A 72,089-nucleotide genomic window follows, 5' to 3' on the forward strand; every position below is an offset into this window, starting at 1 on the left:
TTACGACCGCATAACCACTCTGCGGGCCGCATACCCGTCGCAGAGTTGAGCAGAAAAATGGTTGAAATTTGAAGGTCATTTTGTGGCCCATTCTGCGATCGCATATCCATTTCGCGGTCCGCATAAGTATTCTGCAGACCGCAGATCTGTCGCAGACCGGTCCAGACCAACCCAATTCTTAGCATCATTTTCGTTACCCATTTTGCGGGCCGCATATCTATTATGCGGTCCATTCTGTGACCGCAGACCTGAGTTCGGAGGGTTCATTTTCCTATTTTTATAACCCAACCCCATTCTGATAAATAGCCTTTGGGGATTATTTTGGAACGATTTCTGCTAATTTTAGAGAAGATGTAAGAGCATTTTAGAGAGAGAATGGGGAAACCTACCATTCTAATCATCCAATCTTGCACCAACCTTCAAGAATCAAGGAAGTCAATCACTAGATTATCATCTATCCGGGTAAGTCCTACACCTAAGCTTTCATGCAAGAGGTTATGAGTTCTAGTATATTGTGGGGTTGGTAATAGGCCATGCATGTGACAATAGGTTGTAGTATGTAGGGTTAATGAACCATTTTGGGTAGTTCTTATTGAAATTGGTTGAGGGAGGAAGGGATTACCATTGTACAACTTTGTAGTCTATTTTGCATAATAGGTGTTTGACAAAATTCGTAAGAGAGTTATACCATGAGAATCCTTCTAATTATTATGCGATTTTTGCTATCTTCCTATAGATTGTTATTGATAGAAATGTTGGGACGTTGTAGTAACTTAAGGAAAGCTCAAACAAGATATGTTGGCTAAACTACTCTCTTAGAAAACAATTCCATGATGTTCCAGTAAGATTCAAGTATGGTTGGCTCAAGTCCCTTATTCCCATGTTCTGAGTTGTTTCCAACAAATTCGATTGTCCCGAGTAAGCAAGTGTCAAGAATTATGTATTCAAAATGTGTTCCGAATGTTCCTATCACATTATGTTATCCTTCGGGAATGTGTTCTAGAATGATATGTGTATTAAAATGTTATGGCTTTGAGTCATGTTTCAAATGAATGTCCTTTATGCTTAACTTGGAAAGAATACTCCATGCGTCTAAAACTCCAATTGCTTATATGTGTACCTGAAGTTTTGATTTGAAATGCCTTGTTGTTGGTAATCTGCAAATATGCTTGAAAGTGAAAGAAGTGGGTTGGAGATGTAAAGCATGGCCACCGTGCCAATAATGAAAGTTATACTTGTGGCCAATGGTGCCAAAGAAATGAAATGATGGGAGAAAGGTTATAAAATAATCCTTGATTCATTTGTTCCAAACTGACTTTGAAAATAGATTTTCCTAAAAGCTTATGTACCCAAGTTATGCCCATATGTGGCTATTTTAACTAATTCTATGCTTTGTAAGTATTTCCAATGTGTTTTAAGCTCTTATATCTTCTTGAGTTGAAATTGTGTATTGCCCTTTTTGGGGAAAAGTATTTTAAAAATAAATAATGTGTTACTCGTTTATGATTTTTAACTTATGCTTTGACTGCCTATGATTTCAACTTGTCCTTCGATTGCCAATCATTTTACTCCATTTCTTGGAAAGAAATCCATTGTGTTTAAAGTCTTCATTATTAATAAACCTAATATTGTGATTTCAGGACTATTCTATTTGTTGATATTCATGATGATGATCAATGAAAGTAAAAGAATAAAAATGTGAAATATGAAATACGGCCAACGTGCCATGGATGAAGAATCATAAGTTTGGCCAAGAAAGCCAAGGAAAAAATGATGTTGTGAATGGTTGAAAGTACTAACAAAGTTATATATATAGTGTGAAAGGTAAAGGGGTGAATATAAAAAATATTTGTACTTTGTGTTCCTTGTGTGCAAAAACAAAAGGTTTTTGGGAGTGTCATTAGCAAACCGAGGAACGGTGGGTCATAAGCCCACACCTGAAACTACACGTGTCGGTGTAGGGGTGGATTGTGATTATTCTCCTCATTTGGGATGAGATTGAAATATTGATGTGATTGTGATTATTCCCCTTAATTGGGATGAGATTGATATTAGATGTGAATTGGAAAGTCAACCCACATGGCATATGTGAGAAGGCAGCCTAGCCGATCGGGTGGAGATCGGACGCCATGTTACACACATGGTGGTACTACTCTTGATAACTCCCTTTTTCGCATCACATGTCAAATCACACTGTTCGTGGGGAGATGGCCTAGCCGATCAGGCGTGATAGGACTCCATACTAAAAACACGGTGATATATCGGTGCTAATGATCTCCAAACCAAAAATATATATTATTTTTGTATTATGAAAATTGTTATGTTTTAACTGGCATTTGGATATTGTTGATTGTGACTTGCTATTTTTATGATTTTCCCTTTTCTTATATTGGCATTCTATTTTTAAAGAGGACATTTAGTATTGCATACTAGTACTATTCCATATGTACTAACGTCCATTTTGTTGGGGGCGCTACATCTTCAATGGATGCAGGTGGTTCGTCAGTGCGCGGTGTTGATCCTCATTGACAGTTACTCTCTATTTAGTAGATTTTGGTGAACCCTACTCTGTTTCGAGCTTCATGTCATTTGACGTTGTAATTTATATTTTGAGGTATAGTCAGGGCCTTATCGCCGGCACTTCCATACTACTCTTCGGTTGTACTTAGAGGCTCCGTAGACAGGTTGTGGGTGGTGTTTGATGTTGGGAATTAAACTAGTAAGTGTTGGTATTTGGAAAAACTTGTTTTTCATCATATCTATAAATTTATAATATTTTTGGAAATCATAAATGGATATCCTTTAGTAATGGAAAAAGATTGTGGAACACTTGACTCTTCTCATGTCTATCACTTGTACTGGTTCTTATATTGTTAATGGGCAAGGTTGGGTAGAATGCATGTAGCAGGCTTTCTTAATCAGGGTGTCTCAGTTGAGCGCCATTCACGCTCCCCGAGGTTGAGGTGCGACATAATTTAAAGAAGATGGGCCAGACAATGGTAGCTTACGCCAGTATGGTAATATCATGGATCAATTTCTTTGGTATAATTGGGTATTTCAAATACTTTTGCTATTGGACTTTTAGGTTGGCAGCTTGTGAGACATGGTTGATTTAGAGAGAATGCAACTCTGAGAGCTTGGTTATGTGTGAATTGGTTTTGAAGAGTTCATGATGGTTTTGACCATGATTTGGAGTATGATGACTTCTACGGGCATGGAATATTTGTTTCAAGTTGTGATTATCTCGTGAATTGAGCTAGGTAATATGCTTCTAGTCGATGGAGCACTTATGAGGAGGACTATCCTACTTGTGAATCACAGTTGATAACAGGATTCTCATATTTTCATATGGCACCATGATGGATGTATTGAGTCATGTGAGATTGGGATTTAATAGTAAGGTTGAGGTTAATTTTTGGTAGGAAGGCTACAAGTTTGAGATAGCATAAGAGATTTAAGATGTTTTCAAAAATGCTGATACTATCTTGTATTGTCGATGAAGGTTGTGTGTTGTAGAAGACACATTTTATTTTAAATTATGGATGCTTTTACTAAAGTACTACATAAATTGTGTGGTTGGTAATCGATGAAGTTCAGATTCTTGTCACTTAGCATGAAAGATTGATAGGAATATGCATTATAGGTACTTGTGTGCATGTGACATCGTAGTCGTTTGAGTGGAAGGGTTAGAGATCAGGTATAAGATTTTTGCGTTCTCGAGGTTTAGGGATGAGATCTTCCTATAGGCAAATGTATATTTTTTCATGGTGGAAGTGTGTTAATGGTTAGTTAGTTGATTTTATGTAATGGATAGGGTCACAATGGACTTTTAAAAGACTATTTATTTGTTTCGGAATGGTTTTGAATGAGTTGGGGCCTATTGATAGACCTAGGTCGGATTTTCTTGCACAATGCAACATTTACTATGGATGTGTCATCATGTAGAATTAGCCTTATTCATGCCCTTGTTTGCTTCATGTGCTATTCTCTTTTATGCTATAATGGATATTTAGGCCACTTGAGTATTTACATGATATGACTCTTCAAATATTGATTTGTCTATTGCACCTTAGTCGTGCTTTTTTTCTTTGTAGAGTATGCTTATTCATCTTTACACAGCTATATTTATGCATTGTATCATGCTTGATGTTGATATACACGTGTTTGGTGAGTATGAGAACTTTTGCTCCACGGGCATTCTTATGTAGTTTGACATGTTTGGATCGGGTTGCACGCTGCAACAATATTATGTTGGATCGGGTTGCATGTTGCAATGGTATCACGACCGAAAATCCTACCAGAGCTGTGATGTAGCCTAACATTGCGTGCTACGCAAGCCAATAATCAATATGCAGAAATAAACTTCAACAATAGTATTAAATAGTCTCAATAGCAGAATAGCATAAATTACTAAAGTCAAAATAGCGATACAGCCGAAAACCATCCCCAAATCTAGTGTCACTGAGTATATAGGATCTATAGAATAAGTAAATACAAGGTCTTAGCCAAAAATATTGTCCGAAAGGCTAAAAAATAATAACATGAAATAGGGAAATTGACTTCAAGGCCTACAAATGGAACAACAGTGCTACCTAAAAAACTCAATCTAATCAAGTTCCGGCTCACTAGCAGCTACCACGACCAGCAACACCCGGATCTGCATATGAAGTGGAGTGTAGTATGAGCAAAAGCCACCCCATGTACTTAATAAGTATCAAGCCTAACCTCGGGCTGAAAGCAGTGACGAGCTTGGCAAGGTCCAATACTTATTTTCAACATCCAAGCTCAATAATAGAGCATAATAATAGCAAGAAAAGTAGGTGAATAATATCATATTCAACTCTATCACATTAAGAAGAAAATAAGCATGATTTCCGAGTATATCAGCCAAGGTGTCACGACCCAAAACCCTAACAAAGGTCGTGATGGCGCCTCACCCGCTCGCTAGGCAAGCCAACACTCAACAACAATAAAAGAATCCAATTATTAAACCATTTAGCAGCTTCGTGATATAAATCTCAAATTCTAAACACGACCCAATCGTCTACGCTGCCAAAAACTCAGTGTCACTACATCACGAGCATCTAACAAGAGCAACCAGAATCAACTGAACAAATACATCGGTCCAAAAAAACCAATATATAGACAAAAGTAGATAAGTAGGTAAAGGGGACTCCATGTGGTATGAATCGGGTCAAGCCAAGCAACTCACTAAGAAGTCTCCAATAACACTCCTACTCAGCTCAAGGATACTGTGAATAGCAGTCTAAGAACCTACACTAAATGTGCACAAGTATAGTATGAGTACAAACCATGGTGCCTAGTAATATCAAGTCTAGCCTCGAAGAAGTAGTGGAGAGAGGTCGACTCTGACACCTACTAACCACTCAATAAGCATATGAAGCATGAATAGAGCATGAAATAAAGCATGATATCATCAATCAAGTTTGTCAATAGAATCACAGTAAACTAGAATTTAGACATGCTTTTTAGGAATCAGTCAAGGCATCAACTTTTCTAGAGAAATCACTTAGATCAAAATTTTTCAAGGTAAATTGTGTCATGACCCAAAATTCTACCGGAGCCGTGATGGCACCTAACACCGATTGTTAGACAAGCCAACATCTAATATTGAGAAGTAAACTTCAATAACAACAAGAAACATTCTCAAAAGTGAAGTAAGATAAATAACTGTAGCCATTTAGCGATACAACTGAAATACCATCCCAGAACCTGGTGTCAACAGGTACCTGAGCTCTATAGAATGAGTATGTGCAATGGTCTGAATAATGATAAAATATTGTATGAAGAACATAAATAGTAATATCAAAAGTAAGGAAAGGGACTCTAAGACCTGCGAACAAAACAACAGAGGTACCTTCAAATCTCCAATAGGTACTGATATGGCTCTCTAGAAATTAACTCTATCAGTAGCACATGGATCTGCACATAAAGTGCAGAGTGTAGTATGCGTAAAACCGAACCCATGTAATCTATAAGTAGAAAGCCTATCCTCGGATTAAAGATAGTGACGAGATTAGAAAAGTCTGCTACTCACTATCAACAGCCAACAATAACAGTAACAGCAAAATGATAATATAAAAAGGAAAAGCAGCTCAATAATTGCAAGTTCAACTTTATCACATTAACAGGTTAATAGGCATGTTTTTAAAACAAATTAGTTAAGGCATCAATTTCAAGATATAAGATATCAATTAGTATGAGGAAGATATGACTTTATGCATGCATGACAAGTATCCATGCCAAAATCAACGACTTCATAGTTAAATCATCAAGTAAGCACAATTTCAGCCATGTACCGGTGCTTGGCATAAAGACCCTCACTAACCATATACCAAATGCCTGCACTCGTAGGGTGCAAAGTAACATGGGTTATCACCTGACCTTGGAGGGTCAGATCCTTTCCCAAGCGCTCATCGGATAATAAGTCAACGATCATCATAACTCAGCTCAAACGGCCTGGTGCACGCGTCACCTCACTATCAATACCACTCAGTCCAATATGGGGCCTGGCTTACGCGTCACCTCACTATAAATATTAATACGTCTCAATGGCCCAAGTTCCGTCATTAATATGCTCAAATCTCAATATTCCAACAACTCACGGTATCAGAAATCAACATACAACATAAATTACACAAACATGCCACAAATCCACTCGGACCCATGTCACACAAGTAAGGATACTAACAACATGTGAGACAACATATAAGAAGTATATAGATATGGTAATATAACGCGCGAATATGATATCATGACTGAAAAATATGACTACAATCAAGGCAACCAGATCAACATAATCAAATAGCCCTATCATGACTCAAGCGGATTAGCGCATAACCTATGCATGATTTCTAGCATGAATAATACCTCAAGTAGTCATACAGGTAGAGAAAATATGGTAACAATGAGGCATGATAGAAACACAGGGAACATAACAACATAAAGTCTACCCGGATCATGAATAACCTCAGTGCACGCATATCTGCTTGTCACCTCATATGTGTGTCACCCCCAACATATAGCCAGCATCATAATCTATGAGGAAATACTCTCATGCCAAGCCTGGGCAAGATACTTAACTCAAAGCGCGAGAATCAATACTCCGAAAAGCCCTTGCACCTCAAATCGGTCTCTGAACGGGCCAAATCTAGCCAATACAACTCAATAACGTCAAACAAGTCTATAGGAATCAATTTCAAATAATAAAGTTCCAATCTTTATCAAATTACACAAAGTCAACCAAAACATCAATCCGGGTTCGCTTCCCGAAACTCAAAAAAAGTCACAAATCTCGACTAACAATTCGAATATGAATCCAAATATACAAGTTTATTCAAGTCCAACTCCAAATCGGTGTTCAAATCTCGAATATTAATTCTCCAAAATTTCTTACAAAACCATAAATTTTTTCCCTTAGATTCCATCAACCAAAAAACAAAATCAATGATAGAATCACGAATAATAATCAAATTCGAGTTAAGAACATCTACCCAATCTAAGTGGGTGAAAATTGCCTCAAATATCGCCCCAATACGAGCTCCCAATATCAAAATATGATAAATTATGTAAACCATCGATTAAACTATTTTGCCCAGTGATCTCGCGTCTATGGTCCAACTTCCACTTCTGCAAATTTGAATATGCAACCCATGTCTCGCTTCTGTGAGCTTCACTTAAAGTGTCGACCTTCTGCACCTGCGCACGCATCTTGCATTTGCGACTCCGGAGGTGCGGCCAGACCACGTAGAAGCACCATCCGCAGGAGCGACCTCCCCTGCGCATCTACAGACTTCTAGTCTTAGGCCTACCATCGCCAGTGAGGACTTCTCCCTCACAGGTGCAACATCGCATCTGTGCACCACACATCGCAATGCAGTGTGCTAGTACCATACCTGCCAAAAAATATCAAAATGGTCTGAAACCTATCCAAAATACAACCGAGCCCTTCGGAACTCTGCCCAATCACACCAACCAGTCCTAAAACATAATATGGACCTACTCGAGGCCTCAAATCACACAAAGAAATATCAAAACAAAAATCGCACCTCAATTCAAACTTAATAAACTAATCAAACTTCTAACTTCCAAACACATTCCGAACCACCTCTAACAAACCCGGAATAACCCCAACTTTTGCACAAAAGTCATAAAAGCACCACACAAGCCTATCCTAGGGCTCAATATCTCAAACGGGCATCGATAACCATAAAGTCAACTATGAGTCAAACCTATCAATTCTCCTAACCTTCAAGTTTCCAACTTTTGACAATTAGGGCCAAAACATCGTAGGAACCTCTAAATCCCAATTCGGACATGCTCCTAAGTCCAAAATTACCATTCAAACCTACTGGAAGAATCAAAACACCATTCTTAGGTCATTTTCTCAAAAGTCAAACTTAAGTCAACTCTTATAACTTAGGCTTTCAACAATGGAACGAAGTGTTCCAATTCACTCCAATACCTTCTCGAAATCAAACCAACCATTCTCGCGATCAAAAAATAAGAAACAAGCATATGGGAAGTATCATATCGGGAAATGGGGCTCAAATACACAAAAAGACCCACCGGGTCCTTACAAACTGTGATTTCAAGCACTAAAAATCAAGTAGAGACATTAACACCAATTAGCATGAGGGAAAATACAACTCTATGCCTGCATGTCAGTACACATGCCTAAATCACCAATAGCACAATTAAATCATCAAATAAACACAATTTCATCACAAACATAGTGTCTGGCACAAATACCCCTTAATCATGCTCTTAGCGTTCTCTTGGTGCCTGGCTCGAATGTCATGCCCCAACCTTGTGGAGCACGACTGGTGATCAATCGAGTTATCCCTGTCAAGCAATCCTACTTAATGCCTTCTACCCAACCTAACCCATGAATAATTTGAGAATCAATAACAAGAGGTAGACAATGAGAGGATGAAAGAGTTCAATATTATTTCATTACTTACAACAGTTGCATTGATAATTACCAAAAGGTTATTAGTTCGTTGTCTAAAAGTGGAAATATGTGTGACAACCATAACATCCTTAGTTTGTTTTCCCCAATCAAGAGACAACCCACAATATGTTAACGAAGCCTCTAAGTGAACTTGAGTACAATATGGAACTGTTAGTGAGAAGGCTCCGGCTATACCTCAAAATATAATGTGTATAATCAAATGACATAAGGCCTCGATATAGAATAGGGCTCACCAAAATCTGCTGAGTAGAGGGTAGGAAGCTATCAAAGATCAATGCCACCAACTAAGGAACCACCTGCATCTATTAAAGATGCAGCACCCCAGGCAAAAAGGAACGTTAGTACATATGGAATAATACTAGTGTGTAAAGCTAAATACCCTCTCATAGAATGAGATGCCAACATAAAAGTAAAGAAACGTGGGAGCACTAAGTAAATCAATAATACTTAAATTCCAAATTAAAGAAAAGAAAAATTTCAAGTAAACGTTGTAATTTTAAGTTGGGAGATCCTTAGTACCGGTCCAGTTCCCTCCAACTGATATACCAGTTCCACCTCCAGTTCCAGCTTCCGATTTTGGTATTTCTGATGTTGATCTTAGGGGAGCCATACGGATGTTGGCTCAGATAGTGGCATCCCAGGCCCAGAGATCAAATGTTGCACCCACTTCTTCCAGTCAGCCAGGGGATTCTACTAGTTTTAGGGTAAATAGGTTTCTCAAGTTGGATCCTCCAGTGTTCACGGGTACTAACCCAGAGGAGGATCCTCGGGACTTCATTGATGAGATGCACAAGACTCTCTGAGTTATGCGTGCTACTGAGACAGAGGCAGTGGAATTGGCCTCCTACCGCCTGAAAGAGGTGGCATATTCTTGGTTTGAATTATGGGAGGAGTCTCGCGAAGAAAGGAGCCCTCCGGCGAGGTGGGGTGAGTTTGCCGATACCTTCATTGATCATTTCTTGCCTGCCGAGACTAAGGCACCCTGTGCTTCTGAGTTTGAGAACTTAAGGCAAGGTAGCCTGAGTGTGTGGGATTACCATATGAGATTCGCGTACCTGTCTAAGTATGTTATTTACATGCTGCCTACTATGGAGGCTAGAGTGCGCCGATTTGTACAGGACCTTAGTCCCTTGGTAATTAATGAGGCCGCTACAGCAGCCTTGAATTCTGATATGAACTATGGAAAGATAGTGGCATTCGCTCAAGCCACAGAGATCCGCAAATTAAGGAATAGAATGGAGCGAGAGGGTAGTATCTAGGCCCGGTCTGTGGGCCACTTTGGTGGTTCTTTTGGTGGTGGCAAATCAACATTTAGGGGAGGGTCGTCAGGGCCATCCCAGTCCTTTGCTCAGTCTTTGGCTAGTGCACCGCCCTCAGGGCCCAGTCAGCAGCAGCAATGGAGCTGTTTCAGGCACAATCAGGGGAACAGGGGCTCATATCAGCAGGGTCGTCATGGTGGTAGATTCCTACAGCAGAGGAGGCCCCCATGCCCTCATCGTGGAAAGATGCACCTAGGAATATGCTACATGGATTTACCCATATGCTACGGATGCGGATTGAGAAGTCATATTTAGAGGGATTATCGTTTGTCACGCTAGGGTGCGGGCATGGGCATGGCACAGCTAGCCAGTTCTGCAGCTACTACATATGTAGTACCACCTCCAGCTCGAGGCACTCCAACACTCATAGGGCATGGTGTAGCTAGGGGTGGAGCATAGAGTTCGGGACGATCCGACCGTTTTTATGCCATGAGGGGTCTCCAGAATTCAGAGGCATCTCCAGATGTTATCACAGGTATATTGACTGTCCAATCTCATGATGTATATGCTCTTATTGATCCTGGTTCCACTTTGTCATATGTCACACCTTATGTTGCTATTAAATTTGGGATAGAACCAGAATAGCTTTATGAGTCGTTCTCTGTATCTACTCCGATTGGTGAGTCTATTTTGGCCGCGCGGGTTTATAGGGATTGTGTTGTCACGTGGTGTGGTCAGGACACCATGGCCAATCTTATTAAATTGAGAATGGTCGATTTTTATGTGATAATGGGGATGGATTGGCTTTATTCATGTTTTGCCAAGCTTGATTGCCGAACCAAAACTGTTAGGTTCGAATTTCCAAATGAGCCAGTTATTGAGTGGAAGGGTGATGATGTAGTACCGAAGGGTAGGTTTATTTCTTACCTTAAGGCCACGAAAATGATCAACAAGGGATGTATTTACCATTTGGTCCGGGTTACGGACATCGATATTGAGGCACCTGCACTTGAATCTGTTCCTGTTATGAATGAATTTCCGAGCGTCTTTCCGGATGAACTCCCTGGGATCTCACTAGACAGGGTGAATGATTTTGGGATTGATGTGATGCCAGACACACATTCTATATATATTTCACCCTATAGAATGCCATCGGCAGAATCGAATGAGCTAATGGAACAATTGAGAGATTTGTTAGAAAAGGGTTTTATCCGGCCAAGTGTGTCACCTTGGGGCACACCGGTCCTTTTTGTAAGAAAGAAATATGGTTCATTGAGAATGTGTATTGACTATCGGCAGCTTAATAAGGTCACAATCAAGAATAAGTACCCACTGCCAAGGATAGATGACTTGTTTGATCAATTGCAAGGTGTCAGGTACTTCACCAAGATTGATTTAAGATCCGGGTATCACCAATTGAAGATCAAGGAGCGGGATATTCCGAAAACAACTTTTAGAACCCGATATGGGCACTTTGAATTTTGGTGATGTCTTTTGGGCTAACAAACGCCCCAGCAGCTTTCATGGATCTTATGAATCGAGTTTTTAAGCCATTCCTCTACTCTTTTGTGATAGTGTTTATTGACGATATTCTTGTATATTCACGAAGTCGAGAAGACCATGCCGATCATCTCAGGGTAGTTCTACAAACCCTGTATCAGCACAAATTATATGCAAAGTTTTCAAAGTATGAATTTTGGCTTAATCGGTCATATTCTTGGGTCATGTAGTTTCTAGTGAGGGAATTAAGGTTGATCCTCAGAAAATTTCAACTGTGAAGAATTGGCCGAGGCCTACAACTCCGACAGAGATTCGCAGTTTCTTAGGCTTAGCTGGATATTACAGAAAGTTTGTGGAGGGGTTTTCTACTCTTGCCTCTCCATTGACTAAATTGACGCAGAAGGCAATTAAGTTCCAATGGTCAGATGCTTGTGAAAAGAGTTTCCAGGAGTTGAAAGCAAGATTGACTACGACACCAATGTTGACCCTACCAGAGGGTATAGATGGATTTGTGGTATATTGTGATGCTTTAAGGATCGGGCTTGGGTGTGTATTAATGCAACATGGGAAGGTGATAGCTTATGCTTCTAGGCAAATAAAAAATCATGAAAAGAACTATCCAACACATGATTTAGAACTTGCGGTGGTGGTATTTGCATTGAAAATTTGGCATCATTATTTATATGGGGTCCATGTGGATATATTCATGGACCATAAGAGCCTTCAATATATTTTCATATAGAAGGAATTGAATGTGAGGCTGAGAAGGTGGCTTGAATTACTCAACGATTAGCACACTTGGAGGCATATCAAAGGCCATTGGACAAGGAAGTTCATTGATTGGCTAGTTTGGGAGTTCGTATTACGGACTCTAGTGAAGGAGGGGTAATTGTGCAAAATAGGGCTGAATCATCGCTTGTTGTGGAAGTCAAAGAGAAGCAATACAACGATCCATTGTTGGTGCAGTTAAAAGAGGGGATTCATAAACATAAGACCATGCCTTTTCTCTTGGCATGGATGATGGTACACTAAGGTACCAAGGGAGACTATGTGTTCCAAACATGGATGGTCTCCATGAAAGAATTATGACTGAAGCTCACACTTCTAGGTATTCCGTGCACCCAGGTTCAACAAAAATGTATCATGATCTTAAGGAAGTCTATTGGTGGAATAATATGAAGAGAAATGTGGCGGACTTTGTGATAAGATGTCTGAATTATCGTCAAGTGAAGGCCGAACACCAAAGGCCCGGTGGATTGGCACAGAACATAGAAATTCCAATGTGGAAGTGGGAAATGATTAATATGGACTTTGTGGTAGGATTACCTCGTACTCCTCGTAAGTTTAACTCGATTTGGGTGATTGTGGATTGACTCACGAAATCAGCACACTTCTTGCCGATTAAGGCTACCATACAGCGGAACAATATGCTCAGTTGTATATCAAAGAAATAGTCAGGTTGCATGGCACCCCAGTTTCCATTATTTCTGATCAGGGAGCACAATTTACTTCTAATTTTTGGAAGAAATTTCAGCAAGGTTTGGGTACTCAGGTGAATTTTATACAGCCTTTCACCCACAGACTGACGGGCGGGCGGAGCGGACTATTCAGACTCTTAAGGATATGTTGCGCGCTTGTGTTCTAGACTTCAAAGGTTGCTGGGATGATCATTTATCACTCATAGAATTTGCATACAACAATAGCTATCATGCTAACATTCAGATGGCACCGTTCGAGGCTTTATATGGACGGATATGTAGATCTCTCATTGGGTGGTTTGAAATTGGGGAAGCAGAGATAATAAGGCCAGACCTCGTGCATCAGGCTATGGAAAAAATTAAAATCATTAAGGAGTGGTTGAGGACTACTCAGAGTCGTCAGAAATCCTATTCGGATGTTTGTCATAGGGATTTGGAGTTCAAAGAAGATTATTAGGTATTCTTGAAAGTTTCCCCCATGAAAGGTGTAATGCGATTTGGTAATAAAGGGAAATTGAGTCCGAGGTATGTCGGACCGTACAAAATTATTCAGAGGATCAGTGAGGTGGCTTACAAGGTTGAGCTACCACCTGAGATGTCATTAGTACACCCGGTGTTTCGTGTGTCTATGTTGAAGAAAGTAGTTGGAGATCCGACACTCATTGTTCTGGTTGAGACTATTGAGGTTAATGAGGTATTGACTTATGAAGAGATTCCAGTTTCTATTATTGATCGGCAAGTCCGAAAGTTGAGAAACAAGGAAATTGCATCCGTGAAAGTGCTATGGCGAAACCAACAGGTTGAAGAGGCTACTTGGGAGGCCGAGGAAGAAATGAAGAAAATGTATCCTTATTTGTTTGAATGATCATGTATTTATAAAGTTGTGATCTAGGAAAATTATAAGACTTACTTTCTATGAATTTTGTATCATTTGAACAATTGGCGTTAAGGGTGTTCCTTTCTGGAAATATATTGCTTATGAGGCCACAGTTGGTGTTGTTTTGTATTATGTTACATCGTTGGATTATGTATATGTTTTTAGGATGTGTTTCTGGGGCTCTCTGACAGGTGGATAGGCCTAGTTACAAGGAAAACTCTGGCAAAATTTTTGAAAATTTAGGGAGTTAGTCAAATTTTGGGTTGTTGGTGTATGGTATGAAAAACACTGAGTTGCATAAGATGCTAATAACAGATTTTGACCCTCATTAGAGGACGAATTATCCTAAGTGGGGGAGAACGTAAGGCCCCGTAAAATTTTGCAAAAGAAAAATAATGTTTCATGGTGCCGGACTAGGCCCCGTAAAATTTTGCATAAGATGCTCGCCACGGCTCGGACTTTTTGGGTTGAACAATGCACTGAAAAGTAAAGGAAAATATTTGGCAGAAAAACGCATTTCTGCGGTCCATTATGCGACCGCAGAATCACTCTGCGGACCGCATAATAGCCGCAGAGTGAGGCAGTTAATTGGGCCAATTTGGATGTTAATTTCACGGCCACTATACGACCGCAGAACCGTTCTGCGGTGCATTATGCGACCGCAGAACAGGTCTGCGGGCCGCATAGTGACCGCAGACCGGGTAAGTTCATTTCCAGTTTGGCACCCCAATTTCGCGGTCACTTTGCGGACCACATAACCGTTATGCGGTCGCATATGCGACCGCAGACCTTGTTCTGGAGCTCTATTTTTCGGTTTTTAAAACCCGACCCTACTTCGTTAAATACACTCTTTGGGCTATTTTTGAGCTATAATCTGACATTTTAGAGTGAGAGAGAGTTCCCTAGAGTGAGAAGGTATTCTTCAATAATTGTTCTTCAATTCTTGCTCATATTTTGGAAGATTAAGGAGGGAAACTCACTAGGTCTTCATCCTAGAGGTAAGATTCTACACCCTAACCCCTAATTTCGAAATTATCTGAAAATGGGTAACTAGCAAGATAAATTTCTGGCATGAGAGTTGTTTATTTTACATGCATGTGTTATCAAAGGGTGTAGGAAGATTGTTGAGATAAAATGGTAAAGATTGGGTTGTGGGATAATGAAGTCCTTCATAAAAAGGACATTGAAACCTTATGCACACCTAGTGTTTGATAAAATGCTCAAATGAGCTAGTATCATGATCATCTTCCTAATTTTGATTCAATTTGTTATATTTCTACAATAGATTGAAGTTGCTAAGAATTACAGAACATTTTAGAGTTTAACGAAACTCAATTGAGGTATGTTGGCTAAACTCTTCTCTTAGAATTAGATCCCACGATATTCATGTGAATTATGTAAGTCCCGAGTAGTTCATTATAAAATTGGCTATTCCGAGTAAGATTGGGTCGAAAGATATATGTTCAACAAGTATTCCAAATGCTTTATCAATGTTATGTTATCAATTGAGGATGTGTTAAAAATATGGGTTGTGCATTATAAATGTTCGACTTCAAGTTAATTTCAAATGAAGGCTATTATGCCAAATTTTGTGAAGAATCTCTATGTGCCTTAAACTCTTAATTGCTCACATGTGTACTACATGCCTTGATTTGAATTGTTGTTGTTTTTTGTTAATGATGTTGATGTTAGAAAGTGAAAAGGTGAGCATCAATTACTAAATATGGAAAACGTGCCAAGAATGATCTTATAATTATGGCCATTAGTGCCAATGAAATGAAAAGATGTGAGAGTAGTATGAAATGCGAAGATTGATATAAAAAGGTTGATGTCTTGAATAAGACAGCCTAACCGGTCGGGTCATGATCGGACACCATGTCGCACACATGGTGATGATTGTGTTGGAAAATGTAATTGAAATTGTGATTGTGGTCGATGTCCCTAATGGATAGCCTAGCAGATCGGGTCGTGATCGGACTCTGTGTTAAAGATGGTGGCATTGATGTTGAGAGTAATTGTGGTTGATGTCTCTAATGAGATAGCCTAGCTGATCGAGTCATGATCGGACTCCGTGCTGAGAGTACGATGGTACTGGCATTGTGAATAATGGTATTGTGGACAATGGTATAGTGATACTAAATATCTCCCAATGTGAGATATGGAAATTTATTTAAACACTGTCTTGATCCTAAATTAAGGTTTGATGTTGATTAAGGCTTCCATTAACATTATGATAATCTTGTTTGTATTATTTATCATTTTATTGAGGGGGTGTTTAGTTATACATACTAGTGCTATTCGACAGTACTAACGTCCCTTTTGTCGGGGCGCTGCATCTTTAAATGGATGCAGGTGGTTCCATAGTAGGAGATATTGATCAGTGATAGTAGTACACCTTCTTCCTAGCTGACTTGGTGAGCCCCACTTCATCCCGGGTTCATGAATCTTTTGTACTTTGTGTATTCTGTTTGAGGTATAGCCGGGGCCTTGTTGCTGGCATTATCATTGTACTCTTCTTTATCTATAGAGGCTCCGTAGACATAGTGTGGGTTGTATATTGGTGCTGAGAAGTCAAACTCGTTATGTTGTATTTGAATTGCTATTTTCACTTTTGATTATGAAAAATATGTGGAACTGAGACTTTAAAAATGAAGTAACTAATGGTAAGAAATTGGTATTGCAGACGTGATCACTTTATAGTTTGATTAACGAAGAGATATATATATTCTCTTTATTCATAAATGAGTTTGGGTAGAAGGAAATCTAATAGGCTTGCTTGGCCGGGTTCACTCGGTTGAGCGCCGGTCACGCTCCTCGGTTTTGGGGCGTGATACCAAATCGCATTATACCCATCATGGGGGAAACTTTCAAGAATACCCAATCATCTTCTTGGAACTCTAAATCTCTGCAACACACATCCGAATAGGAGTTCTAGTGACTCTAAGTGGTTTTTAACCGCTCCTTAATGATCTTGACCTTCTCCATAGCTTGATGCACGAGGTCTGGCCCTATCAATTCTACTTCTCTAACTTCAAACCAACCGATGGGAGATCTACATCTCATACCATATAGAGCTTTGAATGGTGCCATCTGTATGCTGGCATGAGAGCTGTTGTAGGCAAATTTGATGAGTGAAAAATGATCATCCCAGCTACCCTTGAATTCAGGAACACAAGCACACAACATATCCTCAAGTGTCTGTATAGTCAGCTCTGCTTGCCCATCGGTTTCTGGATGGAAAGCTATACTAAGATTCACTTGAATCCCAAAACCTTGCTGAAATTTGTCCCAAAAGTTAGCGGTGAACTGCGCTCCTCGATCTAAGATTATTGAAACTGAGGTGTCATGCAATCTGACTATTTCCTTGATATACAACTAGGCATATTGTTCTATTGTGTCAGTGGTCTTAATAGGCATGAAGTGTGCTGATTCGTGAGTCGATCCACAATCAACCAAATCGAGTTGAACTTATGAGGTGTGCGAGGTATACCTACCATAAATTCCATATTGATCATCTCCTATTTCCACATTGGAATAACTATATTCTATGCCAAGCCACCGGGCCTTTGATGCTCGGCCTTCACTTGTTGGCCAGTCAGGCATCTAGCCACAAAGTCTACTACGTCCTTATTAAAGTCATTCCACCAGTAGACTTCCTTGAGATCATGATACATCTTCATAGAGCGTGGGTGCATGGAATACTTGCACTTGTGAGCCTCGGTCATGATACTTTCCTGGAGACCATCTACATTCAGAACACACAATCACCCTTGGTACCTTAGCGTAACATCACTAGCGCCAAGAGAAAAAGCCATGGTTTTGTGTTTATGAATCTCCTCCTTCAATTGCACCAATAACTGATCATCAGGTTGTTTCTCCTAGATTCCACTATGAGTGATGACTCGGCTCTATTTTGCACAATCACCCCACCTTCACCATATTCCGCAAGCCGAAATCCAAAACTAGCCAACCGATGAACTTCCTTGGCCATCGGCCCTTGACGTGCCTCCAAGTGAGCCAAACTACCCATGGATTTCCATCTAAGAGCATCCGCCACTACATTAGCTTTTCCCGAATGATACAGAATGTTGATGTGCTATTCCTTGAGTAACTCAAGCCATCTCCTTTGCCTAAGATTTAACTCCTTCTTATTGAAATTATATTGAAGACTCTTATGGTCCGTGAATATGTCGACATGGACCTCATACAAATAATGACGCTAGATCTTCAATGGGAACACCACCACTGCACGCTCTAAGTCATGTGTTGGGTAATTCTTCTCATGGATCATGAGTTGCCTAGAAGCATAAGCGATCACCTTGCCATGTTGCATTGATACACACTCAAGTCCAACTCTTGAAGCATCACAATACACATCAAACCCATTCGTACCCTCCTGTAAACTCAACACCAGTATCGTGGTCAACATTGACTTCAACTCTTGAAAACTCTTCTCACAAGCATCTGACCTCTAGAATTTAGTTACCTTCTATGTCAATTTAGTCGATGGAGAGGCAAGAGAAGAAAACCCCTCCAAGAACCTTCTGTAATACCCCACTAAGACCAAGAAACTACGAATCTCTGTCGAAGTTGTAGGTCTAGGCCAATTCTTCACTGCTGCAATCTTCTGAGGATCAACTTGATTCCCTCGCTGGAGACAACATGGCCCAAGAAAGTGACAGACTCGAGCCAAAACTCACATTTCAAAAACTTCGCATACAACTTGTGCTGATAGAGAGTTTGCAAAACTACCCTGAGATGATCGGCATGGTCTGCTCGACTTCGTGTGTACATAAGAATGTCATCAATGAATACTATCACAAAAGAGTCGACAAAAGGCTTGAAGATTCAATTCATAAGATCCATAAAAGCTGCGGGGGCATTTGTTAGCTCGAAAGACATCGCCAGAAATTCAAAGTGCCTATACCGGGTCCTAAAAGCTATTTTTGGAATATCCCGCTCCCTAATCATCAATTGGTGATACCCAGACCTTAAGTCAATCTTGGAGAAGTGCTTAGCACCTTACAACTGATCAAACAAGTCATTTATCCTTGGCAACGGGTGCATATTCTTGATTGTGACCTTGTGGAGCTGGCGATAGTTAATACACATCCTCAAGGACCCATCCTTCTTCCTTACAAAGAGGACCAGAGCGCCCCAAGGAGACCCACTCGGTCGGATGAAACCCTTTTCTATCAAATCTTTCAACTGCTCCTTTAGTTCCATCAGTTCTACCGGAGCCGTTTTGTAGGGTAGAATTGATATAGGTTGCATGCCTGGCAACACATCAATCCCAAAATCAATCTCCCTATTTGGTGGGATCATAGGAATCTCATCCGGAAAGACCTCCAAAAATTCATTCACAACCGGCACAGACTCAAGATTCGGTGTCCGTGACTCGGACCAAATGGTAGATACACCCCTTTTTAATAATCTTCATGGCCTTAAGGTAAGAAATAAACCTACCCTTTGTCACAACATCATCCCCCTTCCACTCAATGGTTGGCTCATTTGGAAACTCAAACCTAATAGTTTTGGTTCGGCAATCAAGCTTGGAAAAACATGAGTGAAGCCAATTCATCCCCATTATCATATCAAAATTCACCATCACTAATTCAATGATGTCGGCTGTGGTGTCTCGACCACGTACTGTGATAATAAATTCCATGTAAACCCGTGCGACCACAATAGATTCACCAACTGGAGTAGATATAGAGAACGACTCACGAAGCTATTCCGGTTCTATCCCAAATTACATAGCAACATAAGGAGTAGTATATGAGAAGGTGGAACCAGGATCTATAAGTGCATACACATCGTGAGATTGGACAATCAGTATACATGTGATGACATTTGGAGAAGCATCTAAACTCTAGCGGCCCCTCATAGCATAGAATCTACCATGTCCTCCCGACTACTGTGCACCACACCTTGCTGGTTCTAGAGTACCTCGAGCCGGAGGAGGTGCGATAGAAATAGTAGCTGCTGAACTGGCCGGTTGCACCATACCCCTACCAACATTATGACAGAACGAACAACAATCTCTCTGAATTTGAACCCTAAGATCGCACCCATAGCATATGGGAAGTTCCATGTAATAGACTCCTGAGTGCATCTTCCCACAACTAGGGCAGAGGGCCTCTACTGCAGCTAAAATCTCCCGCCTGACTGACCCTACTGCTAAGATCCCCTATTGCCCTCACTCAGCCTGAAATGAGTCCACTGCTATTGAGCGGGCCTTGACGGCAATGTACTGGCTGAAGAATGAGAAAAATATTGTGTCGGTCCAGATGACCCTTCCCTAAATATCACCTTTCCACAACTACCACCACTAAAAGAACTACCAAAGCTGCTCGTAGATTCGACCTTCTTGTTACCATTTCGCTCCATTCTGTTCTTCAATTTTTGAGTCTCCGTGGCTTGAGCAAATTCCACTATCTTCCCATAGTTCATATAAAAGTTTAAGGCGGCTGTAGCGGCCTCATTGATAACCAAAGGACTAAGGCTCTACACAAACCTATGAACCCTAGCCTCCATAGTGGGTAACATAAAGATAGCATGCTTGGAAAGATCTGCATACCTCATATAGTAGTCCCACACACTCATACTACCTTGCTTCAGGTTCTCAAACTCTGCGGCACAAGCTGCCCTAGTATCAGCAGGCAAGAAATGATCCATCAAAGCATCCGCAAACTTGTTCCACTTCGCCAAAGGGTTCCCCTCATCATGGGACTCCTCCCACAATTCAAACCACGAATACGCCACTTCTTTCAGGAGATAGGAGGCCAATTCCACTACTTCTGTCTCAGTGGCACACATCACATGAAGAGTCTTGTGAATCTCATCAATAAATGCCTGGGGGTCCTCCTCGGGCTCAGTACCCGTGAATACCAAAGGATCTAACTGAAGGAATCAGTTCACCCTGGAACTAACAGAATCTCCTTGTTGGCTAGAGGAAGTAGGTGTAGCATTCAATCTCTAGGCTTGGGAAGACACTATCTGAGTCAACTTCTGTATGGCTCCCTTAAGGTCCCCATCAGAAATACTAGGACTTGAGGTTGAGGCTGGAGGTGTAACCGGAATATCAGTTGGAGGAGAAATTTGTACATTTTTAGCAGGTGTATTAGAAACAGTAAGTGTTGTGGCTAGGGAAATGTCTTCACCCCTCGGGTGTTCATTAACTACCACTCCTGGGGTGGCATTGGCCCTTTAACCACTCCTCGCCTTATTCTTAGGTGCCATATACTGAAAATTAGAACAATGCATGAGTTAAAAAGGGGAACGGTCTTACAACCAGCTCTATCGCACAATCTAGAATATAAAGAAGGGTGACATTCCTAGACCCAAGTAGCCTCCTAATTATAGAAGTGGTCGACTTCACACCAATAATAAGAACTCTACTAGACACGACTCTGAGACATCCTAGGAAACTTTAAAATCATAGGCTCTGATACCAAGCTTGTCATGCCCCAACCTTGGGGAGCGCAACTGGCGCTCAACCGAGATATCTCAGTCAAGCAAGCCTACTTGATGCCTTCTACCCAACCTTACCCATGAATAATTTGGAATTAATAACAAGAGGTAGACAATAAGATGATGAAAGAGTTCAAAATTATATTTCATTACTTACAACAGCTGCATTGATAATTACCAAAAGGTTACAAGTTCATAGTTTAAAAGTGGAAATATGTCCGACAACCACAACATATTTAGTTTGTTTTTCCCAATCAAGACACAACCCACAATATGTCTACGGAGACTCTAGGTGAACAAGAGTACAATATGTAAGTGTCGGTGAAAAGGTCGCCGCTATACCTTAAAATACAATATACAAAATCAAATGACAAGGCCCCGATGTAGAATAGGGCTCACCAAAATCCATTGAGTATAGTGTAGGTTGCTATCAAGGATCAATGTCGCCTGCTGAGGAACCACCTGCATCCATTAAATATGTAGCACCCCCGGTATAAAAGGACGTTAGTACAAATGGAATAATAAAAAAATAACGTTATTACATATGAAATAGTACTAGCATGTAAAGCTAAATACCCTCTCATATAATGAGATGCCAACATAAAAGGAAAGAAACGTGGGAGCAGTATGTATATCAATAATATTTAAATTCCAAATTAAAGCAAAGAAAAACATCAAGTAAACATTATCAATTTAAGTTGGGAGATCCTTAGTACCGATCTCCGCCCAATGTATGCGGGTGGACATAGAAATACAACACCACTATGTGTGTGGGATGGTGTCCGATCCCCGCCCGATCGGATAAGCCATCTCACAACAGTGTCGTGTGGCGCGACATGGTCCTTGCTAGGTATCAACTCATCCCAATCAAGGGGAATAATCTCAATGTAATATAGTGGGGACTCACCCCTCTTTCAACTCCTAAACTGGCACATGTAGTTTCGGGCCTGGGCATTTATTACCCAGCCTTCCTCAGTGATATAACGATACTCCCAAAATAATTTTTATATAAAAGAAAAGTATGTATCTCATAGCAGTTTATAATTCTTTCATTCCATTAGCACCCTTAGCCTTACATTATATTCTATATTCTTGGCAAGATGGCCACATTTCATGTTTTATATTATCATTCCTTCACTTTCAAGGATCATCATAATTCATCAACATGAAGAATATTTGCAAATCATGAATTTAAATACATGAGTAATAAGAGTCTTAAACACATTGAATTTTCTTCCCAAAAGAGAGCGTAATGATTTGCAATCGAAACATGTGCTGAAATCACACGCATTTGGATAAATTAACCATAGAAGCGATTTGGAACAATAGAAATAGGAACTTGATCAAACCATAATTGAAGTTACGAGGAATTCGTGGAATCCGATTCTACGGAAGAAGGTTTAGCTAACATACCTCGATTGAGTTTTCCTTAGAATTACTACAATATTCCCCTACTCTTAGCAACGTCAATCTATAGAAACATGACCAAATTGGACAATCATTAGGGAGGTGTTCATAGGCATAGCCATTATTGGCATTTCATTAAACACTAAGGGTGCAAATTTGACCCCACAACCAATTTCAAACAACAACCTACCCCTCATAGTTCAACCACCCACATATCACCTTCATTGATACATGCATACTCAACTACACAGCCCCAAATCAAGAACGACGCCTCATATTCCTCTCACACACCCCAAATTCGAAATAGAAGGCTTAGGATTTCGATAACCATCCCATAAACCCCAAAATAATAAAATCTTACTCATAAATGCATGATAGGACATTACATGTGAGCTAGGGGTAAGGTCTTACCTCTTTGGTATAAGACTTGAGAGTTTTCCTTCTTGAATCCCCACAATTTGAGTAATAGTTTGAAGAGTAGAAATGTTGGAGCTTTCCCTCCCTCTATCACTAAGTTACTCCCCTCACTCTAAAAATATCCGCTCATGCCTTCCCAAATGACCCATGACGCCATTTAATAAAATAGGGTCGGGTTAGAAAACTCTCAAAAATGACCCTCCAAACCAAATCTTCGATCACAAAATGCAACGCAGAAAGGTTGTGCGGTCCACGAACTGGACCGCAAAATAGTTTCCAAAAATTAGGGTTGGCTTGATCAAGTCTGCGATCAATTCTACGGTTCGCGGATTGATTTTGCGATCGCACACTGTACCGCATAATCTCCTTCCAAAATTTCCCATGTTGATTATGCGACTGGCATGCGGTCCGCGAAATAAATCTGCGGTCGCACATTGGAACGTGAAATAACCCTCAAAATTTAGCTCCTCCTGGTTCCATCCGCGATGGTTCTGCGGTCAGCGAAACAGATCTGTGGTCGCAAAATGGACCGTTGAAATGCCATATTCTGCAAATTTTCCACCAACTCTACATTGCATTGCACAGCCCAAAAGTCTGTACCACCTTCAAATACACATTAGGCTACCTCGGCACCATAAAAACTTAAATCCTTGGTGAACTTTTACTGGGCCTTAAATTGAAGCCTCTGAATCATATCACACACACACAGACACACAAAGCATTGTGCGGTTGCCTGGCATAACCCCTTCACTAAGTACATATCAAGTGCCTTCCCTCCTAGTGTTGAATGTAGAATGGGCTATCACTTGACTCCAGAGGCACGGTACCAATCCAAGTGACATGGCGACGTGCCACACGATCCACATATAAAAATATTGCGATGTGCAACCCGATCCACAAATATTTCCATGGGGGTGTGTGGACCCGTGGCGTCCTGCCACCCAATCCACACAACATCATCAGTAACCAACATCCACTTATAATATTCGCAGTGCCAAAATTCTCATCTTTTCATAATATTCAACTCTCATACTCATAGATATATGTATGAGGCAACATAGTAAAAAGGCACCAAGTCAAAATAATAGAAATGAAGATAAAAGCACATAAGGCTAAAAGATTACTATGGCTTATCATGTAATTCAATTTATCTCAACAATTCAATAAGCAATTTCATCGTTCAAAAAGTCTTATCTTAATATTTATCTTGAATGAGATAATCCATCTAACAACACAATCATGAATCAATAAAACAAGTATATGACTATGGCTCGATAAAGAAGCTTAATATGGCAATAATCATTTATGCCCAATTTAATAGGTCATAACTTTAAGCATGTTTCTAAGCCACAATTTCAAGTCATCACGTAGTCTTGGAATCAACAAAAGATGAATAAGGAGTCCACATAGTCCAAAATAGGCATAATCATAAGCCAAATATTACTGGACATGGTCATAACCTAGCTATGCATATACACTCGTCACCACGTATATATCTGGCTCCTAAATCAAGAACAAATAGCAAATAGATCACTTATGGGGAGAATTCCCTCTTACAAAGATAGACAAGAGACTTACCTTCACCCGCTAAGCTTTAATCAACAACAAACCTAATTCTCTTTCAAATCCAACTCCAGACGACTCGAATCTAGTCAAATTCAACTCAATAATGTCAAACAAAGCCATATGAATCAATTCTAAATAATAAAGCTTCAATCTTTAATCAAATTTTCAAAAGTTAACAAACATCAACCCAGGCCCACATGGCCAAAACCCGAGTCAAGGGGTCGATCCCAACTACCCATAACCACACGAGTCCAAATATGTGATTAGATTCCAAAATCGGGTCCAAATCGTTCCCCCAATCCCCAAATTACACCCTCTTAGGTTGTAGACAAAATTCCAAAATTTCACTTTAGAATTCAAAAGTTTAGGTGGAGAAATTCATGGGGAATCAAGATACATAGCCAAATCCAAGTGAATTTACTTACCTCTAATGTAGTAGTGAAAATCAGCACAAAAATCACCTCTTACCCAGCTCTAAAACTCAAAATAATGAAAAATGAGCCAACCCTTCGAAATATATGAAGCTGCTAGGGAACCCGCTTCTGCGACATTGCTTCTGTGACCCAACTCTCGCATCTGCGAGCTTTACTTATTAAACCACCCATCTCATCTGCGGCTCCGCATGCGCGAACCAATATGTGCATCTTCCCTTCCTTCTAAGCCAGCCAAACCTCACATTTGTGAAAGAAACACCTCTTCTACACACTCATAGGTGTGACAATAACCTAGCTTATGTGGCATCACACCTGCGCAAACATATAGCAAGTGCGACCACCAGCACCATAACTGCAAATAACCATCAAAATGATTCGGAATCATTCTAAAACACAGCCGAGCCTTTCGGAACCCCGTCCAATTATACCAACAAGTTCGAATACCTAATCCAAACTTATCCAAAAGCTTAAAATAACAAAATTAACATCAAAACCAAGAATCGATGATAAAAATCCTTCCCCAAAGTTCAAACATCGAAAATTCACCGAACGCGTCTGAATCACACTTAGACATTCCCGATTACAACCAAACTTTACACACAAGTTCCAGTCAACCAAAATGAACCTTTACAAGGTCTCAAACCCACAATAGGAGTCTAATAACACTAAAGTATACTCCCAGTCAAACCTATGAATTCTCCAATTCTTTAAATAGCAGACTTTTGACAATTAGAGACAAAACCTTTTAGGAACATCCAAATCCAAATTCGAACATATTCCCAAGTCCAAAATCACCATACGAATCCTGATTACGAGGTTGTTTACTCAAAAGACAAACCATGGTCGGATCTTCTGACTTAAGTCTTTCAAATTGGGAATTACTCTTCTAAATCAACTTTGAACCTCTCAATTCAAGCCCAACTATACACACAGGTCATATTGCACCGTAAGAAGCTACTCAAGATCTCAAACCACTGAATGGAAATGCTAAAGCTCGAAACGACCGGTTGGGTCATTACATCCCCCCCCCCCCTTAAATTTACGTTCGTCCTCGAACGTGCCAAGAGTCATTCCAAAGCTTCCAAATCATTGTATAACTCTTCACACATGTACACATGGGTGATATTTTGTCACCTAATCCATATTTCTTTTTACACAATCCCAACTGAAGATTCTCTCTTCCATCTTCGCCCATAAGTCTTAGAACTAAATTCCAATATCTGGATTCCGTGTAAGATTCGATTATTGTATAAACACATTGTATCAATCCCCACAAGTTGCATCAAGACATAAGTACGCTCCCAAAATATAACCACACGATGTATCTCATCGCTCATATGCCCATAGCAATGTCTATCGACCATAATAGCTGCTCATTACAAAATCTGGTACTGGTAACATGCATCACATCAAATAAAACCTTTGTGCCAAACTTTCGCAACACTACAAATGATGAAGAAAACGTGTAAAAACTCAGTATCACCCATCAGATCAACACGTCATGGATTTCTCTCACCCAATAGGAACCACATCCAATCTCGAAACTGATTAAGGGCATTCTTTTTCTGTACATACCTCATATAAATCTGATTGCACAGATTCCAAGTTCAATAACCTTGTCTCACCCATTACAAGCTACTCGAACAATAGGCCACATCAAATACCATCGAGAATATCACACGATGCGATTCGTGCGCCAAACAAGCAACAACTCGAGTATGATCAATAATAAAAAGAGAACCGAATAGGAGAACTTATCCAACAAGTTTAACAAGTATAACAACAAAAGCATAATTCCATGAACATCCCTCAAAGGAAAAACAAAACACATGATATAAACATAAGGAATGGTATCCCCCATAACTCTATTGCGACACGCAACCCAATCCAAGCATATCAATCCACATGTGTGTGAATAAACAAGTAGTCTCACAACCCACTGTACATAAGAGACTAAAACATGAAACAGATCAGGGCATGAACAAGATCAAGTCTGCCCAGTGACACACCCATAGCAAACGCGACACTAAGTAAGCAAATCCCAATCTAGTGTAGAACACACATTCTTATTTGGCCTACCAAACCGATCTAGAACATTCTGAACTAACTAAATAACCTCCCAAAAAATTCATGGTGACCCCATCCATGACACATACAATCAGTTGCCTAACCCTCAACACTCTTCCATAGTCTATAGCTAGTGAAATAGTCTACCTTTATGAGAATTCAATCTCTAAACATCAGGAATACAAAAATTTCCATATTGGATCTCTAACTCCCCCACTTAGGTGACTGCCACATCATGCACACATAATCACATAATGAAAATTACTTTCATTAATCTTACGCACCGAGCGGCAAAACATGAACATCAACGGTTAGCAATAATGCGATCTCTGTAGTACTAATCATGCCTCCGCAAACCAATACACAACGCGTCTCCTACACCTCACATCCTTCTCAGGGAGTACTAGATGATGCTAGAATTCTCTTAAACATCATAAATATCTTGTTATATCTAGAACTCATGACCTTCCTTTCAAAACTGAACCTTAACCTGGTCCATTCAATCCCAAATCCTCACAGTTCACCGCATCTATCATTATGCGAACTCACAAGAATCCCGTTATCAACTCTGAATCACAAATAAGATACACACTCTATTTACTAGAGACCTTTCACATAGCTCAATTCAGCAGAAAATCACAACACGCAACAAACTTCCCATTTTTGTAGAAGACACCAACCATTGGTCGTCATCAAAATCATCACAAATTCTACGGAATCCATTTGCACACAATTAAGCCATCATAACTGAATCCCTATAGATCAACCAAGTCACGCAGACTGCTAATCCCAAAAGTGTTACGACCAAAAATGCTTGTAAAGCTCTATTATACCATTGCAACACATCATCCCTATTACATGTTGATCCAAGTCACTGCTAAACTGACACAACTTCTTTAGACTACCCATGATTTGCCTTCAAGATAACATTTCTCCTCCCACTACAGTATGTACCGCAACCAAAATGCATCCCAAGCGAGCTCAACATGAAACCACGTCATCCAGAGACTCATAAGCCACTTTATTCCCTCTCATGCACCTAGTAGTACCTCAAACCGATATGCTCGCTTTGAAGAAACCTCTATGAATTTGAATGTAGAAATTCCCCAAACCCCTTTTACAATCCCATGCAATTCTCGAATCCTTAGTCACATATAAATTCAAAAATTCTTGGATACCACATATCAAATTTTGAACCCATTAGAACCATCCTCGAGAGTCACCCACTCAGACCTAGTTTCGAATGCACAATCAAATAGGCCAAACAACTAGTGCTTCATTAGCACATGAATACCCGAAGAGAAGCAACCGAGCAGACCCTCCATTTTCCCATTACATCCATAAGAAATATCACCCTTGAGCATTCCACAACCTCCCTAAAGCCGTAAGGTGTAATACATCATGCGTCCCGCAAATTCCTTGTTTGCGTCATCCTCGAAGTCATCCTCCTTAAATCATATCTAACCCTCAAGCATCCATTAATCCAAGATCCATAACAACACATGATGATGTAATCCAATAGTTGATGGTAGACTCCCCTACTTGACTCTAAGGCACAATCACATAACCTAATAACCTACAATGACTTCTCCTCCTCAACTACCATGGTCCCACACTGTTACTCAGCTGAATTTCTCATAAACTCATGTTGCACCAACCATAACACATCCCACCAATAAACAACTAAAAGATCCATCCACATCCAAAATTCAAGGTTGTATTACACACCAAAATGATAATCAAGCGTTCGCATTCACTTAATAGCTCAAATAAACCCTTTCTCGTCAAATTTGAACTCTCTAGGTGTAAGAAGTCACCGCTAAAGTGAAATTCGCAGACTAAGTCATTTGCCCACAATGGCCCAAATAACGTCAAACTTCCTCAAGGTCCGGGCAACCCCACCTCTATAACCTATAATACCATTCCAAACTATGATACATCCCCGTGCCACTCAAATGACTAGAATACTGCCTTCTATGGGTTTCCTTAGAGATCAACTCCCTCGGTCCATCAACACTAGGAACACAAATCCGACCTGAGGTTGCAATACACCATCATAACCAAGGACCAGCTCCTTAGAACCACTCCACAATATCGTGTCCCAAAAAATAAGCAAATGAGGATCATCACACTGACGATCTTGGATGCAGTCAAACAAGAACGACCACGCAACCACACAAGAAATAACTCTGCAAGGCTCATAAATACCGAATCTCACAAATCCATAAGCCAAAGCATGAATATCTGTAACCATGACTCTCTTCCACCGGAACAAATGCCAAAATCCATTAATACTTCTCATGAGATTCCAAATGTCACAACGCTCGAACAATCGCATGGCCATTGTTCACCAACACTGTGCAAGACCGACGCATGAAGCATCACAATATACTGTGTAAGGCCACGTACCCATGGGAAACACCAACACTAGGGCTACAGTAGATGGAAACTCCTCCACAAAGTGACAATTGTAATCTGCCCTTATAGCATAGGGGAAAAAACCATCTCACACTACCTTTGTAGCATCATCACACTCATCGGTACCCAACTGATATCGAGTACTCAACATCGCATACAAATGAGTAGGAAGAACTAAAGGTATAAGCTTCAAGGCAAAATAAAGTCGCACGATAAGAGATCAAGAAACTGAGATTTTCTAAAGCCATATAGCCTCTCATAGATATATACTGACATCTCTGTATCAATCCATAAGACTCTACTAGGCCTGCTTATTATTAGTCAGACCCTTAAAAACTAGAACTCTGATACAAACTTATCACGATCCAAAGATCCCACCAAAGGCTGTGTGTAAGGCCCCGCAAAACTTCGCCAAGAATTTAAAGTTTTACAGTGCCAAAGTCAAGCTAATGTGTTTGGAAGGTTGTAGAGCGTGATACAAATTTTTGGATTGTGCAATGCATCATGAAGTAGGTAGAAAAGATTGCAGAAAATGGTAATTCGATAGTCAATTATGCAGACCGTGGATCAGTTCTGCTAATCGCAAAACCATCATGGATCGAGTCAGAATCGACTTAATTTTGAGGGTCATTTCGCAGTGAGTTATGCGGACTGCATAGCCTTTTCACAGACAATGTATCCATCGCATAATCATCATTGGAATTTTTGGAAGGAGACTTCGCGGTCTGATGTGCAAACCACAAAACCGTTTCGCCGACCGTGGATCCGCTGCATACCTGCCCATGTTCAACCCAGATTTGGAGGACCATTCCGCGATCCATTTCACAGACCACATAGCCTTTTTGCGGTACATTCCACAATCGTAGTTCGATATTAGAGGATTATTTTTGAAAATTTTCTAACCTGACTCTATTTTAATAAAAGGCCTAAGGGATTATTTTATAGACAGAATCAAATCATTTTTAAGAGAGGGGAGAAATTTAGAGAGAGGGAGAAGTTCGAAGCCTACTACTCTTCAATTCTTGCTCAAATCTTGGAATTTAAGGAAGAAACTCACAAGCTCTTCTACAAACGAGGTAAGATTTCGTCCCTAAGTTCTCATACAAAGTTTAAGTAAGTTTATAAGCAAGATTTTAGTGTTGGAGCTTATGGGATGGTGATTGGAAGCCATAAACCCTCGATCTCAAATTTGGGCATATGTGAGGAATGGCACGTATGATTCTTGAGTTAGGAGTAAGACGTTGGGCATGAATGTGCCAATGGAGGTGGTTTGGACATTGTTGAACTATTATAGGAGGATTGTTGATACGGAAATTGGTTGTAGGATGGAGAAACCCCATTGTTGGAGGTTGTAGTCAATTATGCACACTAGGTGTTTGATGAAATGCCCAAAAGCCCTACATTATGAGAATTCTCACTAATAGTGATTCTGAACTCCAAGCATAGTTTGTCCAATTTACTATTCATATTATGTTAAATTGCCTCAAATGAATAATTTATTCAAATGCCTATGTACTTATATTTTGTTACAATTTCCATTCTTACACTCTCCTTTAAAAACAATTTCAATTGTGGTTGATTTATCGAATATTTATGAATTCACTCATGTCTCAAGTGAAATTTCTATGCTCCCCTTTTGGAAACATTTCAAGTATTATAAGCTCTTGTATAATCTTGTAATGAACTTATGATTCTACAATGTTCTAAATTCCTTTAATGTGATATGATGACCCATGACAAGAAAATAAATGAAAGCGTGAAATGAAATATGGCCATTTGCCAAAATGAGAATGATGATATGTTGTGTGTCCCAAGGGATAACAAAAAGAAAAGGGATTTTATGAAATAATTTATATGAAACATTTCTGGGAGTATTGTATAACCGAGAAGGTGTAGGCTAAAAGTCCTATACCCAAAACTACACGTGCCGATGTAGGAGTCTATTGAGACAAGTTCGTTTCACACCATTATGAGATTGTGCCCCAATATTGGGATGATGTATTATATTGCTAGCATAGACGCACCGATCCACACGGCATTGTGATGAGACAGCTTAGCAGATCAGGGCGAGATCGGATGCCATGTCGCGCACGTGGTGGTTATATGATATTATGTCAGTAACCAGTGATCCTCCATCCAAAATGTTAATGCTCATTTGAAGTTTTCACTTATGTTGAACCTCTTTACCATGTTTTTAACTTTACATTTTAATTACTGTATGCTCCTATTACTACTTCGATGTATCTATTTTCCCATGTTGGCATTTCATTCCATGTGATGGTACTTAGCCTTACATACTAGGACTATTTCATGTGTACAAATGTCCCTTTCGTCGGGGACGCTGCATCTTTAATGGATGCAGGCGGTACCCCAACAGGTGGTGTTGATTCTTGATAGGAGCGTACCTTCCATTGCAGCGGATTTTGGAGAGACCTACTCTATTTTGGGGCCTTTTTGTTGTATTGACTCTTGTCTATCATTTTGAGGTATATTCGGGGCCTTGTCACCAGCAAATTTCATACTACTCTCATGTTTACTAGAGGCTCCGTAGACGTAGTGTGGGTTATTTAGTATGAAGGGAACTTTAAAATGCTATTTTGGTCATTGATTCCCACTTGTAATCTAAGGATTTATAATTATATTGCGATCTACCAAATGAAACTTCTTTAATTAATGAAAGTCAGTGTTGCACATCTTATCCTCTCGATCTTTTTATAATAAACATTTTGGGAGTATCGTTAGTCACCAAGGAAGGGTAGGTCAAAATAACCTAACCCCGAAACTACACGTGCCGATGCAGGAGTGATTGAGGGGCAAATCTCTGAACTGATGTGTTGAGAATATTCTCCTTAAATGGATGAGATTGATGCGTTGAGATTATTCCCCTTAATTGGGATGAGATGATTGCTAGCAGAGGGTGATGTCAATCCACACGGCATTGTGGTGAGACGGCCTAGCCGATCAGGTAAAGATCGAACACCATGCCGCACACATGGTGGTGAGTGTGATTGAGATTGCAATTATAATTGTGATTGGATGTCTTTGGGTAAGACAGCCTAGCCGATCGGGTCGTGATCGGACTCCGTGCTAAAATCATCGTGGTATATCGGTACTAAATATCTCCCAACCTAAGATATTGAAGTTTACTTGAAAACTTATCTTGCTCCTAACTTGATGCATTGGTATTATTTGAGGCTTTCATTTTGATCCTATAATTATTTCTCATTGTATTGTACTTGTTCTATTGAGAGGGTGTTTTGTCTTACATACTAGTACTATTCCATATGTACTAACGTTTCTTTTACCGGGGGCGCTGCATGTTTAATGGATGTAGGTGGTTCCACAGCAGGCGGCATTGATCAGTGATAGCGGTACACCCTCCTCCCAGCTGACTTGGTCAGCCCCACTTCTTCTCGGGGACTTTTATCTCTTATCTTTATGTATAGCGTTTTGAGATATAGCCGAAGCCTTGTTGCCGGCACTATTATTGTTATGCCCCGACCTCGGGGAGCGCAACCGGCACTCAACCGAGATACCCCGATTAAGCAAGCCTACTTGATACATTCTACCCAACCTTACCCAATAACAATAATAGAACCATTAACAAGAGATAAGCATAAGAATGGTAAAATGTTCAACATACTTTAAAGTCTTCAGTGTTTTCAGATAGTCAGTATTTTCAGTACTTCATTAGCGGCTTCATAGATTAGAGTAATAGTTAGACAAAGTCACAGGCTTTTCATGTTAAGCAATTTTGGCTACAGATATGTTTCAGACTTGTATTAGTGTTTTCGCGCTTGATTTATATCATTAAGACTTTTAGTATATCAGCGTGTGTTGGTTTATATTCCACATTCAGTATGTTATGATATCACATGTTGATTCAGCCAGCCAGTTGGTTCGCTCGTTCGCATGTAGTCAGGAACCGGGTGCCGTGTTACGTCCAGGCTCAGGTTCGGGGCGTGATAAAAGGTTTAGCCTTAACATACCTTATCACAATCTTTCCAATAACCACGTTGATCTCGTCTCATTGCACCTTAATCTACAACAACGATAATAATACTATTATCAAGTTATGGAAGGTACAACTATCTCACAACTAAAACGGGCAGTATCTCCCCTATAATCCTTACTTCCTCCCAATTCGACATAACATAAACAACAATAAGAACATAAAAATAACAACATGTATACATCATTCTCCATTATTATATCCATCACAAAATACCACAAAACAGCCCACATACCCCAATCAGTTCATACACAAAACGACATCCTAGTAGTGTCAAACAACTCGAAAATGTAATGACGAACGACCAGCCAACCACCCTGCCATTATGTGGTATTTCTCCACACCCTTTCTCCTACCAAACTCCATAAAAACAGTATCAAGATACAACCCAACATCAACACGAAATATCCCACAAAACAGTCCCACAAATTCAGCAACTCAAAACGGATTTTTGAGTTTACTAAAACACGTTTTGACTTGTCTTTTCATTCAAATTGAGCAACACAACCAACAGTACATAATTAAGCCTCTTATCCTATAAACCAGCCATGAATTCAACTTAAAAATATGTTCACAACCAGCCAATAGTGACGCAACAACAAACAGCATACCACTCTTTCGAAACTCGCTAGGTCTAGTCTTTATGATTGAGTTACAACTCGTACAAGCATAGATAATGGAAGGAGAAGCATAAATTTACCTTGTACTGAGTAGAACCCACGAAACCTAGTCCTTATTCATCCAAAATAACTCGCCCAACGCAGCTACAAGAAGGAGAAAGAGAAACTAGCAAGTTGTCCGGGGTTTTCGCCACTAGAATCACATCGTAACACCCGAAATTACCTAGGGTTTGTGTGAGATTTTTGGGGAGGAGTAGCAGGAGTTCAATCTGATTTTGTTGCTCTGATAAATGAGTGAAATAAATGAGTTAATAATTCCTTAAAATTCCCCTCTTGTCCAACCTTAGGATCTTTTAATTGAGGCCACTCCTTTTGGCAAGTAGGTGATGCACCTACTTATCGCCTACCAGTGTGTGCAGTCTCGCGAAAACGCGAATATCTCTCTACTCCAATGTTGTGTCAATGAATGGTTTAATCCATTGAAAACTAGACTCATAGATCTTCTATTTTGTAGGTAGATAATCCCTTAATTCCAAGTACATTGGGAGAAATACTCAGCTACATTTGACCTAATGTTCAGCATGTTTATGAATGTAACTTGTGATGACCTTTGCCAACTTTTGTTCCATAACTCGCTTGACTTCAAAACATAATACACGACTATCATACAACTAAAATAACTCATAACATAACCTCCTTATAATGTTAATCACCCTAGTCTCACCCCAAAAGTACATGTTATAACATTCCAACTTGTCGACTTTCGACGAAACTTATCTTCTTCAATTTGTTTAGCTTCTAAGCCTTCCAAACCTATTGGTACTTGTTATCAATGATATTAAATTTTTGTAACCTCAAAGTTAACATGATTAACTTACTTTATGTACTTTCAATGATGATCTCATTTCTGAGCTTACATCAATTGACTTACGACGTACTCTCATGTACAAAAATATGGGGTGTAACATCACTCCCCCCTTTGGAACATTCGTCCTCGAATGTTGATTTATGCGCTTATCAGTCTCATAACCTATAGCTCTTACAAATACTATAGTACTGTCCTTGACATCTAGTCAACTATTCTGTGAATAAATCCAAAGCCCAAGGCATTCCCCCCTTTAGACCTCTTTCTTGCACCCCGACCTGTGGTCAGAATTCTTCCAATCTCGTTACTGTTGCTACCTTTTATCGTGCAGCCTGTACGACTCTATCCCTGTATATGCGCCTATGCAAATCTTCTCTCCTTTTTCCTCCAGCTATTATCCAATCTCTTTAAGCCTCACTTTGTGAACATATACAGAACTATACAAGATGTCCCTCTAGGCATCTATGGGTGTACTAAAGTCCTTCGTTTGGTACTTTGTCGAACTTACGACTATTGTTATATCTTGTTTCATAGCCTCAGTTATCTATCCTTATTAATTTACTGCATCTAGGTAGGTCAGACTATACCATAACACATACTTTGATTTATTATTACCGAGGTCTACTACCCAACTCCAAGTTACTCTATCGCGGCTTATCTTATATGTATAAATCTAAGTCCTTTACTGCTTCCTCATTACTGTTTATCTTAAGAATGGCATCCTAATCTCATCTCATACTTTGGAACTCTTATCCATCTATTGTTTATTCACCTTAATGTTGATCTATAATCTACCACTAATAACTTGAAACCTCTTACGTAACACTATTACTAGGGCTCACGTCTCATCTGGGAACATCTGAAGTGATTAGCCTGATCTACCAAGGGGTGCTACTATACTTCAATAATCGTATTTCATAGCATCCCAATGTGATTCATCTTATGGGGGTATTCTAATCCTGTGCAATTCATGAAATCTCTTTTCTTTAAATCATTACTCAATCAAAGGCCTAAACGTCATTCTCTTATCATTTATCACAATTATACTCTCATTCCACTACCAAGGCAGCATTCCATCTTTTCTATTTATACTACTCGCAAACTTCCTTTAAATTGCTAACACCATAGATTTTCTTATGTTATTCTGGAACTTCAAGTGAGACATCATGTCATCTCTAACTCTTCTTTACTCTCTTAACTAGACCTCTCGGTACTTGGAAACCATAGGTTGGAAGATATGCCATTGACGACACTACTATCATTTCTGGATACTGATTCACGGCACTTCTAGCCCTCTATCTAAAACCTGGACTATTCACAACCTTCTGCACTTAAGTATCTCGTACCTTCTTTACTTGTACCTTTCTTATATTTAAATCTTGCATTGTATCTTCTGTCACTTTCATAACCTTCCTTTCACATAGGTGGAATTCACTTCCACACCTTAAAGCTCCATTATAGTACTTGCACCTCTGATGCATACACATTCCGGCGGGAGCTTCATACTGACTTCTTATGAGGTTGGTACTCTCGTAACTGGCTTTATCGCAGAGCCGTTATAAAATATGGCCATTGTACTATCTCTCCTGTACCTCTGATGATATTAAGAGTGATTCTGCAATGTTCTGAATCACAATTTCTATAATTATCAGAATCTAATAATCCGACTCCTCATTTACTTAGTTGATGTAACTCTTTAGTTTCCTCTTCTCTCTCAGCCTTTATGTAGGCTTATGCCGTCTTCCGATCTGTGGCTCGGGGTATTAGTTATTATTTTAGCCTTTCGTGGACGCTATGGAACATCCATGATATAACCTTCTAATAATTCAAGCCTTTATCTGTGATGTGGACTCAATTCTTTCTTTTAACTTATACCGGAGTTTCCTATAGTTGTATGAATGTCAACATATATGCTGCATGGATAACACTCCGAAATCTTTAGTGCGTTCATAACGTAACTAACTCTGGTTCATTGATCGAATAATTCCTTTCATGCCTTCTCAGCTTTCTTTAAAATTAAGCAATTACTTTTCCTGCTCGTTCTGCCACTTGTTGCATGAACACTTGGCTTATCTTAGTGCCCACATATTGGAATTTCGTGCAACTCATATGATCTCAAAAATTACTTTTGATTTTTTTTTACTTCCCGTTCATTAGCCACGATAGGTACCACTTTCTTATGGAGTGCATACAATGTTGTAGTGATACTGGTGTTCCAAGATCATTTCTTCTTTAGGTCACTATGCTTATGTTGAAGCCTTCTTCCTTATTTCCTCAGCTAGTCTTTCATTGTAGCACTTAGGGGAGACCATCTGACTCCTGTAAAGCTGCGATCTTATTACATCGTATACCCGAAGGAATTTTTGATGTTCTTACTCGCCTATAATTATCTTTAGTTACTTACCTTCTCGCCCTAGTGCTCATAGGGTTACTTCAGAACTAAAAAATTTGACTATCTCCCAATGGCACTCTCTTTTATTTCCGTAATACTTATACGGTACCTTTAACTACCCCAACTCCTATTTGAATATTTATTAAGGATTACGATGTCATGTTTATGAGACTGAATTTCCTATGATGGGGTTAACTGCATTTATCTTGCACGATCTAATGATTTGTGTGTATCCTCTTGTCTAGCTATAACTAGACTTTTCCTGAATAAACTACTAACTACTCATTGATCCATTGTCACCTCTATATTTTGCGTAATCTCTCTTGGGTTATGTCCTTTATCTTGACTTACCTCTCGCACTGGCTCCTTATGCATCAAGTGTTCATTCACACTTATTTATCAATAACATCCTGGGAAGGAACCCTTACTACCTCTTCCCGGTGTCGTGCTTGCATAATGTTCTTGAGTCGTAACATATTTGTAGGATCTGAATAAATGCAATCTCATTCCTTTCGCCTTTTTAGCGCATTCTTCCTTTAATATTCATAGTTACCTCTTTATCTTTGGCTTCTTTTCACCTCTTCATTGACTCATACTTGCCTTGTGGTAACCCTTCTGTCCCAAGGATAACTGAATTTCTTACGCACGAGGGTGACACCTAGTGTAACTGGCACACTTAGCCCCTTAAGCTAAACTTTACTCATAGTGCTTGCCTTAGGGAAGCGCCTTCGTGAATGATCTTTAAAGGTTATTCTTCTGTTGTCCATTCCATTATTACCGAAACGCGGTCTCCAAAATTCTCACGATGTTGACTATTATCAAATCTTCTGATCCCTAAGTCATGTTCAGTTTATCTTGTACACTAGCCCATAATGATTTCTATTACTCCAGGGGTGTAACTTTTCCTTTTGGTAATCATATTGTAATCATCAACTCATTTCTCGAAATGATGATATGACTTTATGGCTTACTCTTTTATTGTCTCAAGGCCTGCTGTTCACGGGATGTGTTTGCTATTCCCATCTTAGGGTCTTAAGATGGAAATTTGCACGTCTAGTATGCATGATCTGATAGGGCCTCAAACTGGGCCATGTTGTCAAGAATTCTCTCTCTACGAATGCCCTTACCTGCTGATGTATTAGCCCTCTGGCTAGCTGTAATTTTTCTAATTGAAAGTATCTCTATATCATTAGCAAACATTATCTTGGTTCAAACTCTTATAACTCAGCTCAATAGCAAAAGTTGGATTTGAAAGAAGGGTAACAGACTCCTAAATGCCTTGTAGCTTCATGTTTATATAATGTGGTGCACAACACATCTATAAATAAGGCTCTACTAGACACGGCTTGTAGACTCCCTAGGAAAGAACTGCTCTGATACCAAGTTTGTCACACCCCAAACCTGGGCGGCGAGACTGGCACCCGGTGCCATACTCGGCCCGAGCGTACCACTCTATAACTGTGAACTCTGGAGGAGTAACCCTCAACTTAGGCCGACGAGGACTACCTTACAAATCAAGGCTGGCGAGGCCACCATGAATGTCTACAACCATATATATATATATATATATATGACTCCAAGGTCTAGACCTGATAACTCCGAGGATGTGGAGCTTACCAACCAAGCTGATGTTTGACTCTATCTACTAGGAAATTATATCCAGATGTCTATCAAGACCTACAGGCATGAAATGCAACTTCCCCAGCAAAAGGGACGTCAGTATGAAATGATGTACCGAGTATGTAAGGCAACAAAATAATTGAAAGCTCAAACTGAACTGATAATATAATAACTGAAAGTAACTGGGAGTCAAAGATAATCTGAAGATATGCTTACCTACTGATACTGACTCAACTCTATTAATATAGTAAGTAAAATAGATGTCTAGCCTTATAAGGCTCGGTATGTGTAACTGTTCTGCCGTAGTAGGCTCGATTATAGGCGATCGGCCATTCTGGGCTCGCTCATAGGCGCTCGGCCATAGTAGGCACGGTATATAACCTACCATCTGATCAGAGGTTGCCCAATAGGGGCCTGCCCACCGATTATAGCTCGATAGAGGTGAAAATATTATAATAGTGCCCAATAGGGGCCTACCCACTGATTATAGCTCGATGGTGGTGAAAATACTGTAATATTATATGTGTGTGTGTGTGTGTGTGTATATATATATATATATATACCCTCAGCTCTCTTGACTGGAAGAAGACAAAAATTAACTGAATATAAAGTCCCAATAAGGCAGAATATGATAACTTATGAGGCTAGGATAATGTACATAAATTCAGGAATATGAACTTCTCTTTATGTCTCGTTATCAAACACATGTAGTAATGGGATCATACCAAAATGAAGGAAAGGTTTAGCCTTAACATACCTTATCATAATTTGTCCAATAACCACGTTGAACTCATCTCGTTGCACCTTAATCTACAACAACGATAACAATACTATCATCAAGTTACAGATGGTACAACTATCGCACAACTAAGGACAAGCTTATTTTCTAATAAAACGGACAGCATCTTCCCTGTAGTCTTTACTTCCTCTCAATTCGACATAACACCAAAAGAAATAAACAATAACAACATGTATACATCATTTTACAACCTTATATCTATCACAAAATACCACAAAATAGCCCACACACCCTAATCAGTACATACACAAAACGACAATCCTAGTAGTGTCAAATAACCTGAAAACGTAATGACGAACGACCAGCCAACCGCCCTGCCATTATGTGGTGTTTATCTACACCCTTTGTCCTCCCAAAATCCATAAAAATAGTAGCAAAAGAGAAAACCCAATATCAATAGGAAATATCCCACAAAACAGTCCCACAAATTAAGCAACTCAAAACTGATTTTTCAGTTTACTAAAACACGTTTCGACTTGTCTTTCTTTCAGATTGAGCAACACAACACAACAATACATAATTAAGACTCTTATACTATAAACCAGCCATGAATTCAACTTAAAAATAAGTTCACAACCAGCCAAAAGTGACGCAACAACAAACAGCATACCACTCGTTCGAAACTCTCTAGGTCTAGTCTTTATTATCGAATTACAACTCGTACAAGCATAGATAATTGGAGGAGAAGCATAAATTTACCTTGGACTGAGTAGAACCCACGAAACCTAGTCCTTATTCATCCAAAATCACTCCCCCAACGCATCTACAAGAAGGAGAAAGAGAAACTAGCAAGCTGTTTGAGGTTTTTGCCACTAGAATTACATCGTAACACCCGAAATTACCTAGGGTTTGTGTGAGATTTTCGGGGAGGGGTTGCATGGATTCTGTAGCACCCCGAAAAATTTCGAAATACTTGAGCGCTAGTAAGAAAGTTGATGTGCACTAATTATATTATTTTGTATGTAGAAAAGGGACTATTATATGAATGATATCAATTGATCATGATAATATATGTATGAGGTGCATTAAGAATGGTTTATGGTCTAAGAAGAGCCCCAAGGCTAAGGCAAGTTGAAAATTTCATGATAGAATAAAGTTTCAAGTGAGTTCGCACAAGGCGTAACTTCAAACAATTATACCTATCTAGATATGAAGAATTATATGGTGTATTACCTATAAAATTAAATCCTTTTGAGTCTAGTTTCCAACGCTTTAAACCGTTCATCATTTGGATGTTCCTACAAGAAGTTATGACTAAATTACCAAAGGCTGGCAGAATGCGATTCTGTGACAAATTATGCGACCATTATGCGATTGCAAAATGGTTATGCGATCGCAAACTGGTCACAAAATGGTCCAGAACTGCCCAGTTCTGGGCACCGAATTGTGCAATCATTATTCAACCCGCACACCAATTATGCGGTCCATTGTGCGACTGCATAGCTTAGTTCGGAGGGTCAATTTTCCTATTTTCATAACCCGGCCCCATTTTGATAAATAGGCTTTGGGGCTTATTTTTAGGTATTTTTCTGAGAGTTTTAGAGAGAGGTAAGAATATTTTAGAGAGATAAGGAGGGAACCTAACATTATAATCATCCAATCTTGCACCAATCTTCAAGAATCAAGGAAGCTAATCACAAGATCTTCATCTAAGAGGTAAGATTCAAACCCTTAATCTTCAATTTCGAGTTTGGGGTAAAAGATTGGTGATTGGGAGTATGATTCTTGGGTGTAAGAGTATTATGTATATATGCTTGTACCAATAAGGTTTGTGGGAAGATTTTTGAGCTCTAATAAGTAAAGATTAAGTTATGGAGTGAAGGAAATCTTGTAGAAGAACCTTGTAGTTAAATTTGCACACCTAATGTTTGATAAAATGCTCAAACGAGCTGAGACCATGAATATCTTCTTAATTATGGTTCAATTTTGTTATGTCTCAAAATAGATTGGAATTGCCAGAATTTCCGGAACGTTGTAGTAATTTAAGGAAAGCTCAAAGCGAGGTATGTTGGCTAAACTTCTTTCATAGAATTGAATTCCATGATGCTCTTGTAAGTCCCGAGTTATTCTTCATAAATCTATTATTCCAAATAAGCTTTGTGTTGAAAGGTATATATTCAAAATGTATTTCGGATACTTTTATCATATGATGTTATCCTTCGGGAATGTGTTCAAAGCATGAGTTGGGTATAAAAATATTATGACTCCAACTAGCGTTTCAAGTGAAGGCTATTATGCCAAATTGTGTAAGAAGTCTCAATGTACATAAGACTCTTATTTGCTTATAGGTGTACTAAATGTCGTGATTTGAGATTCTTTGTTGTCGATAATTTATAAAAATGCTTGAAAGTGAAAGTAGTGAGTTGGGGATATAAAGTGTAGACACCGTGCCAATAATGAAAGTTATGATTGTGGCCAATATAGCCAATTAAATGAAATGATGTGTGAAATATAATTATGAGTATTGAAAGTAATGAAATGAAAGTATGGAATATAAGATACGGCCATCGTGCCATGAATGAAGAATAATATGTATGGCAAAAAGGGAACCAATGAAATAATGATGTTGTATGTAATTAAAAGTACTAATGAAGTGATAGTATAAAGATGAAATGTGGTTGTTCGCCTAAATGAGAATTATGAAGTGTTGTATGTCCCAATGGTTTCAACTATAGTTGTATGCTTCTGAAATAATGTATGTAAATAACTTCGATGTTAAGTCCTCAAGAATCATGAACTTAGCTAATGACCTCAAGATGTCAAGTGAGTGAATAACGAGATGGAAGGGAGATGTCCTATGCTAAATGATGATGAACCTTGAGAAAGGAAATTGTGTTTATGTGCCATTGAAATTGACTTATTGATTCACCGTGCATGTGCTAATGTAATGTGCTATGTTTCTCCATAATGAGCATGAACATGAAGTGTTCCAATGATCCGGGAACTTACGACCTTAATGTAATGTTAATCATGTCGCTTTGAGTTTATACATGGTTATATGCATAATGATGTGTTATGAAATCCTGTGAATGGTCTATGAAATGCAGAGGTGTATTGTGTAAGTAAACATTGTGAACGGTCTATGAAACGCACAGGTGTATTGTGTAAGTAAACACTGTAAACGGTCTATGAAACGCACATGTGTATTGTGTAAGTAAACACTGTGAACGGTCTATGAAACGCACAGGTGTATTGTGTAAGTAAACACTATGAATGGTCTATGAAACACACAAGTGTATTGTGTAAGTAAACACTATGAACGGTCTATGAAACGCACGGGTGTATTGTGTAAGTAAACATTGTGAACGGTCTATGAAACGCACAGGTGTATTGTGTAAGTAAACACTGTGAACGGTCTATGAAACGCACAAGTGTATTGTGTAAGTAAACACTGTGAACGGTCTATGAAATGCATAGGTATATCGTATGGTATATGTGAATCCTATGAACGGTCTATGAAACGCATAAGTATATGATATGATATGTGAACACTAGGGACGGTCTATGAAATGCATAGGGGTAAGATAAGAGAGGGATATGGACGGTCAAGTAAGACGCATTGTCAACGCAGACATTATGAGCCATTTTCATTGGCCTTGTTTGTACATGTTGTTTCAATTACTTTATATTATGTCCTCTGCGTATAGATCATATGGCTCAGTTGAGCCTAAAAGAAGTTTAGAATGATGCAAGTATAATAAGGCTTGATATTTCAACCTACGCGATGCTTTGTAGTCTTTTGATGTACTTTAATGAAAGAAATATGAAATGATGTGATTGATATAAAAACAAAGGGTTTGATGTCTCGAATAAGACAGCCTAGCTGGTCGGGTCATGATCGGACTTCGTGCTAAGAGGACGGTGGTATTAGTATCGTGAATAATGGTATTGTGAACAATGGTATATTGGTGCTAAGACTCACTAATCTGAAATTATGGGAATTTACATGACACTTGATGTTTTGGTATTGTTCGAGACTTTCATTGATTTTGTGATTATTCTTCCTTGTAATATTAATTGTTATATTGAGAGGGTGTTTAGTTATACATACTAGTACTATTCAACAGTACTAACGTCCCTTTTGCCGGGGGCACTGCATATTTTAATGGATGCAGGTATACTTCTATAGGATGATATGGATCTTTGGTAGGGATCTTCTGTGCATCAGATTATGATGAGCCTGCTACAATTCCAGTGGGCACTCGAGTCTAGTTGGTATTATGTACTTAGGTATCTATTGTCATAGAAGTTCCATGTACACTGTGGGTCATGTACTTAAGTTTTGAGTTTCATCATGTATTTATGTTCACAGATATTTATGAAGTTATGTACCCATCATGAGTGAAAAAGAAAAGAAAAAAAAATTATGGGCCATTGAGCCAAATGTATTTAATATGAAAGTCATGATCTAATTATGTTTTGATAAATCATGCATGAGTTATGATGAGAGGTTGATGTAATGTAGGCTTGCTCGACTAGGTTCACTCGGTTGAGCGTCGATCACGCTCCTCGAGTTTGGGGCATGACAGGTTCAATCTGATATTTTTGATCTGAGAAATGAGTGACAGAAATGAGTTAATAAGTCCTTAAAAGTCCCCTCCTGTCCGACCTTAGGAGCTTTTAATTGTGGCCTCTCCTTTTGGCAAGTAGGTGATGCACCTACTTGTCACCTACCAGTTTGCGCAATCTTGTGAAACTGTGAATATCTCTCTACTCCAATATTGTGCCAATGAACAATTTAATCCGTTGGAAATTAGACTCATAGATATTTAATTTCATAGGTAGATCATCCCGTAATTCCAAGTATATTGGGAGAAATTCTCAGCTACATTTAACCTAATTTTCAGCATATTTATGAATGTAACTTGTGATGACCTTTGCCAATTTTTGTTTCACAACTCGCTTGACTTCAAAACATAACACACGACTATCATATAACTAAAATAACTCATAATATAACCTACTTATAATATTAATCACCCTAGTCTCACCCCAAAAGTATATGTTATAACATTCCCAACTTGTCGGCTTTCGACGAAACTTATCTTCTTCAATTTGTTTAGCTTCTAAGCCTTCCAACCCTCTTGGTACTTGTTATCAATGATCTTAATTTGTAACCTCAAATTTAACATGATTAAATCACTTTATGTACTTTCAATGATGATCTCATTTCTGAGCTTATATCAATTGACTTACGACGTACTCTCACGTACAAAAATATGGGGTGTAACATTACAAATGGAATGTCAGAATATGAACATGTTTAAACCAAACGTCATAGCCTAAGTTAAGTGCATGGTAACTTTCAGAATACCCATAAAGGTGATACAAGAATCCAATTAGCTTAGTACATGCTTACATAGTGTGATCAAACAGTCATGAGTTTAATCAGATGATTAATGGCCTTCTAAGAACTAACAAAAGTCAAGGAGGCATGTCAGAAAGAAGAAACTGGTTTATAGGTCATGAGCTAGTGTATTTAAACTAAAATGACAGTCTTGTTTTTATCACTAAAATAAGTTCACATTTCATTTAAGTCTAGGTTATCAGATGAATCATTATAAAATGCAAATAATACCCAAGGTAGATTAGTATAACAGTCATCGTAGTTCTAATAAACTTTAAAGAGGTCTGAAATTAGATATAAAGATCGTTTAGGAGCTCTTAAGTTGTTTTCAAAACTTAACAGTAGAGATAAGTCATCTGATGTTCATTGGGTTCAATACATAATTCTAATTTCAATAACTTAAGGAAATTCATGATTCCAGAATCTATTTAACAGCCATATGTCATTGACAAACACACAAAACAATCAACCATTAACACATTATTAACAACATCATTCAATAAGAGATACTCCCTCCGTTTCAATTTAGATGAGGTAGTTTGACTCGGCACGAGGTTTAAGAAAAAAAGAAGACTTTTAAAACTTGTGTTCTTAAAAGCTTAAGGGGTAAAAGTTTTGTGGGGCCATGACATTTGTGTGGTTATAAAAGCTTCTCATTAAGGGTAAAATGTGTAAAATGAAGAGTTTAAAGTTGAATTATTTCCAAATTTAGAAATTTGTCATTTATTTTGGAACAGACTAAAAAGGAAAGTACCTCATCTAATTTGAAATAGAGGGAGTAACAGACAATTCATGCTTAGTAATTCAAACAAACAAAAGAAGAGTAGGGTTGAGGTTTTATGGACCTCCTTTAGGGCAGCAAACCAAACAAGTGCTTAATTTAGCCATTTAGAAAGCCAAAGACTCAAACTCCAATCAGCAAGCAAACTTAGAACCGGAAAGAGAGAGAAAAGCAGATATTGAGTAAGAACTCGGACATCAATTGAAGATTTCTAAACGATACTATACTGTGTATTAATTTTCTTCTGATGTTAGGTGCTCTTCGGCGTGTTAAGTGATAGAATTTAAGGCTCTTATTCATAGTGTCCATTGAAGCCTTTAGGGTTCCATCAAATCCAAACTTTGGTAGTGCAGAGTGACGATTACTAGGTGATGCAAGCAAAGGCGAGTAAAATCAGAGAAACAGTGGGAAATCAGTGAGAAATTTTTCTTGAAAGAAGAGAAGTGAGCGTTGAAGGAAAAACTCATTGGTCAAAACTTCAGTGTCTAGAGGTCATTGCATTTGACCTATGGACTTGAATAATCATAATGAGGCTTTGAAATACGCTCATCATAAGAGAAATCTGAAGATTCGAAGTTTCATCTCTGAGTCTAGGTTTTCAGATTTGGGGTTTTTGAATTAACATGATTAAACGGGGAAGAATCTGGAGGGATTCACGGATTCAGAAGGAAAAGGAGATGATTTCCTGATCGATTCATGACCTTGCACGAATTCGTGCAAGGTTTTTGATTGATTAGGGTTTGTAAGGTTGAGAGAAAAGGGAGAGAAAGGGTAAAAGGGGGCAGCCGTTCAATGTGAGAATTATTAGAGTTAGGGGGGATAGTTGGGGTGTTGTCGCTAGGTTTAAGATAGGGGATGGAATCTAGACCGTTGATCTAAAATATCAACGGTCCTGATATTTTGGGGTTTAAATGTTTTTATGGAAGAATTTTTGTGGTCGTTAGATCTTTGTGATCCAACAGCTATGATTAAACTTGTTGAATGCTTCAAATTATAGAGAAATGGAGTCAAAAATCATGGGTCGTTGATCAAAGAAACGGACGCCCAGATCAATTGTAATTGTTTTGTGTGTGTTGGAGAAGGGTGACGTGGAAAGCTCCGATTGGGTTAAAGGGAGTGGCATGGATTGCCAAGGTGGATTGGAGGGGTTGTTTGGAATGGGTGGTTTCGGATTAGGCTTGGTCATTTGGGCCAAAATTGATTTAAATGGTAGCCACTCTATGTTTAATTAAGGATTGCAATTATAGCCTTTTAGCGTTTTGATACTGAACTGATAATATAATAACTGAAAGTAACTGAGAGTCAAAGATAATCTGAAGATATGCTTACCTGCACTGACTCGACTCTATTAATATAGTAAGTAAAATAGATGTCTAGCCTTATAAGGCTCGGTATGTGTAACTGTTCTGCCGTAGTAGGCTCGCTCATAGGCGATCGGCCATTCTGGGCTCGCTCATAGGGGCTCGGCCACAGTAGGCACGGTATATAACCTACCATCTGATCAGAGGTTGCCCAATAGGGGCCTGCCCACCGATTATAACTCGATAGTGGTGAAAATATTGTAATAGTGCCGAATAGGGGCCTGCCCACTGATTATAGCTCGATGGTGGTGAAAATACTGTAATATTGTGTATATATATATATATATATATAGACCCTCTACTCTCTTGACTAGAAGAAGAAAATAATTAACTGAATATAAAGTCCCGATAAGGGAGAATATGATAACTTATGAGACTAGGATAATGTACATAAATTCAGAAATATAAACTTCTCTTTATGTCTCGTTATCAAACACATGTAGTTATGGGATCATGCCAAAAATGAAGAAAAGGTTTAGCATTAATATGCCTTATCACAATTTGTCCAATAACCACGATGAACTCGTCTCGTTACACCTTAATCTACAACAACGATAACAATACTATCATCAAGTTACAGAAGGTACAACTATCGCACAACTAAGGAGAAGCTTATTTTATAATAAAATGGACAGCATCTCCCCTGTAATCTTTACTTCCTCCCAATTCGACATAACACCAAAATAACCTAAAAAATAACAACATGTATACATCATTTTCCAACATTATATCCATCACAAAATACCACAAAACAGCCATCACACCCACAATCAGTTCATATACAAAACGACAATCCTAGTAGTGTCAAACAACCCGAAAACATAATGACGAACGACCAGCCAACCACCCTGCCATTATGTGGTGTTTATCCACACCCTTTCTCCTACCAAAATCCATAAAAACTGTAGCAAAAGAGAAAACCCAACATCAATACGAAATATCCCACAAAATAGTCCCATAAATTAAGCAACTCAAAACTGATTTTTCAATTTACTAAAACACGTTTCGACTTGTCTTTTCTTTCAGATTGAGAAACACAACCAACAATACATAATTAAGCCTCTTATCCTATAAATCAGCCATGAATTCAACTTAAAAATAAGTTCACAACCAGCCAACAGTGACGCAACAACAAACAGCATACCACTCGTTCTAAACTAGCTAGGTCTAGTCTTTATTATCGAATTATAACTCGTACAAGCATAGATAATGGGAGGAGAAGCATAAATTTACCTTGGACTGAGTAGAACCCACGAAACCTAGTCCTTATTCATCCAAAATCACTCCCCCAACGCAGCTACAAGTAGGAGAAAGAGAAACTAGCAAGCTGTCCAGGTTTTTCACCACTAGAATTACATCGTAACACCCGAAATTACCTAGGGTTTGTGTGAGATTTTCGGGGAGGGGTTGCAGGGGTTCAATCTGATATTTTTGGTCTGAGAAATGAATGAAATAAATGAGTTAATAAGTCCTTAAAAGTCCCCTCTTGGCCGACCTTAGGAGCTTTTAATTGAGGCCTCTCCTTTTGGCAAGTAGGTGATGCATCTACTTGTCACCTACCAGTCTGCGCAATCTTGCGAAACTGCGAATATCTCTCTACTCCAATATTGTGCCAATGAACAGTTTAATCCGTTGGAAATTAGACTCATAGATATTCAATTTGGTAGGTAGAGCATCCTGTAATTCCAAGTATATTGGGAGAAATTCTCCGCTACATTTAACCTAATTTTCAGCATATTTATGAATGTAACTTGTGATGACCTTTTGCCAATTTTTGTTCCACAACTTGCTTGACTTCAAAACATAACACACAACTATCATACAACAAAAATAACTCATAACATAACCTACTTATAATATTAATCACCCTAGTCTCACACTAAAAGTACATGTTATAACATTCCCAACTTGTCGACTTTCAACAAAACTTATCTTCTTCAATTTGTTTAGCTTCTAAGCCTTCCAACCCTCTTGGTACTTGTTATCAATGATCTTAAATTTTTGTAACCTCAAAGTTAACATGATTAGCTTACTTTATGTACTTTCAATGATGATCTCATTTCTGAGCTTAAATTAATTGACCTACGACCTACTCTCACGTACAAAAATATGGGGTGTAACATCACAAATGGAATGTCAGAATATGAACATGTTTTAACCGAACCTCATAGCTTAAGTTAAGTGCATGGTAACTTTCAGAATACCCATAAAGGTAATACAAGAATCCAATTAGCTTAGTACATGCTTACATAATATGATCAAACAGTCATGAGTTGAATCAGATGATTAATGGCATTCTAAGAACTAACAAAAGTCACAGAGGCATGTTAGAAAGAAGAAACTGGTTTATGGGTCATGAGCTAGTGTATTTAAACTAAGATGATAGTCTTGTTTTTATCACTAAAACAAGTTCACATTTCATTTAAGTCTAGGTTATCAGATGAATCATTATAAAATGCAAATAATACAAAGGCAGATTAGTATAACAGTCATCGTAGTTCTAATAAACATCAAAGAGGTCTGGAACTAGATATCAAGATCGTTTGGGAGCTCTTAAGCTGTTTTCAAAACTTAACAGTAGAGATAAGTCATCTGATGTTCATTGGGTTCAATACATAATTCTAATTTCAATAACTTAAGGAAATTCATGATTCCAGAATCTATTTAATAGTCATATGTCATTGACAAACACACAAAACAATCAACCATTAACACATTATTAACAACATCATTCAGTAAGAGATACTCCCTCCGTTTCAATTTAGATGAGGTAGTTTGACTCGGCACGAGATTTAAGAAAAAAAAAGAAGACTTTTAAAACTTGTGTTCTTAAAAGCTTAAGGGGTAAAAGTTTTGTGGGGCCATGATATTTGTGTGATTATAAAAGCTTCTCATTAAGGGTAAAATGTGTAAAATGAAGAGTTTAAAGTTGAATTATTTCCAAATTTAGAAATTTGTCATTTATTTTGGAATAGACTAAAATGGAAAGTACCTCATCTAATTTGAAATAGAGGGAGTAATAGACAATTCATGCTTAGTAATTCAAACAAACAAAAGAAGAGTAGGGTTGAGGTTTTACTGACCTCCTTTAGGGCAGCAAACCAAACAAGTGCTTAATTTAGCCATTTAGAAAGCCAAAGACTCAAACTCCAATCAGTAAGCAAACTTAGAACCGGAAAGAGAGAGAAAAGCAGATATTGAGGGAGAACTCGGACATCAATTGAAGATTTCTAAATGATACTATACTGTGTATTAATTTTCTTCTGATGTTAGGTGCTCTTCAGCATGTTAGGTGATAGAATTTAAGGCTCTTATTCATAGTGTCCATTGAAGCCTTTAGGGTTCCAGCAGATTCAAACTTTGGTAGTGCAGAGTGACGATTACTAGGTGATGCAAGCAAAGGCAAGTAAAAATCAGAGAAACTGTGGGAAATCAGTGAGAAATATTTCCTGAAAGAAGAGAAGTTGAGCATTGAAGGCAAAACTCATTGGTCAAAGCTTCAGTGTCTAGAGGTCATTACATTTGCCCTCTGGACTTGAATAATCATAATGAGGCTTTGAAATACGCTCATGCATGCTCTGATTTGATCGAGCATAAGAGAAATCTGGAGATTCAAAGTTTCACCTCTGAGTCTAGGGTTTCAGATTTGGGGTGTTTGAATTAATATGATGAAACGGGGAAGAATCTGGCGGGATTCACGGATTCAGAAGGCAAAGGAGATGATTTCCTGATCGATTCATGACCTTGCACGAATTCGTGCAAGGTTTTTGATTGAAATTCGTGCAAGGTTTTTGATTGATTGGGGTTTGTGAGGTTGAGAGAAAAGGGAGAGAAAGGGTAAAGGGGAGAGGCCGTTCAATGTGAGAATGATTAGGGTTAGGGGGATAGTTGGGGTCGTCGGTAGGTTTAATATAAGGGGATGGAATCTTGACCGTTGATCTAAAAGATCAACGGTCCTGATATTTTGGAGTTTAAATATTTTTATGGAAGAATTTTGGGGGTCATTGGATCTTTGTGATCCAACGGCTATGATTAAACCTGTTGAATGCTTCAAATTAAAGAGAAAACAGAGTCAAAAATCATGGGCCGTTGATCTAAGAAACGGACGCCCAGATCAGTTGTGTTTGTTTTGTGTGTTGGAGAAGGGTGACGTGGAAAGCTCCGATTGGGTTAAAGAGAGTGGCATGGATTGCCAAGGTGGATTGGAGGGGTTGTTTGGACTGGGTGGTTTCGGATTTGGCTTGGTCATTTGGGCCAAAATTGATTTAAATGGTAGCCACTCTATGTTTAATTAAGAATTGCAATTATAGCCTTTTAATCCTTTTAGAAATTAATTTAAATAAACTTAATTATTTTCAATAAAATGTAGTAAAAATTATAATTATACTACTAATTATTGCAATTATTTATTTGTAAGATACCTTGTCTTTTATATTACGGAACTAATTATTAACATAGTAATCTAATTAATTAAAATTAAGGAGTAATTCACTAAATTAATTATAAAGCCTAATGTAATGTATATAAAAATTATTTTAATAATTCAATTGTAAGCATGATATATTTATAATTATAATTACAATAATACTAATACTAAATTATTAATTTCAAAACTACTAATACTTAATTAATTTTGTGAAAATAGGTATTATTGATTAAAAATATTTTCAAAACATTCATTGGCATTTGTGGATAGTGTTTCGCGTTCGCATAGTATTGGGGCCAGAAACATCGCATTCGCATGATGGAGGTCGCATTCGCAGAGTAGTTGAGGTAGGCTAGAATCTTTGCCTACGCGTTCGCGATTGGAACCTCGCGTTTGCGTAGCATGATAGTCATGTGTTCATCGCCTTCGTGACAGTGTTCCACCATTCGTGATGTAGTCTTCCAAGACGAGTGCAGATTTTTGCTTCGCAATTGCGAAGCACTAGATCGTGATCTTGAAGGATAGTACTGGACAGATTTATTAAGTTGAAAATTTCTAGATTTTACCCATTTTTCATATTTTGAGCCCTAGACTTCGAGAGGAGGAGATTCTGCCGAGCAATTTCGCTACTACATTGGAGGTAAGAATCTTTCACATAGATTTAATTTTATATATTAATTCTCTGTGGATTTCTACACCAAAAATTTGGAATTTTAAAGTGAAATTTGAGATTTTGTCTACAACTTAAGTGGGTGTATCTTAGGAATATGAGGGTCGATTTGGACTCGGTTTTAGAATCTAATCACATTTTGGACTCGTGAGGTTATGAGTAGTCGGGATCTAACCCTTGATCTGGTTTTGACCATGTGGGCTCGGGTTAACTTTTGGAGATTTAATTAAAGATTGAAGCTTTATTATTTGGAATTGATTCCTATGGATGTTTGACGTTATTGAGTTGTATTTGACTAGATTCGAGTCGTTTTATGTTGGATTTGAAAGGAAAATGTGGTTGTTATTGATTAAAGCTTGTCGGGTGGAGGTAAGTCTCTTGTCTATCCTTGTAAGAGGGAATTCTCCACATAGGTTGTCACGACCCAAACTGATGGGCCGCGGAGGGCACCTGGTACCTTACTCAACTGAGTACCAACATAATGTATCTTTTCGTATCATACTATCATAGATAACTGAGCCGGAGAGGATACCGTGGGATAAGTAGAATACAACATGTAATACCAACTTATACATAGATATACGGGCCTATAAGACCAAAATAACCACTCGTATACTGAACATAGGCCGACAAGACCATACAATCTTTTACGTATATGACATCTATCTACAAGCCTAAAAGAATACATAATTGTCATAAGGGTCAGGACATAGCCCCGCCATACCAAACAATACGCGTCTAAAGCATACTGACCAAATAAGCGACTCTGGAGCAAATGAAATGCACCAACACCTTCTGCTGAGCTGATAACCTACTTGGAGGATTCTCGACCTGTCTATCGAGACCTGCGGGCATGAAATGCAGCGTCCCCAGGCAAAGGGACGTCAGTACAAATAATGTACCGAGTATGTAAGGAATAAAATTAGTAAATAATATACATGAGAGAAACATGGAGTAAAAAACTCAACATATATATCTGAATAGCTCTGTGAATCATTTAATATTATAATGTTATGCATATATGTATAAATATCATAACATGCATGGGTATATGCATTCATAACATCATCAAGCCTTTGAGGGCATCCCATCATATCATTTCGGCCACGGTGGGCAACATCATCAACGTATACCAACTGATCAGGTGGTGGTGCGTATATAACGCCGTAACCTTTTTTCCATATCCAATATACATATATATACATATATACACGTATATAACACCATCTGGTCATGGGTCGATGTACATATATAAATGAATGCAATGCATGAGAAGTACGTTAATAAAATCTCTCGGAACATCATAAGACCATTATGCCTTTGATTAAAATCATGAAATTAACTTTATCAACTTATGTATTTTCTGAGACCCATGAACAGATGATAGAATAATAATACACATGGGGAATCTAGAATATAGACACCCCTAGTATTTCTATGAATAGAGTCCTTTATGAAAGTTGTGCATTTGCTCGCTTCGTCTGTGTCGTACAGATCATGCCAAAAGAAAGAAGGAATAGCCTTAACATACCTGAATCGATTCTCTTGACAATCCCTCTAACACACGCCAATTGCAGAAATTCACGTAATGGCGGATCGAAGTAGGGGGAAAATCCGTATGATATTCTTGAGAAAGATTGCATTGTACTCCCTTAAAATTGCAAAATCTCACGTTGCTAAGTGCTAAGAAATCTCGATGGAATTTTTATTTCAAGAAATCTCGTTGAATTCACGTTGCTAATGTTGGAATCCTTGTATGAATTGGTTGAAGATGTTAGGAAAAATCCTCACGTTACTTTAGTTGGAGAAGTCTTATAAGATTTCTCAAAGTTATGAGCTTCTCCATCCGTGCTTGTAGGGTTGCTCCTGAGCTGTTATTTTGATTGTCTTCCTAGTGTTACTCTCTTTTATCTCTGTAATACTCATACGATACCTTTAACTACCCCAGCTCCTATCTGAATATTTCTCAAGGATCACAATATCATTATCTGCGAGACTGGATTCGCTATGTTGGGATTCACTATGTTTATCTTGCACGATCTGCTTATTTGTTTGTATCCTCTTCTCTAGCCATAACTAGGCTCTTCCTGAATCAACTACTAACTACTCGTTGGCCCATTCTCATATCAATATTCTGCGTAATCTTTCTTGGGTTATTTCCTTTGTCTTAACTTACTTCTCGCACTGGCTCCTTATTTATCAATAACATCTCGGGCAGAAACCCTTACTTCCTCTCCTTGACGTCTGTTTGCATAATGTTCAAGAATCATAGCATATCTGTAGGATTTGGATAAGTGCAATCTCATTCCTTTTTCATTTTTTTCGCATTCTTACTTTACCATTCCATAGTTACTAGAACCACTTAATTCTGATTTAATGCCACATCACTCAATATTCCCCTCTTTAGGGGAGTACTAAGATTTAGTGCTACGATAATCTATGTATAGGTGTTTTACCTCTTTATCTTTGGCATCTTTTCACATCATCGATAACCCTTACTCACCTCGAGGTAATCCTTCTGTACCAAGGATAATAAATTTCCTTACTCTCGAGGGTGACACTTAGTATAACTAGCACATACAGTCCCTTAAGCTTAACCATTGCTTGCTTTAGGGAAGCATCTTCCTGAATAACTATTCTCTGAATTTCTCATGAATCTTCTTCTGTTGTCCATTCTATTATCGCTGGAATGAAATCTGAAATTCTCATGATGTCGACCATTATCAAATCACTCAGTCCCTAATTCATGTTTAGTTTATCTTGTTCACCAGCTCACACTGATTTCTATTACTCTGGTTCTAACTTTTTCTTCTGGTAATCATGTTAGAGTCACGAACTTGTTTCTCGAAATGAGGATATGACTTTATGGCCCATACTCTTTTGTTGTCTCAAGGCCTGTCACCTCTCGTCTTTTCCTTCACTTGACTATAGACTCTGTAATACTATCATTTTATCGTTGTCATCCATGTATCACATCTTTCTCATAATGCTTCATTAATTCTCTTCTTATTTCCCTACTAGCATTTCGGTCTATCACTTTATTCTGAAAATTTCAACAGAACACTCTTTTACTTTTAGCTCCTCCTGTTCCATCCACTAGCTCTTCGAGTTGCCTAACATTCTCTCTCTCTATTAGGAATGGGAGCCACACTAAGATAATATTTATCCCTTCTAGTACCTATCTTTGTAGTACTCATATTTAGATGTACTATTTTAGAGTGCACCATCTGGGTGTCTCACAAGGAGATCTATTACCACATTTGTAATATCCTTCGAAAATGTCCGCTAACGCTAACAATCCATCCAATATTTTGGGTTACTTTAACCCCAGTTAGATCCTGATATCCTGCCTTCTCTTATACTACTTCTGTTAGCCCCCGTAGGGCATAAATGAGATGGGTATAGCCAATTGTACATACCTCTGTTATTGTTGAAGGTAACTCAAAAGGCTTATATTCCTCTGCGATAATCAGCTGGGTAGCTCATACCCTTTTTCATCTTGCTTCTTTTACTTGTTGAAACTTGTGTCTACCTTCCGATTCTCTTATACTTTTTTACCATAAGAGTGGATAAATATTCTTGCCTTAAAGCTCCTTATCAAGAACCGTACACATTGTAGTACACGCATGATCTGCTGTAGACCTCACATTTAATCATCATAAGAATCATGCAAAATCGAGCTCCTCTTACTCAACTCTTCCACAGCTATATCTCCTATCAATCGTCTTTCTGAATGTAGGCATCGTCGTATTATGAATAAGATAGAGTTTAGGAAATTGAGTTCTTACAACTGAGCTCTACCACACGATCTAGAGCAAGAAGGAAGAATGAAAGTCCTAAATGCCTTGTAGCCTCCTGCTTATAAGTGTTGTGCACGATACACCCATAAACAAGACTCTACTAGACACGACTTGTAGACTCCCTAGGACAGAACTGCTCTGATACCACTTTTGTCATGACCCAAACTGATGGGCCACGACGGGCACCCGGTACCTTACTCAATCAAGTACCAACATAACATATCTTTTTGTATCATACTATCATAGATAACTGAGTCGGAGAAGCTATCGTGAGATAAGTAGAATACAACATGTAATACTAACTTATACATAGACATACGTGCCTATAAGACCAAAATAACCACTCGTACACTGAACATAGACCAACAAGGCCATACAATCTTTTACGTACATGACATCTGTTTACAAGCCTCTAAGAATACATAATTGTCATAAGGGTCGGGACAGAGCCCCGCCATACCAAACAATACACGTCTAAAGCATACTGACCAAACAAGCAACTCCAGAGCAAATGGAGCGCACCAACACCTTCCACTGAGCTGATAGCCTACTTGGAGGACTCTCGACCTGTCTATTGGGACCTGCGGGCATGAAACATAGTGTCCCCAGGCAAAGGGACGTCAGTACAAATAATGTACTGAGTATGTAAGGAATAAAATCAGTAAATAATAGACATGAGAGAAACATAGAATAAAAGACTCAAAATGTATATCCGAATAGCTATGTGAATCATTTAATATTATAATGTTATGCATATGCGTATAAATGTCATACCATGCATGGGTATATGCGTTCATAACATCATCAAGCCTCTGAGGGCATCCCATCATATCATTTAGGCCACTGTGGGCAACATCATCAACGTATACCAGTTGATCAGGTGGTGGTACGTATATAACGCCGTAACATTTTCCCATATCCCATATACATATATATACATATATAACGCCTTCTGGTCATGGGTCAATGTACATGTATAAATGAATACAATGCATGAGAAGTACGTCAATAAAATCTATCGGAACATCATAAGACCATTATGCCTTTGATTAAAATCATGAAATAAACTTTATCAAATTACGTATTTTCTGAACCCATGAATAGATAATAGAATAACAAGACACATGGGGAATCAAGAATATAGACACCCCTAGTATTTCTATGAATAGAGTGCTTTATGAAAGTTCTGCATTTGCTCGTTTCGTTTGTGTCGTACAGATCATGCCAAAAGAAAGAAGGGATAGCCTTAACATACCTGAACCGATTCTCTTGATAATCCCTCTAACACATGCCAATTGTGGCAATTCACGTAATGGCGGATCGAAGTAGGGAAAAAAATTGTATGATATTCTTGAGAAAGATAGCACCGTACTCCCTTAAAATTGTAAAATCTCACGTTGCTAAGGTGCTAAGAAATCTCGTTGGAATTTTTGTTTCAAGAAATCTCGTTGAATTCACGTTGCTAACGTTGGAATCCTTGTATGAATTGGTTGAAGATGTTAGGAAAAATCCTCACGATTACTTAAGTTCGAGAAGTCTTATAAGATTTCTCAAAGTTATGAGCTTCTACATCCGTTGCCTTGTGTTTTGATTCAAGCATCCTTTTCTTGATTTTTTTTTAGAAGTCTTTTACTAAGTTGGTGTGGGCCCACTTGTGGCTTAGTTGGCCAAGGACTTTTCCAAGTTTTGCCACATTTTATATGAATTCAAGAGTCATGTTTATTTAAGGTCTTTGGCTGCCACGTTAATGTCCATTAGGCTTATCCAAAAATCTTGATTAATTTATTGATCTCCCACAAAAAATTAATAATTATCCAATTATCCACATAATTAAGAATTATCTCAAATTACTTAAAATACTACTCACTTTTATCCTACCTTATGCAGCTTACTACCATGGTCCTGTGGTACTTTTTATGGCACTATTCCATGAATATGGGATATTATAGCTTGGCCCGTATTTTATCCCTAAATTGCCAAACTTCAACGGAACTTATTTTCTTTGATTCTCTTACCCTCTCACCTTCGCGAATTAACTTATCACTTATTTGAAATAGCACAATACTTATAATCTCAAGATAATCTCAAGATAATTTCATTCCCGAGCTTACGTCGATTAGCTTACAACAAAACTTTAACGTACGAAAATGCAGGATGTAACATAGGTGATCTATTTGCTACAAGTTTCTTGATTTAGGAGCCACGTATATGTGAGGTGACAAGCGTATATGCATAGCAAGGTTATGACCATGTACAATAGAGTTTGACTTGTGATTATGCCTTGTTTTGGACTATGTAAATTTGTTATCTATGTTTTATTGATACTATGACTACGTAATGATTTATAATTATGGCTTAGAAGCATGCTTAAGATATGATTAACCATAGCCATCTTTTAGCCATATGAACTTTTATCCACATTCTTATTGTTAAGTCTAATGCTTTTTAATGGTAATATTTCATATACATATGCATGAGTTGGAGATTTGGATATCGTAGAAAGTTGAGAAATTTGTTACCAAGGACATTATGAGCGGATATTAATTATCTATTATTGATGGAATTATGATTGAAATGGGTTGCACGTTGCAACGATTGATTGATGATCATTAAATATAACATTATCAACGCTTGGATATGGATCTGTTCCTCCAGAGTCAGGTGATTACCCATGTTATCTTGGGTCATGTGAGCGTAGGCACCCAGGATATTTTGTGCTTGTTGGACACGTGGCCTGTGTCAAGCATATAGATTTGTGCTGTGAGTTATTGAGAAAGGATCCTGGGCATGCATATATATATATATATATATATATATATATATATATATATATATATATATATATATATATAGAGAGAGAGAGAGAGAGAGACTCATGCAGTGATTTGATATGAATGTTGTTGAGATGAATCATGCCTGGAATGTGAGGATTGAGGTATTGATATCTTAATTGCTCTCATTATCTGTAAAGCATGCATAAATACTCTATGGATTGTGCTTCTTTGAGATTTTGTACTCATTTGAGGATACCATTCTTACTTCCGTATATTATTTATGATTTACCTGATTTTTGGACTGTTAGTGAGTGTTAATATCGACCCTCTCGCCACTACTTCTTCGAAGCTAGACTTGATACTTACTGAGTACCGTGGTTTAATACTCATACTATACTTCTGCACATTTTTGTGCAGGTTCTAAGACAGGTATTAGTGGTACCCATTGATCTGAGTAGGATTATTATTGGAGATTTCGTGGTGAGCTGCTTTACTTGATCCTATTCGTAGCACATGGAGTCCCTCCTCCTTACTTATCTAGTTCTGTCTATGTATTCTTTTTCGTACAGATATTTTGATCAGTTGATACTAGTTACTCTTATTAGATACTCGTTATATAGTGACACTGGGTTTTGAGCAATTGTTAGATAATTTTAGTCGTGTTTAGACCTTGTCATTGATTATGTACTCAAGTTATTGATTTGAAATTTATTATGCGTTGTTATTTTTATCATGGAACAGTTAATGGCTTAATAATTGGATATTGCGATATTGATTTATTGTTGGCTTGCCTAGCAAGCGGGTTAGGTTCCATCACAATCTTTGGTGGGATTTTGGGTCATTGCAGTTAGTATGCTTACTCATTCCTCTTGATTGTATTGTTGCATCCTACCTTGCTTGGTACTGATATACATATACTTAGTGAGGATGAATGATATTGCACGATGGGTGTTTTTGTTCTATGAGGATGAGTGATATTGCACGACGGATATTTCTGTGCTATGCAGATGAGTGATATTGGCATGATGGGTGTTTTCATGTGATTTGATATGATATTGACACGACGGGTGTTTCCATACAGGTGAGGATGAGAGTTCATAGCATGGCGGATGTTTTCATGCATGTGAGGATGGGAGACATGCATTGTATGGTGTCTATGTTTTCCACATATACTCATATATGTATTCTACCTTGATTGTTAACATTACTCGTGTACACCGTACCTAGTTTGTTGTTGTTACTTATGTGCCACCTACTTTGTCTGTTGCTTTTAACCGGGTACATCATGCCTTTTCTGTTACTGTTACTTATGTGCATTTTATCTTGTCTGTTATTGTTACCTATATGCATCCTACCTTGTTTGTCATTGTTGCACATATTCCTTCTACCTTGTTCGTTATTGTCACACATTATGCCTTCTACCTTGTTTGCTATTGTTACATCTATGTCTTCTACCTTATTTGTTGTTGATATATCTATGCGTTTAACTTGTTGTTTATTACTGCTACATCTATGCATTCCACTTTGTTGTTACTGCTATCTGCATGTCTTCTACCTTGCTTGTTACCGTATCTACATGCCTTCTACCTTGCTTGGTACTGTTATAAATTAGTTTAGTTGTAAGGCCCCGTAAAAGTTCACCAGGAATTTAAGTTTTTATGGTGCTAAGGTAAGCTAATGTGCCACAACATGGATTTTTGGATTGTGCAATGTATTATGGAGTTGGTAGAAGAATTTGCAAAAAAATGATGATTATGTGGTCCATTATGCTATAGCGGATCTGTTCCGCTGACCACGGAATAACCACGAAATGATTCAGAAGAAACTTAAATTTTGAAGACCATTTTGTGGCAATTATGTTAGCCGCAGATCCATTTTGCTACCGCAGAAATGCATCGCATAATTGACATACCATTTTGTGGCCGTTCTGTTGGCCACAGATCTGTTCTGCTACCACGGAATTGCATCACATAAATGACATCGGGGGGTTATTTTTGGAAATTTTCTAATTCAACTCTATTTTGATATAAGGCCTTAGGGGGTCATTTTATAAGTTATAACTTGATGATTTAGAGAGGGGATAACAATTTATAGAGAGAGGTAGAAGCTCTAACAATTCAACTCTCCAATTCTTGCTCAAACTTTGGGAATTCAAGAGGGAAACTCACAAGACCTTCCACTTACAAGTTAAGACTTCATCCCTAGCTTTTATGCAAAGTTTAATAATAGGTTTAAGTAGGATGTTATCATGGTGGGGATTGTGGGATGGTGATCGGAAGCCATAAGCCCTCAATCTTGAATTTGGGAGTATGTGAAGACTAGGAAATGTGATTTTGGTGGGTTTGAAGCAAATGGTTGGGCATGCATGTGACCAATGATGGTTGGTGGGTGTTGTAGGGATATTGTATATTGGCTTGCTGTTTGAAAATTCATGGTGGGGGTAGAGGAATTTCTATTATGGGACCTTGTAGTCGACCATTATCAAATCACTCAGTCCCTAATTCATGTTTAGTTTATCTTGTTCACCAGCTCACACTGATTTCTATTACTCTGGGTTCTAAATTTTTCTTCTGGTAATCATGTTAGAGTCACGAACTTGTTTCTCGAAATGAGGATATGACTTTATGGCCCAAACTCTTTTGTTGTCTCAAGGCCTGTCACCTCTTGTCTTTTCCTTCACTTGACTATAGACTCTGTAATACTGTCATTTTATCATTGTCATCCATGTATCACATCTTTCTCATAATGCTTCATTAATTCTCTACTTATTTCCCTACTAGTATTTCTGTCTATCACTTTATTCTGAAAATTTCAACAGAACACTCTTTTGCTTTTAGCTCCTCCTGTTCTATCCACTAGCTCTTCGAGTTGCCTAACATTCTCTATTAGGAATGGGAGCCACACTAAGATAATATTTATCCCTTCCAGTACCTATCTTTGTAGTACTCATATTTAGATGTACTACTTTAGAGTGCACCATCTGGGTGTCTCACAAGGAGATCTATTACCACGTTTGTAATATCCTTCGAAAATGTCCGCTAACGCTAATAATCCATCCAACATTTTGGGCTACTTTAACCCCAGTTAGATCCTGATATCCTGCCTTCTCTTATACTACTTCTGTTAGCCCCCGTAGGGCAAAAATGAGATGGGTATAGCCAATTGTACATACCTCTGTGATTGTTGAAGGTAACTCAAAAGGCTTATATTCCTCTGCGATAATCTTCATTAGCTGGGTAGCTTGTACCCTTTTTCATCTTGCTTCTTTTACTTGTTGAAACTTGTGTCTACCTTCCGATTCTCTTATACTTTTTTACCATAAGAGTGGATAAATATTCTTGCCTTAAAGCTCCTTATCAAGAACCTTACACATTGTAGTACACGCATGATCTGCTGTAGACCTCACATTTAATCATCATAAGAATCATGCAAAATCGAGTTCCTCTTACTCAACTCTTCCACAGCTATATCTCTTATCAACCGTCTTTCTGGATGTAGGCATCGTCGTATTATGAATAAGATAGAGTTTAGGAAATTGAGTTCTTACAACTGAGCTCTACCACACGATCTAGAGCAAGAAGGAAGAATGAAAGTCCTAAATGCCATGTAGCCTCCTGCTTATAAGTGTTGTGCACGACACACCCATAAACAAGACTCTACTAGACACGACTTGTAGACTCCCTAGGATAGAACTGCTCTGATACCACTTTTGTCACGACCCAAACCGATGGGCCACGACGGGCACCCGGTACCTTACTCAATCAAGTACCAACATAACATATCTTTTCGTATCATACTATCATAGATAACTGAGTCGGAGAAGCTATCGTGAGATAAGTAGAATACAACATGTAATACCAACTTATAAACAGACATACGTGCCTATAAGACCAAAATAACCACTCGTACACTGAACATAGACCAACAAGGCCATACAATCTTTTACGTACATGACATCTGTCTACAAGTCTCTAAGAATACATAATTGTCATAAGGGTCGGGACAGAGCCCCGCCATACCAAACAATACACGTCTAAAGCATACTGACCAAACAAGCAACTCCGGAGCAAATGGAGCGCACCAATACCTTCAACTGAGCTGATAGCCTACTTGGAGGACTCTCGACCTGTCTATTGGGATCTGCGGGCATGAAACGTAGTGTCCCCAGGCAAAGGGATGTCAGTACAAATAATGTACTGAGTATGTAAGGAATAAAATCAGTAAATAATAGACATGAGAGAAACATAGAATAAAAGACTCAAAATGTATATCCGAATAGCTATGTGAATCATTTAATATTATAATGTTATGCATATGCGTATAAATGTCATACCATGCATGGGTATATGCGTTCATAACATCATCAAGCCTCTGAGGGCATCCCATCATATCATTTAGGCCACTGTGGGCAACATCATCAACGTATACCAGTTGATCAGTGGTGGTGCGTATATAACGCCGTAACATTTTCCCATATCCCATATACATATATATACATATATACGCATATATAACGCATTCTGGTCATGGGTCAATGTACATGTATAAATGAATGCAATGCATGAGAAGTACGTCAATAAAATCTCTCAGAACATCATAAGACCATTATGCCTTTGATTAAAATCATGAAATAAAATTTATCAAATTACGTATTTTCTGAGACCCATGAACAGATTATAGAATAACAAGACACATGGGGAATCAAGAATATAGACACCCCTAGTATTTCTATGAATAGAGTGCTTTATGAAAGTTCTGCATTTGCTCGTTTCGTTTGTGTCGTACAAATCATGCCAAAAGAAAGAAGGGATAGCCTTAACATACCTGAACCGATTCTCTTGATAATCCCTCTAACACATGCCAATTGTGGCAATTCACGTAATGGCGGATCGAAGTAGGGGAAAAATTTGTATGATATTCTTGAGAAAGATAGCACTGTACTCCCTTAAAATTGTAAAATCTCACGTTGCTAAGGTGCTAAGAAATCTCGTTGGAATTTTTGTTTCAAGAAATCTCGTTGAATTCACGTTGCTAACGTTGGAATCCTTGTATGAATTGGTTGAAGATGTTAGGAAAAATCCTCACGATTACTTAAGTTCGTGAAGTCTTATAAGATTTCTCAAAGTTATGAGCTTCTCCATCCGTTGCCTTGTGTTTAGATTCAAGCATCCTTTTCTTGATTTGTTTTTAGAAGTCTTTTACTAAGTGGGTGTGGGCCCACTTGTGGCTTAGTTGGCCAAGGACTTTTCCAAGTTTTGCCACATTTTATATGAATTCAAGAGTCATGTTTATTTAAGGTCTTTGGCTGCCACGTTAATGTCCATTAGGCTTATCCAAAAATCTTAATTAATTTATTGATCTCCCACTAAAAATTAATAATTATCCAATTATTCACATAATTAAGAATTATCTCAAATTACTTAAAATACTACTCACTTTTATCCTACCTTATACAGCTTACTACCATGGTCCTGTGGTAATTTGTATGGCACTATTCCATGAATATGGGATATTATAGCTTGGGCCGTATTTTATCCCTAAATTGCCAAACTTCAACGGAACTTATTTTCTTTGATTCTCTTACCCTCTCACCTTCGCGAATTAACTTATCACTTATTTGAAATAGCACAATACTTATAATCTCAAGATAATTTCATTCCCGAGCTTACGTCGATTAGCTTACAACAAAACTTTAACGTACGAAAATGCGGGATGTAACATAGGTGATCTATTTGCTACAAGTTTCTTGATTTAGGAGCTACGTATATGCGAGGTGACAAGCGTATATGCATAGCAAGGTTATGACCATGTACAATAGAGTTTGACTTGTGATTATGCCTTGTTTTGGACTATGTGAATTTGTTATCTATGTTTTATTGATACTATGACTACGTAATAATTTATAATTATGGCTTAGAAGCATGCTTAAGATATGATTAACCATAGCCATCTTTTAGCCATATGAACTTTTATCCACATTCTTATTGTTAAGTCTAATGCTTTTTAATGGTAATATTTCATATACATATGCATGAGTTGGAGATTTGGATATCGTAGAAAGTTGAGAAATTTGTTACCAAGGACATTATGAGCGGATATTAATTATCAATTATTGATGGAATTATGATTGAAATGGGTTGCACGTTGCAATGATTGATTGATGATCATTAAATATAGCATTATCAACGCTTGGATATGGATCTGTTCCTCCAGAGTCAGGTGATTACCCATGTTATCTTGGGTCATGTGAGCGTAGGCACCCAGGATATTTTGTGCTTGTTGGACACGTGGCATGTGTCAAGCACATAGATTTGTGCTGTGAGTTATTGAGAAAGGATCCTGGGCATGCATATATATATATATATATATATATATAGATATATATATATAGAGAGAGAGAGAGAGAGAGAGAGAGAGAGACTCATGCAGTGATTTGATATGAATGTTGTTGAGATGAATCATGCCTGGAATGTAAGGATTGAGGTATTGATATCTTAATTGCTCTCATTATCTGTAAAGCATGCATAAATACTCTATGGATTGTGCTTCTTTGAGATTTTGTACTCATTTGAGGATACCATTCTTACTTCCGTATATTATTTATGATTTACCTGATTTTTGGACTGTTAGTGAGTGTTAATATCGACACTCTCGCCACTACTTCTTCGAAGCTAAACTTGATACTTACTGAGTACCGTGGTTTAATACTCATACTATACTTCTGCATATTTTTGTGCAGGTTCTAAGACAGGTATTAGTGGTACCCATTGATCTGAGTAGGATTATTATTGGAGATTTCGTGGTGAGCTGCTTTACTTGATCCTATTCGTAGCACATGGAGTCCCTCCTCCTTACTTATCTAGTTCTGTCTATGTATTCTTTTTCGTACAGATATTTTGATCAGTTGATACTAGTTACTCTTATTAGATACTCGTTATATAGTGACACTGGGTTTTGAGCAATTGTTAGAAAATTTTAGTCGTGTTTAGACCTTGTCATTGATTATGTACTCAGGTTACTGATTTGAAATTTATTATGCGTTATTATTTTTATCATGGAACAGTTAATGGCTTAATAATTGGATATTGCGATATTGATTTATTGTTCGCTTGCCTAGCAAGCGGGTTAGGTTCCATCACAATCTTTGGTGGGATTTTGGGTCATTGCAGTTAGTGTGCTTACTCATTCCTCTTGATTGTATTTTTGCATCCTACCTTGCTTGGTACTGATATACATATGCTTAGTGAGGATGAATGATATTGCACGATGGGTGTTTTTGTTCTATGAGGATGAGTGATATTGCACGACGGATATTTCTGTGCTATGCAGATGAGTGATATTGGCATGATGGGTGTTTTCATGTGATTTGATATGATATTGACACGACGGGTGTTTCCATACAGGTGAGGATGAGAGTTCATAGCATGGCGGATGTTTTCATGCATGTGAAGATGGGAGACATGCATTGTATGGTGTCTATGTTTTCCACATATACTCATATATGTATTCTACCTTGATTGTTAGCATTACTCCTGTACACCGTACCTAGTTTGTTGTTGTTACTTATGTGCCACCTACTTTGTCTGTTGCTTTTAACCGGGTACATCATGCCTTTTCTGTTACAGTTACTTATGTGCATTTTATCTTGTCTATTATTATTACCTATATGCATCCTACCTTGTTTGTCATTGTTGCACATATGTCTTCTACCTTGTTCGTTATTGTCACACATATGCCTTCTACCTTGTTCGTTATTGTCACACATATGCCTTCTACCTTGTTTGCTATTGTTACATCTATGTCTTCTACCTTGTTTGTTGTTGATATATCTATGCGTTTAACTTGTTGTTTATTACTGCTACATCTATGCATTCCACTTTGTTGTTACTGCTATCTGCATATCTTCTACCTTGCTTGTTACCATATCTACATGCCTTCTACCTTGCTTGGTACTGTTATAAATTAGTTTAGTTGTACGGCCCCGTAAAAGTTCACCAGGAATTTAAATTTTTATGGTGCTAAGGTAAACTAATGTGCCACAACATGGATTTTTGGATTGTGCAATGTATTATGGAGTTGGTAGAAGAATTTGCAAAAAAATGACGATTATGTGGTCCATTATGCTATAGCGGATCTGTTCCGCTGACCACCGAATAACCACGAAATGATTCAGAAGAAACTTAAATTTTGAAGACCATTTTGTGGCAATTATGTTAGCCGCAGATCCATTTTGCTACCGCAGAAATACATCGCATAATTGACATACCATTTTGTGGCCGTTCTGCTGGCCACAGATCTGTTCTGCTACCACGGAATTGCATCACATAAATGACATCGGGGGGTTATTTTTGGAAATTTTCTAATTCAACTCTATTTTGATATAAGGCCTTAGGGGGTCATTATATAAGTTATAACTTGATGTTTTAGAGAGGGGATAACAATTTAGAGAGAGAGGTAGAAGCTCTAACAATTCAACTCTCCAATTCTTGCTCAAACTTTGGGAATTCAAGAGGGAAACTCACAAGACCTTCCACTTACAAGTTAAGACTTCATCCCTAGCTTTTATGCAAAGTTTAATAATAGGTTTAAGTAGGATGTTATCATGGTGGGGATTGTGGGATGGTAATCGGAAGCCATAAGCCCTCAATCTTGAATTTGGGAGTATGTGAAGACTAGGAAATGTGATTTTGGTGGGTTTGAAGCAAATGGTTGGGCATGCATGTGACCAATGATGGTTGGTGGGTGTTGTAGGGATATTGTATATTGGCTTGCTGTTTGAAAATTCATGGTGGGGGTAGAGGAATTTCTATTATGGGACCTTGTAGTCGACCATTATCAAATCACTCAGTCCCTAATTCATGTTTAGTTTATCTTGTTCACCAGCTCACACTGATTTCTATTACTCTGGGTTCTAACTTTTTCTTCTGGTAATCATGTTAGAGTCACGAACTTGTTTCTCGAAATGAGGATATGACTTTATGGCCCATACTCTTTTGTTGTCTCAAGGCCTGTCACCTCTTGTCTTTTCCTTCACTTGACTATAGACTCTGTAATACTGTCATTTTATCGTTGTCATCCATGTATCACATCTTTCTCATAATGCTTCATTAATTCTCTTCTTATTTCCCTACTAGCATTTCTGTCTATCACTTTATTCTGAAAATTTCAACAGAACACTCTTTTGCTTTTAGCTCCTCCTGTTCCATCCACTAGCTCTTCGAGTTGCCTAACATTCTCTCTCTATTAGGAATGGGAGCCACACTAAGATAATATTTATCCCTTCCAGTACCTATCTTTGTAGTACTCATATTTAGATGTACTATTTTAGAGTGCACCATCTGGGTGTCTCACAAGGAGATCTATTACTACGTTTGTAATATCCTTCGAAAATGTCCGCTAACGCTAACAATCTATCCAACATTTTGGGTTACTTTAACCCCAGTTAGATCCTTATATCCTGCCTTCTCTTATACTACTTCTGTTAGCCCCCGTAGGGCATAAATGAGATGGGTATAGCCAATTGTACATACCTCTGTGATTGTTGAAGGTAACTCAAAAGGCTTATATTCCTCTGTGATAATCAGCTGGGTAGCTCGTACCCTTTTTCATCTTGCTTCTTTTACTTGTTGAAACTTGTGTCTACCTTCCTATTCTCTTATACTTTTTTACCATAAGAGTGGATAAATATTCTTGCCTTAAAGCTCCTTATCAAGAACCTTACACATTGTAGTACACGCATGATCTGCTGTAGACCTCACATTTAATCATCATAAGAATCATGCAAAATCGAGTTCCTCTTACTCAACTCTTCCACAGCTATATCTCTTATCAACCGTCTTTCTGGATGTAGGCATCGTCGTATTATGAATAAGATAGAGTTTAGGAAATTGAGTTATTACAACTGAGCTCTACCACACGATCTAGAGCAAGAAGGAAGAATGAAAGTCCTAAATGCCCTGTAGCCTCCTGCTTATAAGTGTTGTGTATGACACACCCATAAACAAGACTCTACTAGACACGACTTGTAGACTCCCTAGGACAGAACTGCTCTGATACCACTTTTGTCACGACCCAAACCGATGGGCCACGACGGGCACCCGGTACCTTACTCAATCAAGTACCAACATAACATATCTTTTCGTATCATACTATCATAGATAACTGAGTCGGAGAAGCTATCGTGAGATAAGTAGAATACAACATGTAATACCAACTTATACATAGACATACGTGCCTATAAGACCAAAATAACCACTCGTACACTAAACATAGACCAACAAGGCCATACAATCTTTTACATACATGACATCTGTTTACAAGCCTCTAAGAATACATAATTGTCATAAGGGTCGGGACAGAGCCCCGCCATACCAAACAATACACGTCTAAAGCATACTGACCAAACAAGCAACTCCGGAGCAAATGGAGCGCACCAACACCTTCCACTGAGCTGATAGCCTACTTGGAGGACTCTCGACCTGTCTATTGGGACCTGCGGGCATGAAACGTAGTGTCCCCGGGCAAAGGGACGTCAGTATAAATAATGTACTGAGTATGTAAAGAATAAAATAAGTAAATAATAGACATGAGAGAAACATAGAAAAAAGACTCAAAATGTATATCCGAATAGATATGTGAATCATTTAATATTATAATGTTCTGCATATGCGTATAAATGTCATACAATGCATGGGTATATGCGTTCATAACATCATCAAGCCTCTGAGGGCATCCCATCATATCATTTAGGCCACTGTGGGCAACATCATCAACGTATACCAGTTGATCAGGTGGTGGTGCGTATATAACGCCGTAACATTTTCCCATATCCCATATATATATATATATATACATATATACGCATATATAACGCCTTCTGGTCATGGGTCAATGTACATGTATAAATGAATGCAATGCATGAGAAGTACGTCAATAAAATCTCTCGGAACATCATAAGACCATTATGCCTTTGATTAAAATCATGAAATAAACTTTATCAAATTACGTATTTTCTGAGACCCATGAACAGATGATAGAATAACAAGACACATGGGGAATCAAGAATATAGACACCCCTAGTATTTCTATGAATAGAGTGCTTTATGAAAGTTCTGCATTTGCTCGTTTCGTTTGTGTCATACAGATCATTCCAAAAGAAAGAAGGGATAGCCTTAACATACCCGAACCGATTCTCTTGATAATCCCTCTAACACATGCCAATTGTGGCAATTCACGTAATGGCGGATCGAAGTAGGGAAAAAATTTGTATGATATTCTTGAGAAAGATAGCACCATACTCCCTTAAAATTGTAAAATCTCACGTTGCTAAGGTGCTAAGAAATCTCGTTGGAATTTTTGTTTCAAGAAATCTCGTTGAATTCACGTTGCTAATGTTGGAATCCTTGTATGAATTGGTTGAAGATGTTAGGAAAAATCCTCACGATTACTTAAGTTCGAGAAGTCTTATAAGATTTCTCAAAGTTATGAGCTTCTCCATCCGTTGCCTTGTGTTTTGATTCAAGCATCCTTTTCTTGATTTTTTTTAGAAGTCTTTTACTAAGTGGGTGTGGGCCCACTTTTGGCTTAGTTGGCCAAGGACTTTTCCAAGTTTTGCCACATTTTATATGAATTCAAGAGTCATGTTTATTTAAGGTCTTTGGCTGCCACGTTAATGTCCATTAGGCTTATCCAAAAATCTTGATTAATTTATTGATCTCTCACTAAAAATTAATAATTATCCAATTATCCACATAATTAAGAATTATCTCAAATTACTTAAAATACTACTCACTTTTATCCTACCTTATACAACTTACTACCATGGTCCTGTGGTACTTTGTATAGCACTATACCATGAATATGGGATATTATAGCTTGGGCCGTATTTTATCCCTAAATTGCCAAACTTCAACGGAACTTATTTTCTTTGATTCTCTTACCCTCTCACCTTCGCGAATTAACTTATCACTTATTTGAAATAGCACAATACTTATAATCTCAAGATAATCTCAAGATAATTTCATTCCCGAGCTTACGTCGATTAGCTTACAACAAAACTTTAACGTACGAAAATGCGGGATGAACATAGGTGATCTATTTGCTACAAGTTTCTTGATTTAGGAGCCACGTATATGCGAGGTGACAAGCGTATATGCATAGCAAGGTTATGACCATGTACAATAGAGTTTGACTTGTGATTATGCCTTGTTTTGGACTATGTGAATTTGTTATCTATGTTTTATTGATACTATGACTACGTAATGATTTATAATTATGGCTTAGAAGCATGCTTAAGATATGATTAACCATAGCCATCTTTTAGCCATATGAACTTTTATCCACATTCTTATTGTTAAGTCTAATGCTTTTTAATGGTAATATTTCATATACATATGCATGAGTTGGAGATTTGGATATCGTAGAAAGTTGAGAAATTTGTTACCAAGGACATTATGAGCGGATATTAATTATCAATTATTGATGGAATTATGATTGAAATGGGTTGCACGTTGCAACGATTGATTGATGATCATTAAATATAACATTATCAATGCTTGGATATGGATCTGTTCCTCCAGAGTCAGGTGATTACCCATGTTATCTTGGGTCATGTGAGCGTAGGCACCCAGGATATTTTGTGCTTGTTGGACACGTGGCCTGTGTCAAGCACATAGATTTGTGCTGTGAGTTATTGAGAAAGGATCCTGGGCATGCATATATATATATATATA

At 38.3% G+C, this 72,089-nt stretch overlaps 1 protein-coding gene across 1 annotated transcript; it reads right to left on the minus strand.

Moving 5' to 3' along the window:
* Window positions 1-17,049: 17,049 nt before the first annotated feature.
* LOC138893948 (uncharacterized) lies at window positions 17,050-29,817 on the minus strand. The gene is made up of 4 exons (XM_070178619.1): window positions 29,509-29,817; window positions 20,690-21,012; window positions 18,040-18,149; window positions 17,050-17,429 (listed from the first exon to the last, which is right to left on the minus strand). Exons 1-4 carry the CDS (start codon window positions 29,815-29,817, stop codon window positions 17,050-17,052), a joined length of 1,122 nt encoding a protein of 373 aa, XP_070034720.1.
* Between the last annotated feature and the right edge of the window lie 42,272 nt (window positions 29,818-72,089).

This window comes from Nicotiana tomentosiformis, chromosome 6 (assembly GCF_000390325.3).
Source record: "Nicotiana tomentosiformis chromosome 6, ASM39032v3, whole genome shotgun sequence".
NCBI classification, from domain to species: domain Eukaryota; kingdom Viridiplantae; phylum Streptophyta; class Magnoliopsida; order Solanales; family Solanaceae; genus Nicotiana; species Nicotiana tomentosiformis.

What these genes read in the sequence shown, in the direction of transcription:
- LOC138893948 (XM_070178619.1), bottom strand. Translation starts at nt 29,817, where the DNA reads ATGGCCATGCGATTGTTCGAGCGTTGTGACATTTGGAATCTCATGAGA. An exon ending in ATGGTGTATTGCAACCTCAG is followed by an intron (nt 21,013 to 29,508) that starts GTCGGATTTGTG and finishes TGATTCCTTCAG; the next exon opens with TTAGATCCTTTGGTATTCAC. An exon ending in GCTTGCGGAATATGGTGAAG is followed by an intron (nt 17,430 to 18,039) that starts GTGGGGTGATTG and finishes CAATAATCTTAG; the next exon opens with ATCGAGGAGCGCAGTTCACC.